This window comes from Alosa pseudoharengus, unplaced genomic scaffold, assembly GCF_046254945.1.
Source record: "Alosa pseudoharengus isolate Yale_2024_CS ecotype anadromous, Long Island Sound unplaced genomic scaffold, YU_APseudo_1.1 YU_APseudo_1.1_scf_10, whole genome shotgun sequence".
Lineage (NCBI taxonomy): Eukaryota > Metazoa > Chordata > Actinopteri > Clupeiformes > Clupeidae > Alosa > Alosa pseudoharengus.
In genome coordinates this window covers 8,282,508-8,354,114 of record NW_027468565.1, presented here as the reverse complement: position 1 = coordinate 8,354,114, position 71,607 = coordinate 8,282,508, and the positions used below count along the sequence as shown (strand labels likewise).

At 41.7% G+C, this 71,607-nt stretch overlaps 4 protein-coding genes across 25 annotated transcripts; 3 read left to right on the top strand and 1 right to left on the bottom strand.

Annotated features, from left to right (window-relative positions):
• The first annotated feature begins 8,300 nt into the window (after positions 1-8,300).
• Positions 8,301-22,600, top strand: tpm1 (tropomyosin 1 (alpha)). Of its 21 annotated transcripts, none has more exons than XM_076262602.1 (10): positions 8,301-8,618; positions 9,025-9,150; positions 9,314-9,439; positions 13,128-13,261; positions 14,424-14,541; positions 15,057-15,127; positions 16,262-16,337; positions 16,769-16,831; positions 17,051-17,120; positions 18,120-18,724. In XM_076262602.1, exons 1-10 carry the CDS (start codon positions 8,505-8,507, stop codon positions 18,200-18,202), a joined length of 981 nt encoding a protein of 326 aa, XP_076118717.1. In that variant the 5' UTR covers positions 8,301-8,504; the 3' UTR covers positions 18,203-18,724. The 21 variants fall into 21 exon arrangements, with proteins under 21 accessions (XP_076118717.1, XP_076118726.1, XP_076118752.1 ...); XM_076262594.1 differs by lacking the exon at positions 16,262-16,337 and adding an exon at positions 15,590-15,665 and having other exon boundaries at positions 8,318-8,618; positions 18,120-18,697; XM_076262591.1 differs by lacking the exon at positions 18,120-18,724 and adding an exon at positions 21,398-22,600 and having other exon boundaries at positions 8,326-8,618.
• Positions 22,601-24,036: 1,436 nt separating this feature from the next.
• On the top strand, positions 24,037-27,528 carry lactb (lactamase, beta). Of its 2 annotated transcripts, none has more exons than XM_076262537.1 (6): positions 24,037-24,487; positions 24,612-24,678; positions 24,777-24,967; positions 25,127-25,442; positions 25,734-25,899; positions 26,327-27,528. In XM_076262537.1, the coding sequence occupies exons 1-6, from the start codon at positions 24,113-24,115 to the stop codon at positions 26,862-26,864; spliced, it is 1,653 nt and encodes a 550-aa protein (XP_076118652.1). In that variant the 5' UTR covers positions 24,037-24,112; the 3' UTR covers positions 26,865-27,528. The 2 variants fall into 2 exon arrangements, with proteins under 2 accessions (XP_076118652.1, XP_076118646.1); XM_076262531.1 differs by having other exon boundaries at positions 24,037-24,493.
• Positions 27,529-33,438: 5,910 nt separating this feature from the next.
• Positions 33,439-54,857, top strand: LOC143099607 (interferon-induced very large GTPase 1-like). Its single transcript, XM_076262528.1, has 2 exons — positions 33,439-33,533; positions 45,141-54,857. The coding sequence occupies exon 2, from the start codon at positions 45,312-45,314 to the stop codon at positions 52,302-52,304; it is 6,993 nt and encodes a 2,330-aa protein (XP_076118643.1). The 5' UTR covers positions 33,439-33,533; positions 45,141-45,311; the 3' UTR covers positions 52,305-54,857.
• Positions 54,858-59,791: 4,934 nt separating this feature from the next.
• On the bottom strand, positions 59,792-64,486 carry nrg4 (neuregulin 4). The gene is made up of 5 exons (XM_076262519.1): positions 64,150-64,486; positions 63,440-63,503; positions 62,899-62,992; positions 61,682-61,828; positions 59,792-61,392 (listed from the first exon to the last, which is right to left on the bottom strand). Exons 2-5 carry the CDS (start codon positions 63,447-63,449, stop codon positions 61,314-61,316), a joined length of 330 nt encoding a protein of 109 aa, XP_076118634.1. The 5' UTR covers positions 63,450-63,503; positions 64,150-64,486; the 3' UTR covers positions 59,792-61,313.
• Positions 64,487-71,607: the final 7,121 nt, after the last annotated feature.

Here is a 71,607-nt window from a genome sequence, read left to right as displayed (position 1 = left end):
GCTCGGGAACTTTTGCTCAAACGTTACTCGTCTGGAACCGCACTGGATTTTTTTTCCCCCATTTGTGACTGATAATACATTAGGTCAAGAGAGGGCACACATGGACTTAAATTAGTTTGCTTGCTCAGCGACTTTTTCTGCTCTGGCATTTTAACTGGCACATAAACATAACATGAACATAATGTTGTTGTTTTTTTTTTGTAGCTTCGATGGAATGGTGTCAATTGCGGGTCAGTGTGCTGTTTTTAAGAGACTTAAGTCCCACTCCGCAGGGTCGGGATAAAAAAAAAAACATTTACTGATGACTTTGAAGATTATAAGTGCTGATTTGCAGTAATATGGCCACAGAAATAAGTCAGCCAGAGGGGAAAAAACTTGTTAGTGTGAGGAACAAGACTGAGGCCAAATCTGCGGTCAGCTGAGACAGGGGCGGGCTGGAGCTGGTCTAGTCCCTTCTCTTGGCCTCCTCCTCGGAGATCAGATCAGCTTCCGTCCGTCAGTCAGTCACACACACACACACAGCAAAGCCATTAGTCCTCCCTCAGAGCCAACAAACCAACAGACCTGACTGGCGTGCCTCTGCCATCTGTGTGCCCCTGGAGAGACCGTCTCCGTCATCAGCTGGACCTCTTAAGTATGGGGGGGGCTGGCAGTGGTGACATTCTGCTCGGAGCTTTTTATACAGTGCCACCAGCCCAAGCATGTGATTACTTTAGCTCAGGTCACTAACACCAGCCCGAGCCATTAGGGACCCTAATCAGCCATGCCCATTTGGCATTTCCTAACTGCCAAGTGAATTCAATACACCCTCTGCGGTAGGTTGTATCACACTGCTTTGCTGTTTAAGCTGTCATTGCTGACTGACGGACAAGTGATCCTAAAAAGCAATATTTCATACCACGGGCGAGGACACGAGGGGAAATGATTCTGTTCGGGGTTTTTTTTTTTCTTTTCCTGTGATGAAAGTTCAGATGTGACCTTTCTCGATCATGAGAGATTGGATTTGTGTAAAACTGCACCCAAACACTCAGAGGTGACCCAGGAGAACCAGAGTCAACCGATGCCTCCCTCTCACATGAGATGTGAGGCGCTCACCCCGCAGGTCGTGACCTTGGAGGGGCGGACTAAATTGCACTCTGCCGGCCCCTCCATCTCTCATTTCAAAATCCATGGATGACTAGGCACCCCTGCTGAGGCTCAGTTGTGTCCGCAGTGGAAGCTGATTTCCCCAGGCGCGTGTAGGCTTTGCTGAGGTCCAGGGCAGCTAGCGGCTAAAAGGGCTGGTTTTGATATGGTGGGTGGTGGAGAGAGAGAGAGAGTGGAGTGTTTGGGTTATGAGGTTGCAGCTCTCTCCACAGACACACAGACACACACACACACACATACACACGTAACCTCCTCCTCTCTGGCTCCCTATACCCTCGCAAGGTCTCCCACCAAGATGAGCGTGCCCTTCCATGGAATGGCATAATCCTCAAACAAGCCAGAGAGATCTTTATCACTCCATTTACCCTGACATATAATATCTAGATGTCTCACAGATGGGAAGGCTATACCCTGACACTTTGAGGTGAGGAAATCTCAACGTTTCAAGGTGCCGTTTACAGTTCCTATCTTCAGCTTTGAGGTACAGCCTGCAGTGTGGCCATGTTGTGTCGGCTATGTTGAAGACAGCTGTGTTGGGCCTTGTTAAGTCTTTGTGGGTGATCTTGAGTAGGCCTCAGAATGGAAAAAGGGGGCCAAGAAACTGCAGTCATGGTGAGTCGCAGCTGTCATGTAAAAACATGCTCTTTTAGTGTGGGGTATTTTTAGACATAAAAAAGCTGTGGATAGTGTTACCATTACAAGGTAGGCTGCTGGCAAAAGCCTGTCTTTGTGTCTGTCAGTGAAATATAGTTTACCTGACACCAGATCAGTTCTACCTAGTAGCATCCAAAGATGTGTCCATTGGCATTCCTTCCAACCAAATCAGCTAACGTCAACAAATACACAGTAGCTTCTTATTAGTCCAGTGCCCCCTCCTGGGGTGGTGAATTTAGCATGAGATACAAAATCCTGGGACCATGACGACACATAGTCACCCCTGATGCATTTATGAGATAAGTGTAGGTGTACACAACACCTGTTCTTAGGTTCTTTGGAGGCAGAATTGACATTTATATTTCAATGCTCTAATACGGTGCCACGTTTTTGTGCACAGGGTGATGAAGTCAATGTTTACGGACCAATAATCACTCTGGCTGAGCATATTTTTACCCCTATTTACAGTATGACGATTAAAATATTTGAAGAAATATTTGAACCTCTCTTTCTACTTAGTGAGTATGTACTTGAAGTAAACTTTCATCACATTCACACTGTCCGACCCAGCTGGGCATGTGTGAGACACAGTATCGCAGAGTGAGAAGAGAGAAGTTGGTGTGTTGGGGGGGATCTAACCCCACTCTCTCTCTCTCTCTCTCTCTCTCTCTCTGAATCTCTTTCTCTCTACCCCTCCTCTGAAGTATTTGGAATGCATTTCCTCTCGGCATGACAACTGAAGGGAGGGAGTGCCATGGGAGTTCCTGGATCATTCTAGGCCACGGGGAGGTTCCGCTCCCAGGCAGTAGCAGATTCTAGAATGGACCTGGCTCAGAGCCGTCTCGGATCCGGCCCAGACCTGGCATAAATCCTGCGGCATCTGGTGGACAGAATCCGGCTGTTATCTAAGCTGCACCCCCCCGGAGGGCTCCTGAGTGAGATAAGCTTCCACAGCAGAGGGCAGTGGTCTTATATCTCAGAGCTGGCCAGTGTGTGTGTGTGTGGGGGGGGGGGGACACCGGATAATAATTAAACAAAATAAACACTGCATCTCTTTTACTGGATGCGATCTGCTGACTTGATAGACAGTCGGTAACACCAAGCTAATGGAGTTAAAGAGACAAGAATAGCAAAAACATTCCAACCAGCACAACCAGCCCTCCCTGGTCTAAAGAAAACAGACATACAGACATTGCCTTCATTACTATGAGGGTGCATTCCTCCCTGTAATTGTGCCATTTTCATGTCTCCTCTTATTTTAGTTGGAGCGTTTCCTGTTTCTCCCCCCACCCCCCTTTGAGCACATGGATCGAATCTCTCTCCTAATCATAACCTGACTATGTTTTATAAAGCAGCACTTACGATGGGGAAACACGCTAGTCCACTGATCTGATACCCATTGGCCACCTGCCACGGGACGGTCTCGTGTGAGCGCCATGGGAACAAAGGAAGAGCCTGCCCAGGTGAGGGATAGGCCGGACACGCACAACTCTCTATGAGGAACCTTACTGCCACAAAAGCCTTTGCTCCCTGAGCCTCTCTGATCTCCATATAAAACAAGCATGTGAGACAAGGATTGCCAATAGGGTCACGCCCGGTGTGATGAAAAAAGTGACAGCTACAGTATTTCCCAGCGGAAGATAAAAACTGATACTTGAAGAGGCGTGGCCTTGATGTCTGGCACATCAAGGACACAAGCATGTTAGAGTCAGCTACTGCTGCCTGGGTAAAGATGTGCTGGTCCCCTTCTAACAAAGGCAGACATTCCAGAGACAGGCTGGGTTTTAAACAACCATGGCAAACATTTCATCCACTTCTCCCATGGGATTGGAGCATGTGTCATTTGCTGGGACATATGCAATGTGGGAGGCTTAAGAAGCTGCAGACCAAATGGCTCTCAAAAAGTTTGCACTTAAACATAAAAGATACATGCAAAATGTCTTCTCTGTTGCTTAAAAAAGACAAACTCTCAGACAGGCTTTGAAAGAGTCAACTTCTTTTAGTCTTGAGTTTTACAGGCACACAGTTTGTTTGAAATGTTGGATGTCAAGCCACCTCATAATTATACCACTTTATTTTAAACATGACATCCAAGGCAGGGACTGTTTAAATACAAAAGTAGAGAACTGGCATGATATGGCCTGACCTAGTGAACCGAAATAACTCAGAAGCCTACATTTAAACTTATTTTGTGTGGGTATGAGCATGCATCTGTGCACACATATGTATGTATCTTATTTTTCTTCATACATTACATTTACAGTTAAAACTTTTCATGCCATTTTTCTGTGCTTTCGGGCAAATATTTGTTGCTGCACAAAATACGGCATGTTCACAATGGACTTTGCATTAATATTATAAATATGAAGAATCCTATGAAGATTCATATCTTATGAAGAAACAGATAACCTTGTTGAGTTTTTGTAAACAGATCCATTTTCTCTTTCGGGACTGTCCAATTTGATTGCTGGTAACTCCAGCTTGCCTACTAATGCCTGAGGGGGCCTCTTCTGAAACCCATCACGTTGTCTAGACACTAAGAGGTATTTTTAGTTGTTTATTTACATCAAATCTTCTCCAAATGAGCTTGTGGTTATTTATACGTTTACAATATCCAAAATGAAAACATTAAACTAATACCTTATGATGAGACTTATTCAGGGGCAGCCGTGGCCCACTGGTTAGCACTCTGGACTTGTAACCGGAGGGTTGCCGGTTCGAGCCCCGACCAGTGGGCCGCGGCTGAAGTGCCCTTGAGCAAGGCACCTAATCCCTCACTGCTCCCCGAGTGCCGCCGTTGAAGCAGGCAGCTCACTGCGCCGGGATTAGTGTGTGCTTCACCTCACTGTGTGTTCACTGTGTGCTGTTTGTGTTTCACTAATTCACCGATTGGGTTAAATGCAGAGACCAAATTTCCCTCACGGGATCAAAAAAGTATATATACTTATATATATTCTCATGCCCGGAATGCCTTTGTGAGTACAACATGGCATCCTCAAACTCTCAGAATAAAAGCTGAGCTAATTAACAGCTTCCGTGATCAGCTCCTGTTACAAAGGAGAGGAGAGGAGTGGGGAGGAGTGTTTTCCTGGTATCAAAACCTGTGTGTGTGTGTGTTGGTTTCCTTGCTTGTTTTGGATCTTCAGTGTGTCTTCAGACACAACAACAACATTTCACACATGAATTTAAAGCTAGATATTGAGTGTGCTCTTTGAATCTGTACTGTAGAAAATAGAGTTTATGGAGTTGTAAAGTGAAACGGAGGATGGATGACCCCCCTTCTCGTTCTGTGCTGAGACAGGAGTCCTGAACCATGCTGCTGACGGACTTTCTTTAGCATGAGCTTTAATGAAAGTAAACTCTAGTGACACCTTCACAGCACGATGAAATGGTTTAAAAGCAATGGGATGAAAGCTTTGTTGACCTCTGCCTTTCCAACCATATGTGCATTCCAAAATCATTTTTCAAAGTCTGTTTGGGATTGGAGGGGCTGGGGAGGGATGTGTGGTAAAATTGAAAAAAATGTTTAAAAAAAAACAAACGTTGGCTATTATTTTCACTGGCAGTTATTGTTTTGCCAGGACTTCTCTGTCGGGGCTTGCGCTCAGACCTGCAGGATCATGAAAACAATGTAATATTACCTGCCAGTCATAATCACACAGCACCCCCCTCCACACACACACACACACACACACACACACACACACACACACACACACACACACACACACACACACACACACACACACACACATATTCACCAGTCTATACACTGCTGATGAATGCTTACTTACAAATGACTCGCCAGTTAAGTCATCCCTGGGAGCGCATTTACAGTCTGGTTGGGCCTGAGGAGTTTCACACAGATCTGAGAACTTGTTACCCCTGGTGGTAACAGAGCCTGGGGTCGAACTGGCTTTGATTTGACAGATGGGAACTCCCACTTCAGTATCTACCACTTTTATATACCATGGAGTACAATACTAATTTACTTAAAGGAGAATTCCGGTGTGATTTTGACCTAAAGTGTTTTGAAACATGATACCGAGTGTGAACTTATGTCTCATAGCCCATCTCGGCTTGTCCCCTGCACTCCGAAATCTGGCGCTAGTTAGCCGATGCTACCAACAAGGCGGTCAATGGTTGTGCCTCGGCATCGGCATAGCCATGCAAATAAATCACTGTTTTACACCATTTACGAGGCTCAATGTATCTCCACACTTCATTGGCAGACTTCCAAGGGCCCTGACATTTAAAACGAGACATTGAGAACTTTGAAAAAGCACTGGTAGTTTACTTACAAGACGATATATACAGACAGTATCTTCTCGAAGTTTAGCGTTTGCAGCCATCTTGAATTTAGTCACGATAAGTCGAGCGACGAGTAAGAATGAACAGGTATGATAAGGGATCAGATTCCAAAAATAATTCCGTGGAAATGCATGGATTCCAGTTGCTGCTACTGGAAGAAACTGTAATCCATGCATTTCCACAGAATTATTTTTGGAATCTAATCCCTTATCATACCTGTTAATTCTTACTCGTCGCTCGACTTATCGTGACTAAATTCAAGATGGCTGCAAACGCTAAACTTCGAGAAGATACTGTCTGTATAAATCGTCTTGTAAGTAAACTACCAGTGCTTTTTCAAAGTTCTCAATATCTCGTTTTAAATCTCAGGGCCCTTGGAAGTCTACCAATGAAGTGTGGAGATACATTGAGCCTCGTAAATGGTGTAAAACAGTGATTTATTTGCATGGCTATGCCGATGCCGAGGCACAACCATTGACCGCCTTGTTGGTAGCATCGGCTAACTAGCGCCAGATTTCGGAGTGCAGGGGACAAGCCGAGATGGGCTATGAGACATACGTTCACACTCTGTATCATGTTTCAAAACACTTTAGGTCAAAATCACACCGGAATTCTCCTTTAATGATGTAACATGTTTTGTTGTCTCTATTGCCATCCACTATGTATCTACATTCTACAGTAAGCATTAGGCTACTGAATTACATTATTATTGAATCTAATTCAGAAACTGATGTATCTCTTGTGGTATACCTTGTCAGTACTAAGCTATTTGTTCATATTACATTTCTGAAAGTCTCCTGCAACCTATTGCATTTCCAAGAGTAATCACAATGCTGAGAGGTTGAGATTCAGAAGAGGATGCCTGTGATCATTTTAGAGGGCATCTAACACTGTGCTTATGCCCTGAGCACATAGAAGAGATATACAAACAGAGGCAGGTGGTCGAAGGAAATCTAAAAATATGCACGAGTCATCTTGAGACAAGTGAACAGAACATAAAGAAAAGATTGGATTGCATGGTTTGCATTGTTTACTGTCAAGTGGGGCATCTATTGTACCTTGAGTTAAAAGATACTGCCAACAATTTAGTACTTCAACTTATCTGCCTTGTCTGACTTAATTTGTCATTACTGTTTGCTTTGTGTGAGTTGGACCTGTGGTTAAACAGGACAGGCTCTGGCAGAAGTCACATAAGATGACTAATCATTGACTGTCCATCTGGAGACTTTCTTAAATGGGCCAGGATTAACCTACCACAATATATTTGAATGATCCACATTTAGGGTGTCAATCCCCATCATTCATCTCTGTTCCATACTAATTAATGTAACTATCTATTTGCCAGTTCCAAGTCTCATAGGTTGTTCTCTGGGACGCTTTGGGACATGACAGTAAAACCCATCTCAGTGGTTGTATTAACAGCTGCTTCTTCGAAACGACCTCGGGGGGGATTGGTCGAAGACGGGGAAGTCAGCATACCAACGCAAAACAGTTGGTCCCATCAGGAACGCTTAACAGACACCAAGCGCTAAGTAAAGGTTGGAGAGGCTGTTAGGATATCAGACCGTTATCAACAAGCCGTTCCGTTTTTTGAGAATAATGTCTTTAGAGAGTGACTGCTCTTTCAATACTGGCTTTCCATCTCCATTTGTAACACCTCACTAGTGCTAACAGGCTGCCACCAGGGAGGTAATTTTCACGACGTTTGCCGAGTTGCAGCTGAAAAGCGATGCGTTTGACTGAGTGCTCAGTGCTCTCCATGAACCCTTAACATTTGTTGTCAAACCAGACAATCACATTTCACGAGAGACAAAGTTGGCCAACTAAAATATAAAAATCACTTGCTATGAAAATAAGCAGAAGGGCTTAGGTTTAGAGTTTGTATGTTGGATAACCTTGACAAAAGGTGTTTGTCTTGGCTTAATGCGGTTACAGAAGGAAGATCTAGTCCACTGAAAATTGTTCACTTGTCTCGCCGCACTTCTGATTCTTTTCACTGCGAAGTCTACTTGTACAGATTGAGGCGTGAGCAATACACACAGCCGTCTTAAGAGGTTTACCTCCTTGGTTGGAACATCACATCCCATATATAGTCATATCAACGGTCAAGTGTCTGGCAACAGCGAATCGCCATCCAGATCCATCAAAAAGAAAGGGCATGGGGAAGGAACCCACAGACGCCGTTTCCAAAAAAGTATTGAATGTCCCAAGGAATTCAGTCGCTCCCCTTGTGGAAGTACATATTTGACTGAACTTACTCTTGCAAACGCTTGCACTCCAGCTCAGCCATCAGTCCGACACAGTCGCCTCAGTGTAAACCGGCGCTGCCTCACATTCCCCCTTGGTTAACTTTTCGGAGATTTTTGGTGCAGTGAAACAAACAATAACCAGCCATGGATGCCATCAAGAAGAAGATGCAAATGCTCAAGCTCGACAAGGAGAATGCCTTGGACAGAGCGGAGCAGGCTGAATCCGACAAGAAAGCAGCGGAGGACAGGAGCAAACAGGTCGGCTTTATTTGGGGGAGATAAATGTGTGCCATAGAAAAGAGCGAGGGATGGCGAGTTAACTTCTAAATCACGATCTGAGTGGATTACCCATCCGGTGTGGATTTAATAATATTGCTCAAAACATGGAATATAGTATTTTGAAAGAACTAAACGTTTAGACTAGACTACCTTTGTGTTTCGTGTGGGATAAAATAGTTTGCATCTGTGCTGTGAATGATACTGAATAGCCTATTTGTCATCAATTGTGATTTAATCACCACCAGTATTGCATTTTACAGTATATCCTATAAGTGATTGTATTACAGTGAAATAGATATGTAGCTACAGACACTTTGTTTAATTATTAGTTCGAATTACTTCATGTCTTGTATGCCTAATGCTGACTGTTTACGTGCATGTATAGTTAGAAGATGAATTAAGAGATGTGGAAAAGAAATTGCGTATTACCGAAGATGAGCGAGATAAATTACATGAGGAGTTCCAGTCTGCTGAAGAAAAGTTGCTTGAGGCCGAGAAGACGGCCACCAAGGTATTCCACGTGTGCATCTTTGCCTCTTTTTAATTGTGCTGCTTCTTTCTCTCTCCTCTGTCCATGTCCATTGCCTCCCTCGCGTCCTCTACGCGCACACGCTTTGTTTCCTGCTGTTCACCCTTCTGACCTCTCACACGATAATAATAATAAAAAAAATCAGCTGGAAGATGACCTGGTAGCACTGCAGAAGAAATTGAAGTCCACTGAAGATGAGTTGGACAAATATTCTACATCCCTTAAAGATGCCCAAGAGAAATTGGAACTCGCAGAGAAGAAAGCCACAGACGTAAGTATGAAGGGTCACCACAGAATGCCACACCATTCTCGCAGTTCACTGCTTTCCCCACAAGTTGTCCATATTTCCAAGTTGCCTGCTGTGTGAAATGACAGTTTTTAAACAATGTCCTTGAATATATTTCTTTGGTAGGCCTACTTAATGTATAATTAATGATCTATAAGGTCAAAATCTGTTGCGGAAAACATTACGTAAGAACTGTCATGTTACACAAGGTATTTTCTGTGCACTGCATGTTTTAAGTGGTGTCACCAAAGAGTCACCTTTCACCGTCGTAAAGGATGTGGTTGTCTTTTGGTAGTAGCCCACTAGTCATATGAGATGAACAACACTTGGCAAACTTACAACTACATTTACAGCAACAGCATTTACTTTATTGCCCTTCAAGACCATTGAAATGGATGCTGAATCTTCTCAACTGGATTGTAGCCCGATAAATTTAGCTCAGTACTTTATATGGTAAAGACTAACATTTGGGCTGTCCGCTTCTAAATGGTTCACACTTTCTTCCCTATTCGGTTCTTGCCTTTGTTTCAAAAAGACATTTTTATTTTTAAATAGCTAGGTTCAGTCGCAGGACTATTATTGAAATGGTGGTTATGTTTTCAGTGGCTACGCCCTGATCCGAAAAGTTAAGATCTCATCTAGCCTATTAATTAAGTCAGCAGGACAGTCTAAAAGTTGATAATAGCCAATTAAATCGTGAGTCAATGTGCAAAAAAACTCCATGGAAGGAATGTGTCTGTGTAGTGTAATATGACAAGTATATACAAATATATTGTAGGCTTATTATATGTAGTGGTTTACAATCATGCAGATGATTAATGGGAGATTTTTGTCCGTAGGCTATGATATATTATCATGCTCATATTAAATACATGGAATGTTTTACAAGTGTAATGTATAGTGTTTAACGAGCTCATGAAAAGTGAGCTTCTATAGCCTATCTGACTAAATTCGTGAAATATATCTTTGAACTTGACATTATACAAGCCTGAAGTACCACCTATTGGAAAAAATGGGTTTGTTTATTTACTTTTCGCAGTTTCGCATGTTTAATAGGCTGTACAGACCAATATAGTGTTTATCCAAGTTAAGAGCGCAGTAGAATTTTCTTGCACAGCGCAAATCACTAGCCTACAGCAGAGGGCGCACAATAACAATACGGAGGTCCATAGCTTACCTAGTGGAATGCATTAGGATAATGGACGGTAATGCGGAGGCGTGACTTAGTAAAATGCATTTTTGAAATAAACAAATATTACAGTTGTTTTTATTTGTTTATAAATATATCAACCACTGTGTAAAATAAATTACTGATTAAACAATAGCCTTTGTAATTTTAGCATACTCGCTCTTCTTACACACGGCTATGAAAACATGGTTACTTCCGGTGAAATGCAGGCGTTGCTGAGCGTCTCGAGACAAGTACAGCGTTGAGCTGTTATTTAGTCGGTGTCTTGCTTTCCAGGGCGATTTTGCGCTCTGTGGAAATTTCAGGGAAATTCATCATAGCTCACTATTTTAAGACAAAGTAAACATAATGGCAGGACTAACATCACTGGAAGCTGTGAAACGAAAAATAAGATCCTTGCAAGATCAAGCAGACGGTGCTGAAGAGAAAGCCGAAAGGTTGCAGAAGGAGTTGGGCTTGGAGAGGAAAGCCAGAGAAACAGTAAGCCTTCAATGATTCATTTGATACAAAGTAGCACCACCAGTAACGATTGTATCCGCTTCTTCTATTTTTTCCGTTAACAATTTGGTAATCCATGTCATTTCATAGGGAGATGCATTTGAAGTCTGAGGTTGTAGATATGTTTAATGGTACCCTACAGTGCAAGTAAGCAAGATGATGTGGTGCTGTGACATAGCGGTATTTACGTTGCACCCCGCTGTGCAGCGCACCAGCTAGTTAGCCAGCTAAATATAACATGCGCACGCCTTAGTATTTTCCCACAGCAACAGATTACCTGTACGGCAGGCTTATGAGATAGTAGAAGACTTGCAGAAATTCGAGTGGAATCCCTTGGTGTGTTGTTAGGACCGCACGAAATATGAAGCGTTAATTCCACACTAATTTAGAAATTGGCTAGTCGCGGCGTCTTACCCTGTGTCATGAGTATCTTCAACAATCGCTAAATTCATTAGAATAGGTTAGGCTACGAAACCTGACGGCGATGGTGCTGTGGGTGTTTGAACGTGGTTTGCATACCTCTTTTAATTCCGCCTGGGTGACTTGTGGTGGGGTATTTGGATGGTAAAACCCGCCTGGTGGAATTAATTAATTACTCTTTAGTAGGCTGAGAGGTAAGATTGCATTCCAGCAACGCATCTTACTGTGATTGAAGGATGTTGTCGGATTGATCTTGGCCTGTCTCTGAAGGCCTAATATTTAGGCTATGACTGATTTAAACGCTGGCTCACCTTCTCCGTGCTCAGTGGAGCCTTTTGGGACCTGACAACCACCGTTTTAAAGTTAGTTTGCCATATAAGGACAAGCAAGCCGCGGTGTCGCACATTCAAACAGTCAGGGGGATCCACCTTCCTCTCTGAGGCTACAGTCGGTCACAGCTATCTCACTCAAATTCAGCGTGGTCTATGCCATCAGTCTCCTTGCCAACTCTTTAACTACATTGGTGGTTAACATGCAAATTATAATGAGCCTTTTGCGTCTATTAAAAAAGACTGCATGCATTAGGGTGTGGTTTGTTAGTGGCTCAGTGAAGCATATGATGACCGCATTAGATACTGTCAGTTTATCTTTGCGTTACGTCCTCATCTCAATTGACAACACAAGATGCACTTTGCCCGTACGCTGCAAATAGCGTGCGTGAGGCCACTGTATGGGAGTCTTCAGTAGAGTTCAGCTCCCTTATTACGCCAGGAAGTAGGCCTACCTCAAAATGCCTATTTATTGACCTTATACAGTTTGAACATGACACACGGACCCATGCTACAAGTGCAGTGCAAATAGCCGATATCTCGAGTTCAAATATGTCTCTTATATGCTCAGGCAAATTCATTGGGGTTTGAAAATAATTGGCTACTTTTATTTTTATGACCTTGGAGATAAACCTTCCACAGACCTGTGATGAGAGGTTGCTCCATTTACAATAGGGCCAGGCCGGAGAAGCTGGAGTTATTAAAACAGGCAGGAGTGATTCTCCTGGACCGCCCGTGTTGCCTCTGACAGGCAGTGGGTTTGAGTCTCTGCAGCCCACAGTGACTTCAGCTTCTCTCAAGAGGCCAGTAATAATGGACAAAGCTCAGCCCTGCCCTCCCCTCAACAGTCGCCACAGCCAGCACACAGATACACACTGTGTGTGTGTGTGTGTGTGTGCGTGTGTGTGCACGTGTACAAGTAGTGTTGGAAGGGTCTTCAGGGCTAGGCCCTCACTCCTCTGTTGACAGATGACCTAGCTGAGCTGGACATAAACTTTGACATGCTGTTTCATCAGGTCAAGTCAGTCACACCTAGCAGCGAGGCCAACAAGCATGCAAAAAAAGTCAACCACATCCTTTATGACAATGATGAACACTCAAAATGTGTATGTGTGTAAATATGTTGAATTGCCCATGTGTGCCCGCCCGTCCGTGCGTATGCACAGGGTGGACACAGGTATGTTAATCCACGGCCTCTGCAGATTGACTCATAACAGCCATTGGTGTGCTCCCAAAGGCCGAGGGGGATGTGGCCTCCCTGAACAGACGCATCCAGCTGGTCGAGGAGGAGTTGGACAGGGCTCAGGAACGCCTGGCCACCGCTCTGCAGAAGCTGGAGGAAGCCGAGAAGGCCGCAGATGAGAGTGAGAGGTAAGCGATGGCGGGAGCTGCGGGGGGTTGTACAGGGCCTGTGGAGGAACCAGTGGCATAGCAGCAATGTTGTGGTGTTTGGGGTTTATTTTCTATCTGCTTCTACCTATTCATCTTTCCGTTTGCTTTCCCGCCCATCTTTTACTTGAGACCTTGAAGATTTTTTGTTTTTTGTTTTGTCACACTAGTGCTTGTATCCGTTCATTTTTTTCTTCTTCAGATTCAAATTCTTCATTCTTTCTGTCACTCTCTTTGGTCCCTCCCACTGTGGTTTCGGTCGTCAGCTCTTGACTGTTCTTTTGAGAGAAATGTAGTGGTGTGTCCCCCACTTCCTCTGCAGTCTCTCACAGCTGGTTTGTGCTTAACTGAAACCTGCCCTGAGTGGCAGCAGACCTACATTCACTCATTCACTTAAGACATGTCAATGTTTTAAAAGCCGTTTAACTGGGAAAGGGTGGGGAGGGAAAAAACGACAACAAGTGATTTCATTCGAGCCACTCGTAATTGATCATGGCCTTCTATGAGGGCAGTGTCTGCTGTTGTAGCTGAAGCATTTTCCACAGCAGTAATTGGACATGAAAGTGATGTATGTGGGGCTGTGTGGCCAGTCATTGTGAGTGTGCCCCGAGGAAGCTGACGCTCGGCCGCTGGTGTTTATTGGCAGCGCCTGCAGACGTGAGCTGGTTAAGGAGAAATGGCCAGGCCGAGAATAAACAGTGATTCACGGGGCACAAGGCCGTGTTTCCCTGCCTTTGTTCCGCAGCACACAGTGGCCCTCTGTGCTCCACAGGGCCTGCTGCCTAAACATAGAGCCACTGTGTGTGTGTGGACCTGACCTGACGTTCATGTGTGCCAGTGACCATCGCAGTGTCCCACCCCCACCCGCCCACCTTCCCCTCGATGGCTAACACTCCACCACCCACATCCCCCTTACTCGTTTCCAACCACCCAGGAGTGCCGATAATGTGATATTTTATGTTTTCTGTCATGTCTGCCCACTGGATTGTTTGAGTGAGTGTGTAGGTGGTTGCCGGCAGGCCTGTTGCCATGGTGCAGATGGGGATATTGATTGGGGTCAAGTTACAGCCCCAGCAAGAGGAAAGCCTGACTTCTAATCTCTCTCTCTCTATCTATCTCTCTCTGTCTATCTATCTCTCTCCAGAGGCATGAAGGTCATTGAGAACAGAGCTATGAAGGATGAGGAGAAGATGGAGCTTCAGGAGATCCAGCTGAAGGAGGCCAAGCACATTGCAGAGGAGGCCGACCGCAAATATGAGGAGGTGAGTGGGATGGGGTTGGGTAGGTTGGCCTCTGCCAATCTCCCTGTAACTGATACTCGCTGTGCAGCCAGACACATGTCAGCAACTCCAAGCTTGATGACTGTTTGTAAATAAACAACCATCCCTGTCATGCATAGATACCACTTACTCACATACTCATGGTATAACATTACATTGCCACTGCTCAGTCTCATTCCATGATTCCTCATAGTTTAAAGAAGCTGTGTGTATTTATAGTGCAAGACTCCACTATCTAGGTGATGTTTAAGATCATTCAAGACTCCACTATCTAGGTGATGTTTAAGATCATTCACGGTGGTCTGTATCTGTTTCAGTGTGCATCATCAGCTTTAATTTAGTGCTATGAACATGTTTTTTTTTTCAGCAATAACTTAGTTGTATACTTTTCCTCATTTGCATGTTATAGATTATTACGGAGAAGCTTCAGTATAGTTAGTGTTGGAAGTTGTTGGGCTGGCTAGGTAGGCTGTAACTAGTGTGTGGTGTGCTGACAGGTGGCCCGTAAGCTGGTGATTGTTGAGGGTGAACTGGAGCGCACTGAGGAGCGTGCTGAGCTGGCCGAGAGGTAAGATGGAGAAAGGATGGAGGCTTTTCCCCACGGCTGACACCCCCACTCCCTTCTCCCGCAAACACAGTTTATTATACTTATTATAAGTTGTCAGATCAATGTTTTAGTAATTTCTGTTGGACTCATTGATTTGCTGCATGTGCTAGAGCAATTGAAAAATAGTGTTGCTGTTGTACTCCTACTGTAGCCTACATTGTGTAGCTGCACGGAGGCACCAGCAATCCATTGCTCCTGCATAACACCCATCTGTTGCATATCAGTATTTAGTTAACCCACCACAGAGATGAAGCTAAATGTGTGACCTATGGTGGACTTACAACTGACGCCATACTAACATGTTTTTACTTGGTCATCATTACTATGGGTATTTTTTGTTTCCTTTGTTTCGCATGGACTATTAACACGCATGTGTTCCCGGGCTTTGATTGGCCTTACCCTCCTCGTGGCCTACATTAACAGAGTGGTCCGACAATCAGAGGAGGAGGCCAAGGTTTTGGACCAGGCCACAAAGTCATTACAAGCTTCTCAAAATCAGGTACTAAAGGGATAACGCTCACTCACTACTACATGTACCTGTCCTGTGACTTACCTAGTCGCCTTCTCCTGTGCGTCTGCTGCCGCCATACTAACTTCCCTGCTAACAAAGGCTTTTCTCCTGCTTGCTTCTTGGGTTGCCTGGCTTTCTTTTCCATCTTTTTTTCCTCTCTGCATTTTTGTTTTGTTTATTTTGAAACTCATTTAGTTTGGCTCCTCTAACCTAGCAGGAATGCTGCATGATTAACAATAACTCAGTGGTGTCGGCAAGGTTAATGATTGTGTTTCAGGAAATATGCATCGTGTGTGTGTGTGTGTGTGTATATATATTTAGCCATGGCCTTGTGATATTTTTCTTGTGACATTCCTGCTGAGTTTGGACTTTCTTGGCTCCCTTACAGTTTAATTGCCCTGGTCTTATTCACATTTTTTTCTTTTTATGTTTTATTTTTATACTCTCTGTCTCTCTGGCTCTCCCTCTCCTTTTCTCCAACTGCTTCTGTTATTTCCCTGGTCTTCCCCTGCCATTTGTGGTGTTCTCCATTCCTCTCCCTCCCTTCTTCTCTGTACCTCCGCTCCTCTTGTGTGAAACACCAGCAAATGCTCTGACCTTGAGGAAGAGTTGAAAACCGTGACCAACAATCTGAAGTCCCTGGAGGCCCAGGCTGAGAAGGTAGGTGTCCTGCCCCCAAGCCTCTCCAGACCCCCCCATCCCCTGGACATACTCCAGCTCCTGCTCAAAACACTGGCCAGGAGGACCTGAAACTGACCAGTATGACGACTCTGCTTTGGATTTGAATCAAGTCTGCTCGTGCTGTCTCATGAAATTGTAAACTTACATTGTAGTCTAACTCTTTAGTCTTGCCTTAGGACTGTGTGTCTCATTAAAATGAGTTCCCAGGGTAAAGAAAATATAGCATGTAGAAAGGCTAATTGGGTTAGCTATAGCCTGACCAAAGCTGAATGGTGGGTGAGGTGGCTATCTATGGCAGTAAACCTGGAGGGGAGCCATCCCCACTCCCCACCCCACTCCATCATAGGGAGTGGCTCCTTAGGAATGTGGAGACACTGTTGACATTTGTGTCGTTTGCGTTCTACCCACAGTACTCTCAGAAGGAGGATAAGTACGAGGAGGAGATCAAGGTCCTCACCGACAAACTGAAGGAGGCAAGTTACTGGGCTCACCTTTGGACTGTGTCCTTTGAGAGAGCGAGAGATAGTGTGTATGGGTGTGTGTGTGTGTGTGTGTGTGTGGGTTGGGGTTGGTGAATGTGTGCCAGAAGGAAGAAAGGAGTGAATAAAGGAGTAAATAAAAAAGAAAGTGAATGAATAAATGTTTTTCTATGCTGTTTGGGTGATACGTTTGTGTGTCTCTTTGTCCCACAGGCTGAGACCCGTGCCGAGTTTGCTGAGAGATCAGTAGCCAAGCTTGAGAAGACCATTGATGACCTGGAAGGTATGACCGTCTGTCCTTTCACTTACACAGGGGTTTTCCCTGAACGCCATCGTAGAGCTGAGGGCTCGTCGTCATTGATGGTTCACTCAGCAGTTGCACCCTGGTTTTTGACCACAGTCTCTGCAGTCACACTTAATCTAAAGCTCCAATTTATATTCTATAAATCCTACCGCTTTAGCCTTTTCCACTTTTTCTCTTTGCTAATTGAGCTATGCTGAAACAATCTCTTCTTTCCTCCGTTGTTAGCTCTCGTTGGTTCACATCCTTATGTTCATGACCGGAAACCTGAAATGTGTAGAGCTGATGACACTGATAGAGTCATGTTGAAGTTTTTATGACTTTGTCTTCATGGCCACCTTTGGCGTTTTAGTGTGCTAAGCGTTCTAGACACAGCTGACTTCACATGTATACATCCCCAGTCGTTTTCATAATTAGGTCTTAGGCTCTGTCAGTGTGGTGTTTGCACTTGCTAGTTAAGAGTAATCTGATTTATGGCTGCTGGGGCTCAAAGTCCAGCCTTCCACAATGGGGATGCAGGAATCTCTCACAGAGATGCCAGTTCAGTTATTGACTCTGAGGAATCTGCATGACTGTATATGGGTGCAGTTAGGTATGGATGCTATTGGGCAATGCCGGTATTTCCTGGTGCACTTGAGGAATTTGACAGGGCCTCCCTCGCCATATTTCCGCCCCCATCTGTGATGTTCCACAACCACTTCCTCCTTTCTACTTTTGTTTTCATAATTGCTTTTCTGTTTTCACTCTTTCTGTTTCTGTTTCTCCCCCATTGTCCTCTCCCTGTCCTGCTGTCTTCTTGCCTCCACTTCTCTGGGCTTCTCACCCTGGTTTCTGCTGCTGGAATGGACACGCTACCCCTCTCCTCATCGTCACCCTCTCCCAATCTTCCTCCTCCACCACCATCACCACCACCCTTCCCCTTCCACCACCCTGCTCCAACCCAAAACCCCACCCCAACCCCCTGACCCACTCCACCCACAGACGAGTTGTATGCCCAGAAACTCAAGTACAAAGCCATCAGCGAGGAGCTGGACCACGCTCTCAACGACATGACTTCAATGTAATTCATCGTCCTGGCCATGTCTGCTTGTGCCTCTTTCTGCCCCACCCTGCCCCTGACCCCACAACAACCTGCCCCTCTTACCCCTCCACTGCCCTCTCCTATACTGACTCTTAAATCTTCATCCTCTCAAACCATCATCTGCTCTTTCTGTTCTCACAAGGGGGCATTTCTGCTCTCATACGGTGACAATGGCTTCTAGTTCTGTGTCCTCATAGCTGAATTTGTATCATGGGATAGTTTCATATTGTGTAGTCATGTCATGAAAGCAAAAACAGAGAAGTCTGTGTAGCTCAACTATTTTTTCTTAGCCAGTCTAAAAGGTTTGTTAGCAAGTGGTTTCCTCTCACTCACACTCTCACCCCCCCCACCCGCTCTCTCTCTCCACTAACTGCTGAACATCTGATGGCTATGTACAGTATGACATCATATCCTGTCGCCAAGGGAAGAGCCCATTTTAAAAAAATTAGAGCTGAAGCCATATTTTTATTATTTTTGTGTGAGAGCAGAAAACGGCAATGATGTGAAATAATGATTTATTTATTTTTTTAATAATATTACTTTTTTACTAGAAAAGTAATCTCTGATCATTTTAATATGTCTATCTTACACCTTTCAAATTAATGTATTTCCCCCTCCTTTCCTGAGTTAAGGTAACCTCTTAGTGGCCCATAAATCCTGCATGCCAGGGCTTTGTTGAAATGTCCCCACTGGATTAGCAAGAGACATTTCATTGAAACAGGTCTGCTCTGAACGTACAAGATTCGCTTCCTGTACCACAGAGGTGTGTGTGTGTGTGTGTGTGTCTGTGTGTGTGTGTATCTACTCTTATATACTCTTCTTGAGTAACTCAGCTCCTGCATTACTAACGTGGTCTACTTCTGATTAGAAGAGAGACCTCTTCCTTCAGTGTGGTCAGTGGAAGCTCCTCTTTAGTTTTCTTCCTGTAATCATTGAATGCTAGGCTACTTTTTTCATAGTGTTATGCTAGACACCGTTTAGCACCACATATGATTCTGTAAATCTTAGGAAAATGTTAATATAAACCTTAGGAATGTGAGTGGATAAAGATATGTTGGATCAGAAAACTAATGCTACCTTAGTGTGTGTGTGTGTGTGTGTGTGTGTGTGCGCGTGCGCCTACGAGCGAATGTGCAGGAAAAGATACCTTTCCCTCATACTCCACAAGGCCCTTCCATCACTTTGTCTTTACTTCTTTTCCTCCGCACAGATAAATTGTTTACTGTCCACCTGTCCAAAGATGCCGCCTCTCCAGCTGAGTGGCCCCTCTGCCCCTCCCTCTCTCTTTTACACCTGCGATTCTCTACCCTTCCCTTCTCTCATCCCTCTCCCTATCCCTCTCTTCTTTTCTTTTTCTGTGACACTATGTGTCTGCACCTGACCATCACCATTGTGTGTCACGCTTGTTGTACAGAACCTTTCATTCTCTCTAAGTTGTGTATAAATAAAACATTCTTCCTTGTATTTAAACCTACTTCTCTCTCCTTATTTCACCCTTCCCTTTTTGGCTGTTCCTCTGTTTACATTCTGTTCTGCTCATGGTGAAAATGTTGTATGGAAATGTATGTAAACCCCTCAGACCCCCCTCACCAGTACCAGAGTCACAGTGGAGATTTGCCATTACGTTTAAATACCTTTTGCTAAGTAACACTTTATTAGTCGTAGGGACATTTGCCAGCTCTTATGGTGATACTTATAAGCCTTAATGATATTACTGCAGTCTATTACTCACGAGAATTCAATGAAAGTACTATAATCTACTGTTATAATCTACTCTCTATTTCTTTCATGAGGAGGAGATTTAAGAAAGGATGGCGTCATTTGTATTTTGCATGCAATGCAAATCAGGTATTGGTGCCTATACAAATCATGTGGTTTTGTATGGGCAGCAATTTCAATGAGTGAGTCTGTCTCCCCTGGCCATATCAGGAGACAAGATAAGAGGCTGGGGCTAACTATCTGCTGCTAGAACACCTTAGTTAAGAGGGAAGTGGGGGTTGTGACTGTCCTGTTTGCTCATGACACTCCTTTGAGTCAAGCCCTTTCTTTCTTTCTTTCTTTCTTTCTAACATGCTTATAATATACTGTATACACTGAAAATAGTCCAGTAAATAATGGCTGTCCCGTATATCGCTGGATGACTTGTAGCTGAGTACTCAGTGAGTCGATGAGGTGAGACCCTGTGGTAGTTTGGGTGAGCAACTCTCTCATCTGTCAGCCAGGTAATGAGCGACTTTGTGCCTGCTGTGTCCATAGTAACAGGGGTCCGAAGTGTCATTTTCATTATCCCCGCCAGCATCCCTATGTAGTGTTAACATTGACAGCATATGAAAATACCAGTGGATGTGAACTAATACTCATTTAACATAAAAGGTTTTCTCTCCCTCACAATCCTGTGATTGTACTGATTACTGATTTTCCCTCACTCTGTGTGTTTTCTCTCTCTCTCTTTCCCCCTCTCTCTCTCTCTTTCCCCCTTTCTTCCTTTCGCCTGCTCTGCCACTGATGTGCTCCTTCCTGCTCCCTTGCCTTTCATCTGCTCTGTGGCCTGATGCACTCTGCTAGATCGCGTCTACCAGCAACTTGAGAAAAACCGCCTTCTCTCTAACGAACTAAGACTGGCCTTGAATGAGGATTAAACATAATCTGGATGTTTTGCGTCCTAACTACGGGTTTATACACATAACACACCTTCATACTAACAGTGTGTCTGAATTGAGATGAACATTGTATTTTAAACACTTACACTGTGCAACACTTTATATCACTCCAAAATATTGTGTTGTGAACTGTCTACTGTTTATTAATACACGCTTTAGGAGTAATGTCTCCAATTTAACATCCTGTTCATATTAAGCATGCTGCGTGTTGAAAGATGAGCTGCAAGGCTTACTTACTGGTCTTACAAAGGGACCAAGACAGCAGAAATTTTGTTGCACTCTGGTTAGCTTATTATGCATGAATGTCTGGATGAGCAGTGACACTCGAGTTAACTATATGACATCACTGTTGAATTCACAAACAGATTACTATTTAACAACTACAGTTTGGGCCTTTATGGAGTGCTAAAAAGGGAAACAAGTGTGCTTATGGAACCAGTTGCATGCATTTGTTTTTTTTTTTTTTATCATGTAAGGCATATTTTTAAAAAATGTCTCTTTATTTGATGTTCTAACAGAGAAACTTTCACATGCTAAAGAAGAGAACCTTGAAATGAACCAGATGTTGGACCAAACTCTAATGGAGTTAAATAATATGTGAAAATCCAGAGGTGTGCCAGCCCTTCCCCACCCGCATTCCTTTCCAGTTCCCCACCAGCTCCCCTCCAGCGCCCCTCCACCTTTACTCCCCTGTGTTTGTGTTTATGATTTGTGGTTATTTTGCACCTCGCTTGCCATGAACTCTTCCCTCCCACCTCTCTCTCTCTTCTCTGCACTTCACTGTGGAGAGAGAAATAACCAGGCGCTTTACCTTTACCCCGTTTGCACCATTCCTGCTTTCAGCAGAGACCAACGAAAGAGCAGTAAAGGAAGATAGATAAGAAAGAATCCTTTGAAAGAGGCCCAAATAGAGAAACACTATCACTCAGCCCAATCGATAGCTTAGCATCATAATAATGATGTCTGCATTTTGTAGTTCTTTGAGTTTATCCCCCCTCCCCTCCCCAACATCATTGTGACAAATTATCAGGTTGAAAAAACATGTGCCATTTATTAGGTATGACTGAAAGATGTAGTTCAGCTAAGATTGAATTGGGCACTTGTCATTTAATTCTGATCATGCACATACTTTTGTCAATTCATTAAAGACAACATGGGATAAATCTTTTGCACTTAAATCCAAAATTATGCACATAAGTTTTGTACGAATTCAGTTCTTGAAAATCCAATTGTCGTTTAGTTTTTTTTAGTTTTTTTTTTGGAATTTTTCTGAAGTGTGCATTGAATTAGGTTGTTCATGTGCATACTGGTGCTACTGTGAAAACAAGTTTTAGCAGCTTGTTGCTAGGTAGATATAAGTTATTGCCAATATTCCAGTACCATAATTTGGATTGTATTTCAGTTCTTAATAGTTTTGTGCCAAACCTTGGTCCTGGCCATAAAGGGACTTGCCTACACTCCAAAGGTTTTTTATTGTCATTTTTATTATTTATGTTTTGTTTGTTTTTTGACTGTAAACTCAAAACAAAATGTATGGCAGCATTATTTTTTTGCAAATCCATTGTGGGTTTTCCTCATGCTCGTGGTTCAAAACATTTTTATTTTACTGTTTTAAATGTAGATGTTGAAATGTATGTCATATATGAAATGTATAAAGTTAATAAATATGAATAAACCACACAAGTTTGACATTTTCTAAAGGCTGGTGGAAAATTATGGTATTTTATGGTCTGTTGCGTCATTCTTGATGTTATCATATCTTTGTTCTTGGATTGATGACCATCATTGCATAAGGTGTCGGAACCAGTGCAGCCACTTCTTATGCAGGTGGGTTGGAGACCTTTATGCTCATCTCAGTGGATGTCTGTTCAATTGCGAATTCAACAAAATCTACTGAGCCCAATTCTCCTTTTTATCTCATTACTCCTTGCCTTTGGCTGTCTCTCAGCTGAAGTGGGGCATGAGTACACACCCCGACCCCCATGTCATGCTATGTAGGCTATACGCGGTCAAGGAGAGGAGGAGAATATCTTTACAAGTCACATTATAGCGTCTAATCCGCTAAATGTGGTGAGTGCATGCAGAGATGCCATGCAATGACCGGATGTTAATAGCACAATGCCTCCTCACCTCAAATGCCTTCTTAAAGGGAAGTTTATAATATACTTCACACATAGTCTGTGTCCTTTTGCAAATGCAAACTACTGACCTTGGAAATCTGGGTCTAGCCTATACAATTCTTATTTAAAATGGTAAAATCTTAGGGTTCTTGGGTCCATTGTTCACTTACTAATATGTCCACTTAATTGTTCTTGAAGTGCCTGCTCTGTGGACTGAAGAGAAAGTGCTGCAATATAGGCAAGGTCAAGTTTTATTCAGTTCTTGGAAGGATGGAATGGAAAAGCTTATCAGTGTTTAGACTTTCTAAACATGTGCCAATTGCTAGTGTAAACATTTAAGGACAGATCCTAACCTTCGGTGTGGCCCTTAACAAACAATAGTAGCCTACACACGTGACCGGTCTGTAGGGTTTGTGTAGCCAGTGATAGGCCTGCTCAAAGTCACCTAGTGTAGGAGCTGGCCAGCAGGGTTCACCATGGAGCAAAAGTTATCCAGAAATATGTTCAGTTGTGCTTGGTTCTCCCGCTTGTTGGATTTTAAGAAATCCATTTACCAGCCGGAAAGTTGTTATTAGGTAAGACGTTATTGAATTCATCTTCACTCTGACTCTGGAATGACTCTAGACTAACCTAATGAACTCAAGTTGGGCTCAACTTCACATGCAATGCAGACATTTATAATTGGTGAATTCTTTTGAATGAACTGTTCTGGTGTGTGTGTGTGATGTGTCAACTTGCAATGAGCACTTAGAGGTGCAAAATAACTAATAATAGGCTGCTCATTTGCATTAGGCCTACAGCCTAATCCAAGATGACATCTCTCCAATTCCGTGAATAATATTGAACATGCTTAAGCTCTTGCTCATTATCACGGGGCGTATGGAGTGGTTTTCGGACCGTATCCTTTTCACAGGCGAGGAAACAGTGACCCCAAGAGGAAAGGCCATTGCATCGATTATATCGACATTCAGCTATTGATGACTAGAGCGACGTGTCTCGATTGGCCTAGCCTTTCACAAATTTGATTAACAGTACTCGCAACCTTTGAACTAAAGCGCTGCTGTTACTGTGATAAATAATTTGTCCTAGACACATTTAGGAGGTTTGGTAACTATGTCGCGTGTGTTACTCTTAACTCTGGAACGTGTGTACGTCAGATGTAAAGACTGTCCTGGACGATTTCGCTCTTATCCTTTGTTGACATCCCGAACAAACTACTCTGGCAAGCTGTCTAAAGGCGTTCTTTACCAACAACCAACGAGACCATACACAGGATTTAAAGGACAGAGTGTATACCAGTCATTTACTAAAACAAGGTCGAAGTTATGGGTTTTGGGTTTAGGGGCCGGATTTGTTTTAGCATTTGGGTTAAAACACCATGCGTATAACAGCGACTCGTGCAATGCAGAGACACCCTACGAGCCTCAAACAGACTTGAAATATGCTGAAGCCATAGAAATTAGTAGAGATCTGGTTCGACGGATAAAGGTACAGGTACACAGGAGACCCACTGTATTTCCAAATAGTTTTGGTCGATATCGAGTTAGTTTGTTGGTATCACTCTAGTATAGGCTACCTTTATGATCTGACTGCTAACCTTTTTGTGGCATAGGATGAGGTGGGGGCCCCAGGCATGGTGATTGGTGTGTCAGTGGATGGCGTACAGGTCTGGACTGAAGGTGTGTTCTGATGTTTTCTGAAGTCTTCTCAACTGTGGTACAATCAATAGTCCTTGGTTTTGTGAGACCTTTAGAAAAACAATACCATTCCCACACAGGAATGGGTTATGCTGATTTGGAGAACCGGGTGCCTTGCGGCCCAGACACGGTGATGCGTATTGCCAGTATCAGTAAGCCACTGACAGCAGCTGCTGCGGCCCGCTTGTGGGAAGAGGGCAAGCTGGACCTAGATGCCCCTGTCCAGAAATACGTGCCTGAATTCCCTGAGAAAACATTTGAAGGAGAAGCTGTGAGTCCTGTCAACATTTGCCAATAAGAACAGTGCGGATTGTGTACAGTATAGATTTAGGAAGCATATGCTATTTCTAGGATTCATATTTAAAATGTGTATGTATTGGTGTATGTATTATTTTATTTCCTTTTTGTTTAATGTTTGGGTGTTGTTCAGGTCACCATAACACCACGTCTGATTCTGTCTCACCTGAGTGGTATTCGCCACTATGAGAAGGATGCCAAGAAGGTGCGGGAGGACAAGGAGAAAGCCAAACGCCTTATCAAGCTACCTGAAAGGAATGAGAAGGAAGAAAAGAACAGTGCTGTAAGCAAAGAGAAAGCAAAAGCTGAGGATGACCGCACCAGCAAGACCAAAGAGGACAAGAAAAAGAAGGAGTTTGAACAGGAAGAGTACTACCTCAAAGACCGCTTTGAAAATGTCATCCAGGCCTTAGACCTTTTCAAGAACGACGCACTTATTTACAAACCAGGTGCATCTTAATTTTCAGTGTCATCGTCATCACTCATGAATTGACCTATGATATGAACAAGTGCTACTGCAGGACCTGTAAAAGATGGTGAAGCGTTTTCCTGCTGGGCCAACGGGATAAAATCCATTCCCACATGACACTGATGTGACATCCCCTCTCTGGTTATACAGTTTAGGCATAAAAACATGTACACTTTCAGTGGACTGTAGAGTGTCCAGTTGGCACACCCCATGTAGAATTTATTGGCTTGTTGTTGTTTGTCAGTGCACTTGTTTTTGTGTATCTCTATAGGAACCACCTTCTTGTACTCCACCCATGCCTTCTGTCTGCTGAGTGCTGTGGTGGAGAGGGTGGCTGGCCAGCGCTTCCTTGATCACATGGCCAAGATGTTCCGTGAACTGGGCATGCTCAATACTGTCCCTGATGAGAACGATCCCATCATCTATCACCGCTCCAGGTAAGCCACAGTAGATACAGGGATTAGATCACTTGGGTTGGGTTGTCTGGGCTTGCTTAGTATAGCAAAGAGTAGAATAACACTGAGTAGAGCGAAAAAATATGGCTCAAAAGTGAGATAAGAATCACCAAACAAGCTTTTCCTGATCAAACATCATGAGGGACAGCTGAATTATGTTTAATATGAGTTTCCCAGGCAACCCCTGTCCATAAAATACTTTTTCCACCCTGTAATTCTGTAGTGGCAGCGGGGTGCGTCCTGTTTGCTACGGAGGCCATGCCATGGGAAATCAGTTTCTCTATAATCTAGAATGGGGTAGCTGTGGCTGTAAACTAATGTATCAGTCTCTCTCTCTCTCTCTCTCTCTCTTGCTTTCTCTCCATCTTTCTTTCCTTCGCTACCATTCTCACTCCCGTACGTGTCTCAGAAACTACCACCTCAATAAGAAAGGCCGCGTGGTGAATTGCCCGTATGTGGACAACTCCTATAAGTGGGCTGGGGGAGGTTTCCTCTCCACGGCGGGGGATCTACTTCTGTTTGGGAACGCCCTTCTCTACAGCTACCAGCTGGCCAGCCTCCAGGACCCCAGTGGTCGCCTGCCTGGCTTCCTCAAGCCCCACACGGCCATGGCCCTTTGGTCCCCAGTGGACAAGACCGAGGCCTCCTGGGACAAAGACGGCCTGTACGCGCAGGGCTGGCTGGTGGTGGAGAAGCTGCAGAAATATGGCCAGTGCCGGAGCCGCAGGCACTACGTCTCACATACAGGGGGCGCTGTGGGCGCCAGTAGCGTTCTGCTGGTGCTGCCGAGTGAGTTTAATGGCGAGGCAGACGCAGGGACCCGGGCACAGGGTCAGACTCTTCCTCAGGGAGTGGTGGTCACCATCATTACCAACATGCAGTCTGTGGGACTGAACACCACTGCACTGAAAATTGCCCTAGAGTTTGATAAGACCCGAAGTAAATGAGGGGGATTTTGTGTGTGTGTGTGTGTGTGTGTGTGTGTGTGTGTGTGTGTGTGTGTGTGTGTGTGTGTGTGTGTGTGTGTGTGTGTGTGTGTGTGTGTGTGTGTGTGTGTGTGTGTGTGTGTGTGTGTGTGTGCGTGTGCGTGTGTGTGTATGCAACCATGAGAATAAACACATTCTTGTGAGTTGTTTACAAGTGCTGGAGTTCCAGGATACTTGAAAGTCAACACACTGTGTACTTTTTAACCTTCTGTTTTTATTTTGTATTTCTGAAAGTTTTTTTGTACATTAACAGTTCTTTTTAGTCAATCAAACAGTGGTAAGAGATGTCTCTGAATGTTGCATCTGTGGTGCGTTTTATGAATATGTCATTACTCTGAAGTATTATTCTGATTAAATCTGAAATAATGTATAATGCTGACATGTTGTTTGCATGATCATGGAATAGAGTCAAACAAGACAAAGGACAAAGAAGAATGTTTCCACGTCTTTTCAAGATGCTACCACCAGGTGATGCTATCACCAGGTGGTAGCATCATTTAATATCAATAAACATCATCCTGGCCAAACGCTCTTCTTTATAATTATTAGAGCAAAATATTAAGTATTATTCAATCCATCTGCCAATGGCTTTCCTACGACAGAAGTAGAGGCATTTTTTTATGTTTTATGGTATTTTTGCAGAAAACGTAGTCCAATATACAGTAGACTCAGCACTGATCAGTCTCTCCATAACAGCTACACTGCAAGAATCAGCACATCCCCACAACCAGTGTTAACCACAGTGCACTTAGGAGAAAAGTGTAATGCTTTAGGGAACATGTTAACCATTAAAGGGACACCAGGAAACGTTTTCGTGTTAATTACTCATCTTCGTAAGTCGGTATATGGTTAAATGACTCGTTACAGGGCGAATGAAGACTCTCTCGCCTGCCCCTACTGCCTGTAGGAAGAATATCCCGCTTGCAAGTTCAGTGTATCCTACCCGCCGACCGAAGCAGGCAGGCTAACAAAACGCTAGAGATTGTTGCAAACGTGTGTATAATGGCAGAGCCAGCGAAGAAGCAGGGAAAACCCTTGACAGAAGCCGCAAAGAAAAGGAAAAGAGCTTCAGACCGAGAGGGGGAGTTTCGTAGAGAAAAAGCATCAGGCTTGCCTGGTGTCCCTTTAATACATCACTAATATGTGTAGGTATTAGAGCTCAACAGGGTCATTTATTAGGTCTTTATTAAACAATTTCTTATTACTCAATAGGTCATTTATTGTTTGTAAATCCTTAAAAAGTAATTACTTGGTCTTGATCTATAGTTACTGTTATATAGTATGGATCGAAATAGTTTATGAACTCCTAACACACTGTCTGAATATGCAACTTCAAGTGACAGAATAGAAACATATTAAGACAATTCCTTATTAAGTTTGTATTTTGTGTTATAATGTGTTATAAAGTTTGTATTTTGATCCATACTATATATCAATAACCTTAGATCAAGATCAACTATTTAGTTAAGGATTTACCAAGAATAAGTCATCTATTCAGTAAGAATAAGAAATTGTTGAATAAAAACCTACTTGCGCTTATTGAGAACTAATATTAATTATGTACGGTTAACATGGGCTCCCTAAACTGAAGTGTTACTGAGATCAAAAGATCAACAAGCTCAGAGACAAAGGAGAAGCAGTAGCAGCATTAAAAAAGCGAAATCTACAGAGCTTAGTTTTGTTTTTTCAAGACCCACTGTCGACCAGCCATTAGGCCATAATCTGTTTAGGCCTTAACATTCCCTACCACCTATCCAGGTCATCTGGGGATCACTATGATGTCCCCATTATATACACTGTAACCCTTTCCTCAAGATTCCAGGGAGGGAGTTAGTCCTTTCCCAGGCATGAAGTCTAATAGTGTCTGGTGGTGCCTGTTTCTGGTGGCCGTAGTGCTAAGGGCAAGAGAGATGTAGACTCTCCTGGACACCAGTCCATTGCAGGATAAACCCCTGCGGAAGCCGGCACCCACTTAAGTATATATACTCTTTTAATCCCGTGAGGGAAATTTGGTCTCTGCATTTATCCCAATCCGTGAATTAGTGAAACACACTCAGCACACAGTGAACACGCAGTGAGGTGAAGCACACACTAATCCCAGTGCAGTGAGCTGCCTGCAACGACAGCGGCACTCGTGGAACTTGCACTTACAGATGGACAATATATGACAGGCACTTCAGACTGATGCGCATATCACAAGCTGTGTGTGATCTTTGCTTTGGGGGGTGCTGTGAACACCATCATCTATGGTGTGACCAGTGTTGGGCAAGTTACTTCAAAATCGTAATGTACTATGCATTACTTATTACTGTCATTTCAAAGTAATTTGTTACATTATAATATTACTGTCTCTGAATTGTAAGGCATTACACTACTATTGCATTACTTTTAAGTTACTTTCACCAAAATATCTAGAAATATGGATTTGCAGTTTATTACGCTCAATGCAGCTCATTGCTCTTCCAATGGAGGGAGATGTGGTATAGCCTAATGACTGAGCTAGGCTTAAGGTAACAACATACAGTAAGAATGCAATAGGCGCAGTGCTCATGATGCAAAACAAGGAACAATCATAGTCAGAATTTTGTTAAAAACCGACAAAAGGTCAAAGTCTGGTAAATTGTGATATAAATACTGTAACTTTAAGGCCTAGGCCTGCTCAATAGAGAGCCTATTGTAAAATCAAAGCTTAATCAAGACATGTCAAGATGGTGGCCTACTGGCCATTTCGGTGCCCTAAGTGAGTGGCTTTGAGTGAGTGACATTTAAATGATAACTCAAACACCTAAAGTAAAATAAAAGGCCTATTATACAGACCATTACTGTGTGTTTTTAACATTAATTTCTGAAGAAATGCTGTTTTCTTATAAATGGTGCATGGTCACTTTAAGAGCATTGATCTTTACGTTCTCATAATGCCCTTTTGCCAGCTCTTGTTTACAAGCCTTGTTTGTTAAGTTACATTGATAGCACAATATTAACAATAATATGCACAATGTTAAGTTGTTTTAAGCAGCCTTCATTGCTTTGGAAAGTATGCAATGACATGTTGCTTCACATTTCGTTTTGCAAATAAAAGTGAATTATGAGCCTGGTATCCACCTAGCTATCTGAATGGATTTTTTTGTCGACTTGGCATATCATGTGCTTCATGTAGCCTAAATGCTTGGGAAACGAATTATTGAAGACCCACCAATTCCATTCTACTAGTACTACGTGGTGGAGATTGAGAGAACCCAAAAAGTATCAAACTTTCATGTACCATGGTGTTAATGCATTCTGACATTGTAAACGTTATTGATGAAGAGTGAAACGCAGTTTGCAGTAAAGCTACTATTCATTGGTTACATTTGGGTGCCCCCTTTGTCCTTTGGTGCCCTACGCAAAGTGCGTAATGCGCGTGGTGGGAGTGGTGGCACTGCCAGGCTACACAATCTTTTTCTGCATTTCTATCCCTTTATTCTCTTTAATTCAAGTTCACAGATCAAAGCTGACATGCACTAGAAGAACATAGTTTGTGTTTTATCAAGAATAAAAAAGATTAGCGTGGCACCATTTTAGATGTTTCATTAAATGACTTGTGCTATTTCGCGAGGCATAGTGAGATCTTTCGGTTTCGCACACAAAGTGCACTAACTATTATGTTCTCATATCCTTGTCTCTGAGAAGCTAAAAATAATGAGCGTAGGCTTATGTCCATCCCGCAAATAGAGTCCGACTTTGAGTCTGCTGCAGCCACAGTCATCTTCAACCAGTATCAGGAGATACGTTCTACTATTTTGCGCAGATTTTTTCTCGTCTGTTGTTCTTGCGGTGGTGTTTGCGAATATGTATCAAAACAAAACAAGCGCTTAATTTTGGGTTAAAATGCATTGTAACGCGCGTTACTGAAGTTTGTACCGAGTAAATATTACCCAATTTTTTTTTTTGTAATGCCTTACATTACCGCGTTACCGCAAACAGCAATATATTACAGTAATTACATTACTTTTGTAACGCATTACTCCCAACACTGGGTGTGACAGCTGACTTTTGATCCCCTTTGGCCAACACAAGTCATCATCATCATCAAGTAATCAAAGTGAATCCAATGTCTGTGTAAATTTTGTCCAACGGGACAAAGTTCAGCTAGCACCCAGTGTTCTGCATGCCCATTTTATACTGGTAACAAGTACCCAGGAAATCTGCAAGACACTGTGACAATGAGCAATGATGCACGTTACCAAAGTCCTTTTAGGCAAGTCCCTCCACTCGGCGGCCATTTGACAACGCTTTTTGGGCACTCGTCGGGCATCCATTTCGGCAGAAATGCGCGTGCGCAAGGCTTCACGACACCAATCTTGCTCCAGCGGCGAGATCACAACACATGATTGGCACAATGTCTTCACAACACACCATATGATTGGCTCAATGTATTCACATCATACCACATGATTGACTCAATGTATTCACGTCAATGTTTTGCCGAGGAAGGGGTGGGATATGTGTAGACAACGGCCATATTGGCGTGACAAACTAGCCCCATGCATTTCTATGGAGTATTTTTTGAGTGCTGTGTCTCCACATTAGAAAGTCTCTGACGTTACTTTTACCCCTTGAATCCCGGGGTACCAGCTAAACTGATGAAGACTGCAACGTTGGAGGACAGTAAACATTGGTCGTAGTGTTATCCGATTGCGTCAAAGTCCGAAATCATTCAGAGTATATAAGTATAAGTATATATACTCTTTTGATCCCGTGAGGGAAATTTGGTCTCTGCATTTATCCCAATCCATGAATTAGTGAAACACACACAGCACACAGTGAGGTGAAGCACACACTAATCCCAACACAGTGAGCTGCCTGCAACGACAGCGGTACTCGGGGAGCAGTGAGGGGTTGTGCCTTGCTCAAGGGCACTTCAGCCGTGCCTACTGGTCGGGGTTCGAACGAGTTGGGCCATTACATTGTTCGTGGCCAGACCCTTAATCTTTCTAGACCAGGGTCTGGATTTTCCAGGCTAGGTAACAAGTGGCCTGCTTAAAAAAACATCTTCCATTTATCTCCAGGAAATTACCAGAAGAAAGTCAATAGTAGGTCACTGTAATATATATTTTTTAGTCCATAACTGTTTCTTTTCTACATCAAAACGTTTTTTACAGCATACTGTTAAAAAGGACATATACTTTCCTTTGCTCATTAGTTGGAGGCCACATGATTATGGTTTCTTGTGTCAGATGGTTACTAAGGTCTAATGCGGATGTGTCTATTTATGGCACATTCATTGGAATACAAACATATGGCCTGATAAATCAGGCACTTAGAATAGCTGGAATAGTGGGCCAAATTACTAAAAATGCAGTCACCTGGTTTACAAGAAATGACAATGCACACAGAGTGGCACCACATCAATCTGTTTTGTTGCTGTAACTGGTGTTACTGTAATACTGCAAAGTCCACAACATGTTCATGCATGGATCTGCCTGAATACAATATGACCTGAATGAACATTTCACTGAGGCATAAAGATTCTGAGTTGAGGAGGGTATAGAGGTGTCAATGCCACAATGAGGCTTTAGTGTCGTTTGCGTTACATATTAAGGCTGTAACCATAATCGTAAAACCTCCTTTATTGCCGAGAACTTTGACTTGAGTCAGGATGTTTAATGATGATGGATAATATGGTAAAAATAATCAGGCAATGTTTTTGAGTCAAGTGAAATGGTGGCAAATTCAGAAACCCAGAATCCCTCACAGGCCCAACCGCAGTGACTACAAACCTGCAGCAGGGAGAGGCATAACCCCGGTCGAACTACATTCCAAGAGCCCTAATGGGACTAGCTTGCAGTGCCTCTACCCTGGCAGCTGCCTGAAGGAGCAGTCAGCCCAGGACAACAAGGGAGTGGCTGGACACCAGTGCCACAGAGCAGGAGGGAGCAAGCCTCCTGCTCCAGCACCTTAATGGGACCCAGAGCCCACGCCACTGGCACAGTGTTTAGTATCGGTGTTTAGTATTGCACAATGATACCATTTAATGACACGTATTTTTTGTGGATTGTAATATTATGACTCATTTTCTGTGTGGATTTTTTTAAATCAAAATTCCCAGTCAGTAGGCATGCATTGAAAATATGCTGACCAACTGAATTATTTCTACTGTGCAGTGCTGATCATGTTCTTGCCATGTGTAGCCTATAGGCTACTAGGCTATGTAAAAAAAACATTTTGCACAATAAATGTGTTCAAAAGCCACACTCAACTAGCCTAGAAATCTAGACGCACCCTAGCGGCAGCAAATGTGGGTCTGGCTCGTCAGGCTCACTCACGTTAGAACCCTTAGGGAACGTTCCCTAACCGTTAGTTTTTGGTTTGGTTCGAACTTACCTTTAGGGAACCATACACTAACGTTCCCGAACGTCCCCTTAACGTTTTGTGTTAGTGGGGAACCATTGTCCTAAAACTTATTTTTTACTTTCAGTTTCAACTTCCCAGAAACCATGCTCCTTCACAGATGATCACCCGGATAAAGTCTATGACGTAACATACCAACTAGCTCCTCAGATCACTTTCCGATTGTCATTCAGTCTCGCATTGAGCAGCTGTAGAGTGCGACGAGGCACAGCGCAAGCAACCTACCGGAACAACATACAGGTAACAAATTGCCAAATTACATTGAGATGTTAATGTCAACAATTATTAAGAGATTATGGATAGATTGGGTAACTAACTAATAATCTGACAAACAGTCGTTAGTTGACTGCATTCAAGGACAGGAGCAGGCTTCACACAATCCCTCTTTTTATGCTTTAAGAGCTGGGCCAAACTTACAGGTAATCAGAACAGGAGAAAATGCCGCACTTTGCATGTCAGTCTTTTTATTGCACAGACGCATTTCAATGATAATGATATGCAAAGTGCTGCTTTTTCTCCTTTTCATTGATAGTAGCCGTGAGTGCGAGCGAGCGCCTCGAGTAGATCATAGCTTAACCAATTCGGATAAGTTAAGTCGGAGCCTATGCTTATTTTGTGTGCGTGTATGGGCACCAAGCGTAACATGCCTTATTTCGTGGACAGAATGTCTTTTGTGTATCAAATACATTCATTACGAAAGCAAGTTCTGGTAACCTCCTCTAAAGGTTTTGTGTTATGTAGCCTTCAGAGAATGTTCCCAGAACGTCCCATTACAGCATGTTTTTGGTGTTTTTGTGCAACTGTCTGCGAACCTTTTGGGAACGTTCCCTGATGGTTATAGGATAGCCAACTTAGGATGAGGTCATGTTTGATAGTTCTCGACACATTAATAAATATTTTTTAACATGTGAACAAAACGGTATCAACTTTTTTTTAAAGTTTGCATGATAGTTCATGATAATTCCAGGATGCGATATTTTTCCCCCAGGATGGTAGGGGAAGGTACCGCCTTTTTCGTCTATGATTGGCTAAAAGGGGTCTCGCCCGATTGGTTATTTGATTTGGCCGTGAAACGTCATGTTACGTTCATGACAAATGGTCGGCTAGTCTGTTTTGATCGTCTTTACAACAGAAGTACCGGTGTTACATGGCAACTGGCACCCATGTTAACTGGCTGCGTTGGTGACGTTTCACGAGTGATGACGTTTCTTTGACAGATGTGGCCGCTTGCAGATTTGTCACTTTCTGATGGAAACTGGAGACGAACAAATACAAATATGCATGACATATTTAAATGTCAAAATTGTCTGTAGTACGCTACATGCACTGGACCATGAATATGCCACCAAAAACATAAATACAAATAGCCTAATAATAACACGTGGGTATCGAACCTGCTTCCTAAATGAAACCACTTAAGCTACATGATAACCATTCATCTATGTACTTGCGCCACGAACCAGCTGATAAGTCATAGTGAAATGTATTTGACTTAGTCTATACAATTTGAAGAAGTCAGCTGACGATTGTAGCAAGTTAACATGCATGGCTGATGGTTTTGTCTTGCTACAGCAGTTGCCCAAGCCAATAGGTCTTCAAAGTATCATGGTTAAGTTTTCAAACATTTCACTGACTGCTGGTCAGGCTCTCTGTGGCCACCTAGTATCTGTAGCCTAAATTGAGGAAGCGTTGCTGGTCTAAAAATAAATAAATAATAATAAAAAGAAACGTGTAATGGGGAGGATTGAACCCATGTCGACTGCGTGAAAAAGCAATAGGCTATATTGGCCTATGCATTAACCTGTTGTGCCACAAGAGAAGCATGAACGTGTGAATTGGGAAATAAAATATCAATAAAATATCAAACCCATGTTTACATGTCAGCAACATTAACGTTAATAGTCTATAACCCTTAGAGTTTTGACTCTCCCTGTGCGGAAATTTTGTGTAAAATATGGACACGTTATAGACTTCTCCTGCCCATTGCAGTGTGGGTTTCAATGCCTGTGTTTCATGAACTGAATTCTTAAAAGAATAGGCTGGACAAAAGGATAGGCTACACAACACAAGGATACACATTTTTATTTGATTTTTTTGCTGATTTATTTGCTCTACAGACACTTCAGGTAGGGGCGGCCACAGCCTAACCTCAGTGAAACGTTTGTAAAACTTAACCATGATACTTTGAAGGCCTACTAAATGGCTTGGGCAATGGTAGCATGATAACATGGTAGCCAGATAACATGAACAGCTATGTTAACTTACAATTATCATAACGTTAGCTGACTTCTTTTAATCATACAACTGAAGTCAATTTCTGTGAGTGCCGTCAGCTGGCTCGTGGCGCAAGTTGATAGACGTCTGATTACCAAGCAAACAGGTCAATTTATTCGTGGTTCGATACCCACGAGAAGTTAATTTATGCTATTTAGGTGGCATATTAATGGTCCAGTGCATGTAGTACTACATACAATTTTGACTTTTAAACATGTCATGCATATTTGTGTGCGTCTCTAGTATATCAGAAAGTGACAAATCTGCAAGCGGCCACATCTGTCAAAGACTCGTCATCAATCATGAAACGTCATCAACGCAGCCATTTAACATGGGAGCCAGTTGCCATGTAACATCGGTAGCCTAAACGAAATCAATCCAACAGGCTACTAAGAAAAGCGAAGTGCGTGCCGTCAGATTTATATTCCAAGTTCACAATTTTATAACATGTTTAGATCGTGTTTAGATTAGTCCTAGCTGTTTGTGGGAGTTTTGTGATGAATGTGAACTTGGGAGTACAAATCTGACCCGCCTTTCGTTAATTTTCCGTGGCGCGCTGCTTTATCCTATTAAGGAGTGGCCTACATAAGCAGACGTATGCATTGCCTGGGTTTTAAGATGTATGCAATACAATCAAATGGCATTTTGTGTGTAGTGCAGTGCAGGTCTGTCCCTATTCCAGACTAATGGAAACTAATGATGCATCATCATGCTGCTCAGCTTTGACTTAAGGTCCATTAAATAATACACACAATTACAGAGGGAACTAGGTATGGAAAGCAATGACACAGTTAATGACTATTGTAGCCTACACTGCAGGGGAGTAACACTGACAACAACCTCTAACAGTTAGGCTCCAAGTTTTCCCAACCAGCAAATAGGCTTAGAACAGCAGCACAATAACAGAACAGTCAACACAGAGTTCATTAAGGCTCCCTGATGTGACGAGAGATGTGTTGGTCCTAACTTGTATCCTGCCTGCTCAACAGAAACTATTTAATTAAACTATTACCTCCAAATTATTACCAAAGTAAAGGTATAATAATTTGTAATAGGCTACCACAGATTAATGAAGCCACAGACAGCCAATTGCATAAAAGACACCACAGTATAACTCAAATATGACAGATTTTATTTATTGTGAACCTAATATGTAGTGGGCAAACGTGGCCCACTGGTTAGCATTCTGGACTTGTAACCGGAGGGTTGCCGGTTCGAGTCCCGACCAGTGGGCCACAGCTGAAGTGCCCTTGAGCAAGGCACCTAACCTCTCACTGCTCCCCGAGCGCCACCGTTGAAGCAGGCAGCTCACTGCGCCGAGATTGTGTGTGTTCTGTGTGTTCACTGTGTGCTGTTTGTGTTTCACTAATTCACTGATTGGGTTAAATGCAGAGACCAATTTCCCTCACAGGATCAAAAAAGTATATATACATACATACATATTGCATAAGTGCTGATCTGGAGAATCTAGAATCTAGAAACAATAGGCCCTTTCACACAGAGATTACGCAAAATTTGCGGGAAGAGGAGACGTCTTTTTGCCGCAACGTGTGTCTGAAAATGAGGTGAAAATTTGCCGGCCTGCTGATCTGTTCACAAGTCCCGGCGATTTGGGGAGCCAGGAGACAGGACCTATGGGTGGGACCAGCTAGCAAATTTAAACGTGACGTGCAATAGGGGGCGTGTAGACTGATATGCGTGGGCCTTATGCACCCTTCAGATGCAGCAGGTGTGTAATTTTCAAAGCCATGGCGGGAGAACCGACAACACTTTGGCTAGCTGCTGCCCACATCTTTAGTAGGCCTACCTTGCAGATGCAATTGAAGTTGCTTTGCATCATCGTGCAGTGCTATGCTTCGATAGAATCGGATTCATCTTGCGAGCAACGTCTTCGGACAATAAAAAGTAATTTGAGCATTATCGCCTGTCCTCGAACAATACAGCAGGCATTCCTAGCATTAAAGTCCACAATATTCTAAACAGGTGCAGTTACCAAAGCAATCGGTATACAATGCATTAAGCATTACAATAAGAAGTGTGATTTCACCGATTAGACGTCCACATTTGAATAACCGCGGACTTAGGCTGTATTTGTGAAGTCTGGCGAATGTAAATGAGTGAAGTACACAGGAAGATTAAACTATAAATGTTTTAATAGAAAGAAATGTGCTTGAACTATTTACAAGTGCAAAATGAAACATCCAACAGTGCAATGTAGGCATATTATAGCCTAACTATTTACAAACATTAACTATTTACAAGTGCAAAATGAAACATCAGTGCAACAGTGTATTATAACTATTTACAAACATACAAAAAAGACCATCCATACCAAAAATAGAGCCCTATAACTGCAAAATATGCAGTGCTAAAAAATGTTTTTAAAAAATCGCAAAATTAAAAACAACAATATGATCAGTCCAGCTGCTGATAAGACCCAGACGGCCCATGGTGTGACTCATCCATGTGGAAGCTGGGGAATGGTGGCGGAGGAGAGTGGTATGACGCTGCAGCAGGTGCACGGTAGTGGCGTGGGGTGCTGTGCTCTGGTACAGGAGCTGGTATTCTTGCAATCATGTCCCGCATAAGGGAAGACTGCGACTGCATGTCCCTTTGGATACTTAGTTGAGTTGTTTCATAGGCAAACAAATCGGTGAAACACACAGGGGAATGTTATGGCCTGCAATTGCGAAAATGAGTAGGCCTACGAATTTACCTGGTTGGTTATCGGTGGCTGATTGTTGGCTTTCGGTGTTGGAATCGCTGGTGCTGGTGTCGGCGCCAGAACAGACACTGGGTGCTGGGGATGCAGGTGTCGCCTCCATGCTGCTCTGAAGAGCGACAGGGTTGGCCGAGTGGCTGCTCCCCCAAATCGCACAACAGAGGTGGAAATATGGCCAATCCAGTCTCCCCCTGCCACTTCTGCCGTTGTGGTCATTGACGCTGTTGAATTTTTTGCAGGCTTTTTAATTTGCTGGTGACCTGCATCTTGTCCCGTGCATAGCCGAGGTCGCGGAGTTTTCCGGCCAGTCTTTCCAATAGACCATCCTTTACTGTCCCGTTCATGTGGCGCCTCACCTCATCTTCTCCCCTAAGGGCAAGGAGCGTCCGGATTTCTTGGTCTCCCCAGTGTGCCATGTTTTCTTTCTCCTTGTTGTTGTTGTTCTTCTTCGTTCTGATCAGCTGTGTGTGTTTTTAAATCTCCCGGTGGTGGGTTGCATAGCGTCACTAGACACCCCCGCCCACGTCCCCTTCCCACGCCCACGTTCCCCCTTTCCGCCTTGACCCATTCACACTGGTGGCGGAACGAAAAAACTCGGCAAAATGTCTAGGGGGCTTGGTAGTAAATTTGGCGAGACCCTTTGTCCCGCCGTTCCGCCTCGTCTATCGTTCCGCGATTCTGGTACATAAAATCGCGGCAATTTTGCCAGTGTGAAAGGGCCTAATCTCTTCCCTACAAACTCTGATGCTTGCAGCATAGTTGTCATTTCAAAGTAGCCTAATAGCCTAAACAATGTAGTGCATCAACATTAACTGCATGTTAAACATTAGTAATTATTGTGTGTGTGTGTGTGTGTGTGTGTGTGTCAAAGTATTATGTTTATTTCGACCAACACATCTATAGCGCTCAAGTAGCCTGTTGGATTGACTTCATTTAGGCTACTTCTGTTGTAAAGATGATCAAAACAGACTAGCCGACAGCCTGCCATGAACGTGAGATGACGTTTCATGGCCAAATCAAATAACCAATCGGGCGAGAGCCCTTGTAGCCAATCAGAGGCGAAAAAGACGGTACCTTCCCCTACCATCCTGGGGAAAAAAATATCGCTTCCAGGATATACAGTAAAGATCTTTTCTTGGTCTATCTAGTCATTTATTGTCACTAATAAATCACTACGAACTTGTTTGAAACCGAAAGTTGACAGACGTGGGAGGGAACTTTTCACCTTGGCAGCTTGGACCATAGATATATAGAATGGCTAGATGTCTTATGGTGGAGTCTCCAACTGTACTCCAACTCAATGAACTGTAAAAGAAAACATGTTTTTCCCCGCTGTATTCTCCATAAAGAGTAAAGTAAATTATGTACTTATTTCCGGAATTGACGTCACTTCCTGGACTCGTCTGAAGCTGGTCTGAGGTCTCTAAATGACTTAACCCCTACTGCTCCAACGGCATCACCGGCGGCCATCTAGTGGGCTCTGTGGTACCTGATGGCTCTTCTTCTACTAAAGGCAGAACAATGCCCCCAGGCTATAACAATGACACCTGTCATTACAGGCACCATTGAAACACAATGTTGAGTTAGCGAGCTGACTGTGGCAAGATGGCCGCGAGGTGCGGACGTCAACCTTCATTGGCAAGCAGCGCGGACGAGACATTTAGCCATTCTATATCGATGGCTTGGACCAGTGATCGCACAATTCCGACTGAAAACGCTTCCGCATAGTTTGGTCTTGTTTCCTCGCGTATCGGCCCTTTCTCCTCTCTCCTCGTTCTCCCCTCCTCTGGTTGCAATTAGACAAATGAAACATCCTCAATGATGTCGAGCTTTGAACTATTTCCGGGGCACACGCTGGAGGACCGAGGAGAGAGGCCGCATGCAAATAGATGTTTGGGATCTACCCAATGCAAACTGATTTGTATATTTTGTGGACAACAGGCGTTACAATGTTACTTGGTTTCGTACCTAACAAAGAACCTTACAGGCTACCCACCACCCCAAACCATGGCTACCTGCAATTACATCACCGTCACAGTAGGCCTATGTATTTTGACACACAAAAGGCATTCTGTCCACGAAATAAGGTATGTTACACTTCGTGCCTCATATTTTCGGATAGACAATTCCTACGAATTTAAAGGGACACTTCACCCATTTGCATTAAGCTTAGTATAGTTAGAAACTCAAGTCAAATTTTTGAATGGTCGTGCATTATTCCCTCACTTTCCCCTGAGATGGGAAAATACGGATTTCAGTGTTGCAGTTCCTGCTTACAATGATGTAAAAATCATAATTTTGCGTCATTATAAGCAGAAAGTCCCATATCTTTGTAGAGGACTTGAGACTACAAACACTCGTTTCTCATTTTTACCCACTCACGCTACATACCTATTACAGATCTGTGGGTGGGACTTCACTTGCAGAAACTAAAACCAATATCCTCCATCTTTTTTTTAAGCTAAGCTAACAGGCTAGGCTCTTGGTCTGCGGAGAATGCTGATAAGTAACTACGATGGCGGATGATAGTTTTGCAAATTACAAATTATCGCACAAATTAGTAGCACATTAGTTAAATGTCGGATATGCTAGCCTGAAGTTCTGATTAGCTTAGTTGAAATAATACTTTCCAACAGCTTCTTCAAAAAATCAGGAAGGTTCCACCTACTACAAAGTACGGCGATGGGCAGCGCATTCGCACCATCATATGCCTGTTTAGTCATGGGCCGTTGGGAAGATAAGTACATGCTCAACAGCCTTAATCCTTTCCATTCAAGAATCGTGCTTTGGCACAGATATATAGATGATGTGCTTTTAATATGGAAAGGTACTAGGAATTAAACGACTTTCTGTCTTATGCTACCTCTAACTACATATCTTTTACTATGGAGCATGACTAGGGTTACCACACGTTCTGGTTTTCCCGGGATTGTTCTCTTTTTTTAATGTCTGTCCCGGAAAATTGATAAGCTTTCCCGGGACACCAAATGTCCCGTTTTTTGGTGCAAATGCACTTCTATTTTTTTTTAAAGTATTCCCTAGTTTCACTTTCAATAAAACCTACGTTCCGCTCCTGCAATCCTACTATTTTTCTGAAGTTATCTTGATTGTATCCAGCTGTCGGAGGCAGGGATGCGCGTATTTGATTGGTTGTAATGCAGACCTGCGAAACAAAAGTTTACCTTAACCCTTAGAACCCGATTGACGCAAAGTGCGTCAAAAAACACACCCTTTCTTCTCTGTCACATTGCTCCGGAACGGTTCATCGCAGCGAGATGAAACCTTTATTGCACGACAGAGCAGAAGTGGGGCTTTCCAACGAGACTACACACTTGTCTGTACGATCAAGTATGAAAATTAAAAAAAATCATGAAATTAAATCAAATTGCATCATATTTACAGTCTATACTTCTCTGCATTCACCTGCACACACATTACTCTAGTTTGAATTACTCGCGAACCCGTGATCGCATCGATATGGCAAGCATATCAGATGAAAGAGGGGGCACAGGGCTATCCATTGGTACCATGTTTATCGATCCTTCTGGCTTATAAAACCAGACGAAATGACTGCAAAATAATAACGTCATGTACACAAACCAACGCTGCACACTCATTACTCTCGTTTGAATTACTCGCGGACCCGTGATCGCATAGATATGCCACGCATGTCAGATGAAAGAGGAGACTCAGAGCTATCATTTGATACCAAGTACATCCTTCTGGGTTATAAAACAGACAAAGTGACAGCAAAATAATAACTTCATATAGCTGGACTTACCCCACGTTTGTGTCTGTTCTTGTGGCAAAGCATGTTTATAATCCAATGCTATCATGTGTTTCTCTATGGCAAAGCATGTTCATATTCCGGTTTTGAGATCCTAGCAAATTCCTGCATGGCATCCAATTCAAGGCTGACATTGCATCCCAATTTGTTCAACAAATAAACACCTTTTTTGCCTTTACTTTGTTCATGGCAATGCAGTAAAGAGTTGAGAATTATTATGACTGCATACACACAGGCACGCAGGCTTACACGCAACCTCGGGTCAAGTCAGGTCAGACCAGTTCGTGTCACAGATATGGAGCGCAGAAAGGTCATTTTTCATCACTAAATAAAAAATGACATTTATTTCCGTAAATCACACAGCAAATATTTCTGTAAATTGCTCAGCCCCAGAGTATCCCTCCAACATGGCAATTATATTGCCCGATTCAGGACAGTCTGCCCTACACACACATGAAATGCATGTAGAGCTGTGAGCTTGCAGTGGTGGGATACATGTCGTAATATAAGAATTTTTATAATACATTTTTTATATTTTAATTCTTTAAAAATCAAAATAAAATCAATGCTAGTATTAATACATGAAATGATGGCAGATCTGAATAGCCTAAACTCTCCTGAAAAAAACAATATATAATATATGTGTGTGGCACTTACAATGACCAGAATAAATCCTTATGAATAAAGGTAGTGAAAATGCCCTAAAAACAGCTTAGGGTTCTAAGGGTTAACCATCAGCATCACCTAGCAACTACCAGCCCCGCGCAGCATGTCCAAGAGAGTGAGTGCGTAGCAGATTGGAGAGGGTAGCCTAGTAATAAATTATGGTTCGATTTGGTTTGATAAAATGGGGGGCGAGATGGAGGAGAATATAGGTCTACAATCAATGTCAGGGCCAGCGGCGAAGAGAAAGAGATACACAGTAGGCTATACAACTCCGACAGGGTTGATAACAACTTAAAATGCATAGTAGCCTATTTTTAATGTTTTATGGATTAGCTAAAAGAGCAGGTGAAAGGGCATTATAAGAACCGTTTAGACTCAGCAACCTAAAGTGACAATGAATGCACCATTTATAGTTAAACAGTAACATTTGCAGCATTTGTTAATAAGTTATTATTTAAAACCAGAAATAGGCCTAGTATAACTATGAATTATATGAATGATCAAAATCATACCTTTTTTTTTGGGGGGGGGGGGGGGGGGGGGTGTCGGCAATGAATGTCCCGGATTTTCACAAATCAAATGTGGCAACCCTAAGCATGACTCCCATTCGATTGACTTTTTAGACCTCACAATCTTGAAAGTAGTGAACAATACACTGCAAACTACAATCTACGGAAAAGCGCTGAGTAGAAATACTCTGCTCCGAGCAGACAGCAACCATCCTACCCATTTAATTCGCAATATTCCAACGGGTCACTTTTTAAGAGTGAGAATAAACTGCAGCTCCACCCCAGACTTTATGTCTAGAGCATCTCAACTGGCGCAGTGTTTTGCTCAACGGGGGTATGCGAAAGAAGATATTGAAAACGCTTGGGAAAAGTCTTTAACTTTTGATCGTTCTTCCCTTCTACGTCAATTAAAAATCTGAGTATCAGAACACAAAACAGCAATACATACTAAAAATACCACTTATGCCATGGCAAGACATTACTGTATATGCAGGCTAACCATGGCTCTCCAGCTTCACTAAAATGCGGGAGAGAAAGAATCACCACACCCTCCAGAGACATGATTAAAAATTCGTTTTGGATATTTACTTTAGACACACTGGAACCTCATGGCCTTAATGAGGAATTAAATCTATCATGTTTCTTGTAGACTGACATACGTACTAAATTAACTTAGATTAGTCTTTTTGCATTGATCTTAATGGCATTTTATACTGATGAGAGTATTTATTGGAATTGGGATTTACTTGATGTTACCATGCATGTGATTTCTATGTCTGCTTTTTCTATGTCTTTTTATATCTGTAATATTGTCCCTGTGTCTATAACCACTGCTTAACATATTTACACTTTCAGGATTGATAATGTTTTGAGTGTAGCCTACTTCTATGGTAGTCATAGGAAGACTGAGGTACCGCCCTCTACACACCTGTCAGATGATCCTGTTTAGCTTAATAGGATACCACCACCTATGCCTTCCATAATAGACTCTGATGAAGACGTGGGTGCACGTTGAAATGTTAGTCCCTTGTATGTTGGCACCTTAAAAAAAATCTAAGGATTTAACATCTGTGCTGCTCCGGTGAACTATGTCTCTCTACCGTTGATGCACAAGATTGTTTACCAGAGAAGCATGAAGGAATTATTTCTTTCTGGCAGTGTGTTTGTGGTTTGTGCAATATGAACTGATAGTTAAACCAAACATTATTCATTGAGCGTTTTGAGCATTAGTATGGTCACCTGTGCAGTTGTCGGGACCATCTGTAGCCTACATGTCATCAAGAGAATTCACAAAACAACAACAAAAAAGTCCATACAGCTAAAGCTATAAGGCTAAAAATTTGACATATGACAATAATGTATGAATATGCTTCCTGTACAGATTTTTTCATGCTTAAAATGATGGTATAAAAAAGTATACAATTATACAATTTTACTGAAAGTAAATTGTATAGCCTAATATGTGTGTTATTTTCAGTATTATTATAAGTCAGCACTTTGGTCAACTGTTGTTGTTTTGTAAATGCGCTATATAAATAAATTGACATTGACATTTATATATATGGAACCCTTGAGGTGTCATTGCAAGATATTTTTTGTGTATATCCAGAAAATGTGCATTCATTTTACTAAATTGTGTGCTCATTTTACTAAATCGTGCTCTCATTTGAATCTTTGTAAAATGAGCATAGAATTTAGTAAAATGTGCACACGATTTAGTAAAATGAGTACATAATATACAAAATTGTGCGCACAATCTAGTAAAATGTGCGCACAATTTAGTAAAATGTAAAATACCTTGCAATGACACCTCCCAGGCTCCGTAGAATTTGACAACATATATTTCATTATGACTGATTCCATTTCTGTCAATTTATTTCATCCTCTAGGAAATGTGACACGTTGAAGACCTGTTAATTCTTCCAATTGGAATTCAGACAATAGGACAATTAAGAAAATATGGAATAAACCTTTGACAACATTTACAATTACAAAAATAAGTCAACTGTGGGACTAATGAGACATCTTTGAAAAGAAAAAAGAATACATGAAAGGCCGGAATGGAGTTATCCAAGAAGGAGCAGACCGAAAAGGAGTTGTCAGAAAAATATATAGCTCAGGTTAAGGAAAGTCTAAGGAAGCTTGAGAACTGGGTTAAAGAGGGCAAAGATCGAAATGATGCTAAAGTCAAAGACATGGAAGAGAAGATTTGCATAGCTTTGGATGTCCCAAGTGAAAGCTGGATAAAAACTGGTCAAACTTTAAAAGTTGTCATAGAAAACTTGCATAAACATCTGGACATTGTACAGAAAGTAACATCCTCATCTGAGATGATTTCAGATAAAGATGTCCTGAAGAATGCATCAGGAAGTCTGGCTTTGGAAGGTGTTTACAAAACTGGTAATCCTGTAGACTTGCTGATGAAAAGAGAGCAGCTCATTGAGATTCCAGATTCATTTTCACTTAACAGCCCAAAGCAATGTACCAGGTATGAGCAAAAAGAATTTTCATCCCACAAATCAGAAAGACATTTTCACAAGGTTATGGAGAAATTAGGCTATAGCTTTAGCTCTGAATTTAGCATTGGGTTCAAAGGCTTCAGCTTTGGTTCTGGAGTACAAAAAAATGAATTCAGCGAGACAGAGGAAACAAGTTCAAATTCACAAGAAGAATCCTACATCCTGCACACAAAATACAACTACATCCCACTTGCATCTGGATTTTTTCAGAAGGATGGACTAAAACTTTCTACTGGAGCTATTAATGCCCTTAAAGAAATTGAGAAGGTCATTTTGTATTCTAATGACTGCAGACAAACCAGCAAAGTTGGAGGGTTTTTTGAGAGATACGGGTCCCATGTGAACCAGGGCCCTCTACACTTTGGTGGAGTTTTCTGGTGGAGAGCTTCTGCATCAGGCTTCAGAAGTACTGATTTGTCAGAGGTAAAAAAGTTGACTTCAGAATCTCTTGATGCTTACTGTGGTGCTGGATTTGGATTTGGTACGCTGTCTGTCTCAGGCAAAGTAGCAACATCTTCCACGCAGCTGAAGGGGTCTTTCACAGGGAAATACAGAGAGGACCTGATGAGTCAAGTGCAGCTGTCAGTCAGTAAAACTGGTGGTCCTGCTGAGATTGATGACTACTTGCAGTGGAAAACCCATCTTGCCATTAAAAACAGAACATGGAGTCTTATTGACAGAGGAACAAACCTGGTTCCTGTCTGGGAAATAGTGCTGGCTTCCCACAGAGATGATTTTGAAGATGTGTCCAATTTAAGCAGAATATTGATGGAGGCATACACAGACATTACCAAAGAAAATGTGGAAGAGGTGCGGGGAGAGAACATTCTTTTGGAAGAGGAAAAAGCAGAAACTCTGATTCAGTCAGTAAAGGGATGGACTGCCACTGACTGTGAAACATTCTTGACAAAGTTGTTGAACTTCAAAAACAGTCTCTTTGAGAAAACAGGATCCCACAAAATCTGGTTTCGGAAATGCCTCTCAAATGAGATTCTTCAAAATTATCTGCTTGAAGTGGCTATAGCAAACAGCAAATCCAAAGCTGTAAACTTAAGAATTTTAACAAGCTCTCTGTTGGAACCGTATCTTTATAATACAGTGGAGAACTTCCCAAACAGAAAGACCATTGTGAATTGGGCTTACCAAACTGAAGGCGACTCCCATGACCAAGTTTCTGTTTCTGAATACTCAGACCTAAGCAGAATCTTGCAGTCTGTCAAAAAAGAACTGGAGGAAAGCAATCATGCCTTCAGGTCTGCTGAACAGGAACACAGTGCAAACATAAAAGCTACAAAAACTGTGGCTCTCTCACTTAAATCATTTTGTAAGACCTTGGGAGAAAATGATCAAAAGGAAACTGAACTGCTGGTACTATCCATAATCACAGTTTTAGGGTACAACAGAGAAAATAGGACATTTAATCATGCTCTGTGTATGAATGAAATCATATTCTTGCAGTCTGAACTGCAAAAAGCATTTAACATGTTACCCTCTCTAAAAGAACAGTGTTCCATTAGGGCACAGGCCTACCTGTTGCATACGGCTTTGACTGTTTCCACCAACGCATACATAATTATTTCACCTAAAGAAAAGAGAGAAAGATTGCAATTCATACAAACACAACTAAAGAGCAAGCTTTCAAGTCACATTGAATCAGTGATTGCGAAAAAACGTGATGATTGGGAATCCCTGGAGAGTGCATTACATTCCATCATAATGGGTAAGCAGATGAGTGATGGAAGTATGACAGTGGAGGAGTCAGTCAGTCAGCTGGAAAGTATTCTAATGAAGCCATTGGCAATTTTATCTGAGGTTCAGACAACAGATGAGCACAACACATCAGTGATTGACAAAAGTGAAAACACAAGCAACTTCATGGATCTGCTTCTGAAGTTAGGTCTACAAGACTCCTACCCCAAAAAGATGACAAAATCTAATGTTCTTGTCACAGACAGATTATCGTTGAGTGTAAAAGAGCCCACAACAGAAAAAGACTTGAGCTCTCTGTATCTCTACAAACTCATGACGTTGGACTACAGAGCCAGGTATCTATTTGTAAAACCTGAAGCAACTATCTTGAATTTTGAGGTGGATTGTGCAAATCCTGAGAATGATGATGACTTCTTTGATGTTGATGATAAATCGGAAATAGTGCTGAGCAGCAGACAGGCACAGGTTCATCCCATGGATGTACACATGGCCATTTTCCACTGTTCCAATGACTTCTTGCGACAATACATCTTTACAAAGCTCTCGGCATGTCAGTTTAGCCTACCCTTCTTAGTGCCCAACCCCTATACAGGTGAAGTGGAATTCCCCCTCTGGGCACTCCGACACATCACGAAATCATGGCATAGCAAAATACAAGGTGTATCTGACACCTGTGGAAAGTACCATAACAGACAAATGTTCAATACACCAGTGCCAATTGTGTCCTTCATCAGATTGGGAGTTTCTGATTCCAATTCCAAGTCACAGATATTAAATTGTGTCATTAGCAAACAGAGGCATGATATGTTCTTCCACCGTCATTGCAAAGGCAGCACTCCAGACAGCCTGCTTATGCATGGAGTTGTGGAGATTGCATGGTATTGTCCTGGAGGGAAGGAAGATGATGTATTTGATGACTGTGTGGCCTTTCTAAACCTTCATGGTGATGCTGCAGAATATCCAAAACAACTTGAATTTCTTCAAGCAGTAAGTACAGTCAATGTGCTTCTACTTTCAGAGCATCCTTTGAGCAAAACCGCTAAAGAGGTCTCCCAGAAACTATCCAAGTCCTCTGTCCCCTTAATATGCTTGTTCTTAAGTGCGGACAGACTTCAGCAGTCAAATAACCCTACAAAGGTGAAACTAGCTGCAAAGAATAGGAATCAAGCTGAATTAACAGAGGAACTGATTTCAAGTATCAAACACTGCCTCACTGGAAATAAGCAGACCGTGTCAATTGAAGGGTGCTGTGAAGAGGCAAGGAAACAACAGTTCATAATCGATGAGGATAAGCAATCATGTAAAGATGGGTATGCACTGGCCCAAACCTTAATGTGCCTTCTGAAGGATGTAAATTTATCCAATCTCAAGGAAACGATTTTACCACTACAGGGTAAATTGTGGCATGATTGGTGCAAAAAAGACAAAGAGCAATATCGATTGCAATCCAAAGAAAATGAAGGTATTGAAGAACAGCTGAGTAAAATCTCAGCTGAGAGGACTAATATCCGGAAGGGACAACTTCATGCAGCCACTCCTCTCAATGACTTCATGAGATCATTCCTGGAATGCTTAACAACACCTTCTCAGTTTGAAGACACACATCTGTATACGTTGCAGTGGCTCAGAGTCCTCCTGGATGATCTTACCACTGACAAGCTCGGATGGCTTGAAGAGGATTATCACTCAACTTGGAGAAAAATGACAAGTGTACCCAAAGATAAAGGAAAAGCATCAGTTGTAAATTCTCTGCAAACCAAACTGGACAGAATAACTGACGAAATGGCTGCTACGACAGTTGGATTGCAGCACATTATGAGAGAAGTTGGTCAACTCTATGAGGCCGTTCAGATGTGCATGCAAGATGGGAAAAACATTGAACAATATGTCACACTTCCAAAAATAGGAGTGACAATGCTACTCTCTGGGTATCCACTTGAAATAATGGATGGGGATGCTGCCCATGTTCCTTTAACATGGATTAAGGCGGTCCTGGATGAGCTCATCAAAAGCCTTGGAGACAAAAAGGTGTTTGTTCTATCCATTCTAGGAATTCAAAGCTCTGGGAAATCCACACTGTTGAATACCATGTTTGGTCTTCAGTTTGCTGTGAGTGCTGGAAGGTGCACCCGTGGAGCCTTCATGCAGCTTGTGGAAGTGGACTCCAGTATTAGAAATGATCTTGGATATGACTTTGTCCTGATTGTGGACACGGAGGGACTCCGATCACCAGAGTTCAGTGTAAAGACATCACTGAACCATGACAACGAGCTTGCCACTTTCATCATTGGAATTGGTGATACAACAGTAATCAATATCATGGGGGAGAACCCTTCTGAGATGCATGACATTCTTCAGATTTGTGTCCAGGCCTTCTTGAGAATGAAACAGGTTAAAATCACGCCTAGTTGCATTTTTGTGCACCAGAATGTTGCCGAATCATCAGCTGGAGATAAAAACGTTGAGGGGAGGAGACGTCTCTTGGAGAAACTGGATGACATGGCTCAAATGGCAGCAAAAGAAGAGAATATTGATGATATCAGTTGCTTCAGTGATGTAATTCACTTTGACATTGAAACACAGGTATTCTACTTCAAAAGTCTTCTGGAGGGGGATCCTCCCATGGCCCCTCCTAATCCTTCCTATAGTCAGAATGTTCAAGATCTGAAGATCAAGCTCCTAAGAGCTGCATCAATGCAGAGGAAATGTACATTTTCTTCATTGTCAGAATTCAAATGTAGGGTTTCTGATCTTTGGACTGCACTGCTGAAGGAGAACTTTGTGTTCAGCTTCAAAAACACAGTTGAGATGATGGTGTACAGTTCTTTGGAAAATAAATATGGAGATTGGTCATGGAACCTGAGAAAATATTCCCTGAGCCTTCAGGCTGAGCTGGAGAATCAAATTGGCAGCAACCTAATTCAGAATGTGATTGCAGCAGATCTTATGGGAAAGTATGACAAAGTCTATGATCCTCTGAGGACTGAGATAGAGAAGTATTTCACAGAAGATAAAAACAAAGAGACCCTCATAAAGTGGAAGGCAAATATTGACAAACGTTTTGAAAGCCTGAAGGATGAGCTCATTGATGGGACCATAAAGAAATGTCAGGAATTACTTACATCAAAGCGAAACAGGTCAGAACTGGACAAGAGGAAAACCCAATACACAGATGAACTGACTCAGCAGAGTAAAAGCCTGGCATCTACACTTAAAGACATGCACCTGAAGGATGAGCAAGTGATGGAGAAATTTGATGAACTCTGGATTGACTGGACAAGTCAGGTGTTGAATTCACAGCCCAAACCGAAGTCACTGAATGTGAAAGCTATAGTTGAATCAGTCCTCTTAAAATGGTTTCATAAACAACCAGGCATCCAAGACAAAATTAAAAGAGGCTTATTTCAATTTGACCCAAAAAAGCACATTCAACAAAATACTTTGAAAATGCTTGGGGACTTGATGTTTGGCAGTCCTTTCAGCCGTTCCGTAGAAGTTTTCAAAAGCAATGTTGTAAGTGCAATTGATGAATACATCACTGCCAAGGAAAATAAGAAGGATTTTGATGAAAACTTCATCTATGAAATCTTGTCAAATATTGAGACTAAAGTCCTTGCATTTGAGGGAAGACCGAAAAGTCCTAAATTTACCTATGAATTCAGGGTGGACCTGTCTGTCCATCTGTGCCTCACAAATGTTACAAGATTTCAGAGGATGCATGAGGAATTCAAGACTGCAAACCAACCACTATCGTATTTAGAAAGCCAAAGAGACAAATATCTCCAGTCTTTCAAAAATTACTGCAAAGGAGCCAGCTCTGTAAAGATATTTGTTGATTTTCTGTGTAAACACATCACACCAGAGGTTTTGAAGGCAGCAAATGAGAAACTCTGTCAACAGATAGCAGATGACATGAAATTCAACAACCCTGCTCTCAATGGCAACCGATCAAATCTTGAGAATCATATACTACAGCATCTGGCAACTCAAGAGAACTTCAAAATGTATGAGGAATATTTAGATTTCCCAAAGAGATACTTTGATAGATTTATCCAGGAAAAAGTAGATAAATATAGATGTGATACCAGAAACTTGGATGCAATCCACCAGGAACACCTTCAGGCCATGAAAAATCAAATATTAACAGCAAGTACAGCAGTAACTATAGAAGTTGACGAGAAGGCAGGCAATGCACACATGTGGCTTGACTGGTTCTGCAGAAAAATTGGGCATCTAATTACAATAAAGAGAGATGAATTGCATTGCATTGAAAATGAAGACATTGGAGACTGGCAGTTCTTCAAAGACATGATGGCCAAATCCTTGGAAGAGATGATCAAGGATGAAAAGTTGGACGTGGAGGCAGTGAGAGAGAAACCTACCAAAAATCTGCTCCAGCATTTCGAGGGATGTTGGGCCCAGTGTCCTTTCTGCCAAGCTGTCTGCACAAACACCATCCCTGACCATGATGGAAAACACAATGTTAAGTTTCATCGCTGTGAGGCTCTGACTGGGTGCTTTTATGATGACACAGACCATTTTTCTGTAGATTTTTGCACCACATCAGTTAACAGTGATAAAAGCTTCTTTGCCCATACAAAGAATAAGTGGATCCACTTTAAGACATACACAGATGCTGGAGACCCATTTGATAAATGGAGCATTACTGCAGATGGCACCGGGCAGCGCTACTGGAAATGGTTCATTTGTAGGTTTCAGAAAGAATGGGAGAACAGGTATGGATTTAAATTCAGAGGCCGTGGAAGTATCCCAAATGAATGGACAACAATAACAAAACAATCTGCTTTGGAAGAGTTGAAATAATTCCAGATATACACAGTGCTGTGGGTAGGGGAAAAAAGCAACCTTTGTGGCCAAAAAACATCACCAACAAAACAGCCGTCAAGAGCATTTCACTAGGGTTATCAACCAGGTACCTCCCTTCATTGGTGTTTCATTGAATTAGGCCCTACAACACCTTCAGAGCGCTCAACAGTGTTACTGACATCTTCTGTCCAATACTGTGGTCGTTTATGATAATCATCAATATAACCAGATATACCGCAGCCACCCACAAATACTGATAAGGTTCTCTTCATTGCATTGGCTATTTATGATCCGATCAGCAATATATCCCAAACAAATGCAAACCCTTGATGAAGGCACCAAGAAGTATCATCAAATTCTTTGGACATTCCTTTTCATTACTGTGGCTGTTTATGATCCGATCAGCAACATAACCAGACAAAACGCAAAACCCTTGATGTGGGCACCCACAAATACCAACAAGTGCAATCAAATTCTTCAGTGTATCCACTTTGGTGCTGTGGCCGTTTCTGATCCAGTCAGCAACTTAACCAAATAAAACGCCATGCCTTGATGCGGGCACCAACAGTTACTGTACCACTCTAGAAACACAGTGGCAAGTTTTCATGCATCTCAGAATCAATTCAGGATACATCATGGCCCCAAGTAATCTGTGAGCGCCTCAGCCAAAGCTGTTGGATTGCATTTTCAGCAACTTGCAATAACTGTTTTACAGCCCCTTTCAGTGACTATCCTTGAAAACCAAAATCTAAAAGAAGTGTTGTGGTGTTGTGTTACAAATCCTCAGGCATCTATCTCCACTAGTTGTGTGTGTGCTTTCAAGCCATGTTCCCTTAGTTCTGCTACTAGTTCTGCATACTTTAACTTCCTCCTTTCAAAGGCTTCCTCCATCATATCGTCAAAGGGAAAAGTTAACTCAATAAGGCAAATAATGCGCTCACTCTCCAAATACAACACCATGTCTGGTGTCGAAGCAGTCACAATATACTGTGGAACTTGCTGTTGCCTTCCAACATCCACCAGGAGTTTCCAGTCCTGTGCTTTGCCCTATCTTCCTGTATTGCTTGTACGCACTTGCACCCCAGAATCTTACGGATCTCCTCCTCCCTTACAGTCAATCACGGTCCCTGCGGTCCTCTGACAAGGATCAGCTTACCATTCCCTGCACCAGACTCCGGACCTTTGGGGACAGAGCCTTCTGTGCTGCTGCCCCTAGACTATGGAACAGTCTATCCCCTAGACGTGTTCAAAAAACTCCTAAAAACACACCTGTTCTCTGAAGCCTTTGGCCTCTGACCCCCCATTCCCTACCCTTCCCTTTTTGTTTGTTATGCGACCTTGGGTATCCTGAAAGGCGCTATATAAATTTAAGCCATTATTATTATTATTATTATTATTATTATTATTTGCCCAATGGCCTTTTCTGTCCCTCTGACACAAACGTAATTCTACAGTCCCTGTCACTTCCTGGCAAAGAGTTAACCTCAACTCTTGTTCTCAAGAGAACCCGCCAGTGATTTTAAAACCTGATTTTGTCTCCAGGTGTAGCGACTCTCTCATGCTAGTTTTACAACCAGAACAAATATGTTGCAAATAGCCATGACCTATACATAGCTTATACCATAGCCATAGCTTCCATCTTCACCTACCCATTGGCCAAGGTTCTGTGGAGTCGAAAGAACATCATTAGTGGCTCCTACTCCTCTTACATTTAATGCAGTTAAGATACATGGCCCATAGCGCTCTCCAGCTGATCTTCCTTTTCTCAATGGCAACAATTATATTTTGTATGGGTAGGAATACTTGCAACTAGTTAATCCATTGTAAATGACAAAAAGTGTCAAAATTATTCTTCAGTAAATGCTTGAATATATGCATGGATAGATGTGATAAATAATGAATGAAATGACATGCTATCATTATCAGTAAAACGTATTTCACTTGAGGGGAACTTGTTTCTTCTGAGTTGTTGATCAGTTTTTGCTTGTAAAATTCATTTTGCTGTACTAATGCATGCCCTCATACTCACTGATATGATTGAAAGCCTAGATAAATTTAGTTTTACCATAGTGTCTATCCACCCCTTACCTGAATTGTTTTTTTTTATGATTCTCTGTAACTTCTACTGAGGGATGGACCACAAAAAAGTCCCAAGCTTGCCAGATTGTGAACATTGTGTAAGGTGTCTGACTACACAGCACATTGCTCTGTGGGCTGAAGGTCATGCTTAATTATAAACATGAATATATTTATAATTACAATCTCTGTGTAAATGTCTGTGCTTGAAACATAAGTCCGCTCTCTTTTTTGTACAGTTTGGTTTGCTGTATGATTCCAATAGAGCCATTTGAAAGAACCATTTTATTTGATAAAGAAATATCTCATTAACTTTGTGGTTGTTTATCCACGACATAGCAAAAATATTTATTGATATTATGCAACTTTATTTTGGAAATAGTGAGAACATTTGTGTGTCTTTACTGATTATTTCCCCCAAATGTACATCAACCAAACTGCTTTGATTATCCACATAAAGTTTTTGAACCATAACGACTCTACTTTTCAAATATTGTTGCACATCCATTGTTTTATTCACAACATTGATCAATGATGTTGTATTATCAGCACAAAATGTAATGTTATACAAATTGGAATCCAAAGAGTAAACGTGAAAATCTGGCAAGTAAGACAAGAAAGCAGTGTCACCATTGTAAAATGAAGTTAACATGAAGTTGTCTGGTGAGTGACATTTAAAATCTGGTTAAACTTTTTCCACTGTATGTAGTAAATCAAGTTGTATCTTATGACAAATTTAACATCCAAACACCTTTACCAAAGAAATCAATTAATTATTTGTGTGCCTCGCCTTCACAATTAAAACATTATGGCTGTGTGTTTCTATGAAAAGGGATGTAAGGAAAAACATTTCAAATGGTGTAAGTGCTATTACTCTTCATCCTTTCATTCATGTCCGAGGTTAAATGTGCTTTGTAGTCACAGAAACAATTACACCAGATATGAAAATGAATACATAAACAAGTACAATGGAGATTAAACTGGATCTCATACACCGTAATGTTCAGGACCAGCTCTTGATGTCTTTAGTAGGTGGCATAGGTGGGATAGTTTGTCAAAGATAAAATTGCGCTTAGAGGCTAATGTTAGCTCTATGTCAGCTTAGGAGGATATTGTTTAATTGGCACAGATAACACAACATATCAGAGCCAGAGTTTACATGACTGCTGTGACTAATCTAAGGCTAATACAAAGGTGGATAGTTTCCAGAAGAAGTAAAAGTGTATTAGAATAGCACCATCTACTGGTTATTTGTACTTTTTTTTGCTGTTTCAGTCATTTCCTGTGTATTAGCCACATTGTGTATTACACAGGACAGTGTTTTATGCAAGTAAAAAACAAAACAAAAAAACTATTAATACCATATTAACTGCCCCCGTGTATTAACCTCATAGGTGAAGAAATTTTGCAAAATCAATGTATAAACCGCGGCTAATATTTGGGAAATTCACATCTAGGGTGGCTCAATGCTGTGAGAAATCTGTGAGAAAGTTTCACCTAACCTAAAACTAATTGCAAGATAAATGGACCCCCCATAAGCACAAACACTTACACTTATGAACATAAGAGTGTGAAGGGAATGGGAGGTTGGCAATGGCCTCCTGGTTGCTTTTGTGAGGGGCACCAAGGGCACTAATTGACACAACTGTCATTGTCCAAGTCCTTAATCTGAGTGTTTATGTTTTTCTTGTTACAGGAACATGAAAAGGAAACGACTTTGACCTCATGCTATGTTACAATTGTTAGTAGACGGAATGTTATTGACAGTAAGTCACAATGGAGAATTCGGGAATCAGCAAAAGTGCTTTGAATAGCAGGTGCTGAAAATAAGTTGTTTCTGAATTGAATTGGTTCCATGCTGCAGTGGCCATTGACTTGCATTATCATTATTATGTAGATGCTGTAATTGCTTTTGACTTTTACAGTTTTTCTCAGTAGCTTTGGTGCATTTCTCGAATCATAATAAACATTTGCCCAACATTTAGTGCATTTCTCAAAACAATTAGTGCAAACTGTACAGCATAGTGGATAACCTGCAAAAGCATGTGTCTTACTCAAAATGCTTAGTTTATGCCTCAAAAGCAAATATTTATGGCAATGAAATGGTCAGTGCAATCAAAATGACAAGTCATGATGCCATTGTTTATATCAATAGTCAAACTGATTTGTCTTGTCGTCAATATAACAGTTTACTCTGTAAGTATTTCTTTAATGAACAATGTGCAAGGCAGTACTACTTTTTATTTCAAAACTACAAAGTTACACATTATTAGGTTTGATTGCAAGACAGTGGATGTGTTTCAAAGTTTTTACTGGTGAAAGCCATTGGCAGCATAGAGAAAACAAAGGATTTTACAGCATTCTGCAAGTGAAAAATGCCACCTTGGTCAGAACTGTGCACTGTACATCTTTCTATACATCCTGATGTTCCTGTCTGTCAGGTAACATATATGTATACTCTGTATGCTAGACAGACCATGACAGAGTGACATGACACTGTCATGAATGTGTCATAAACAAGTCATACACTTTATGACATAACGCTTCTGTTATTAAGTGACATTTGTTTTTTGTCATAACATTTTAGGGTTAGGGTTAGAGGTTAGGGTTAGGGTTTGGGTTCATGTGTCATGACAGTGTCATGTCACTCTTATGTCAATACTGTCAAGTAAAGTGTTACCTTTTCAGTACTTTCCAGTGAGGCTATTCGCTTGAAATTTTCACCACACATTAGTATTAACTCACGGAATTCACACATATTAAAAAATCCAAAAATTTAAATCCATAAGAGTTTGGTGTAATAAAGTGGACCGACAGAAATAAAAAGTATTGAACACGCTAAGAAAAAGCAGTATGGAAAAGCAAGGAATGACCTGGAATCTGTAAATAGTTAGAGAGTAATTATCCCTTCCTATGCAAATTGCAAATTAATATAAGCTGGGTTAGTACATTTTGATGGGCTATAAAAAGGTTTTTCGCCACCACGGTGTCACACAAGAAACATCTCATGATGAGTAAAGACCTTCATAATCTTATTGTTGCAAAACATATTGATGGAACTAGTTACAGATGCATTTCAAAACTTCAGAATCTTCCAGTAAGCAAGGGCCATTATCTGCAAGTGGAAGGAACATCACTGCATCATCAACCGGCCATGCACAGGAGCTCCTCGCAAGATTTCTGACCAGGGAGTCAGAAAGATAGGCAGGCCCTCAACACCCTCCACCCTTCCACCCTCAAAATCTACTAACTGACGCATCCCTGATCCTCACCAACTTCTCCCCAGACACTGTAGTTGTCCACAGCTGCCCCCTGTGTGTGTGCGCTCACTGCTTTTAGTAGGGGATATGTCAAATGTAGAGTCTGGCCTCCTACAGACACCCGGGGAGGCAGCTTTCTCTCACTATGGTCCTTCCCTTTGGAACAGCTTGCCACCTGAGCTGAGAATGCCCCAGTCAACTGGACTGTTTAAAAAACATCTTAAGACATACCTTTTTAGCCTTGCCTTTTCTTAATCCATGACCGTTTTGAATTTTATGAATTGATGGGTTTGTTCTGTATGCATGTATGTGTGTATACATTTCTTATTTTATGACTTGCACTTTGGTGTTTATATATATATATATTCATATACATATATTGTATTGTTTTTATTATTTTTATATTTATTTTGTTTTATCTTTTAATTTCTGTTATGCACCTTGTTTTGCTGTTTGCACGAAAGGCGCTATTTAAATAAAATTGAATTGAATTGTTTGTGTGTGTGTGAACAAATAAAAATAAAATCTCGGAATGCTTTTATAGATTTGATGGATTTGTCATTCCTCTGACAAAATAAAATCCATAATGTTATGTTTCAGACAGTCCTGACCTCCCTGAGGCCCTGACTGACATTCTACGAATGGCTCCCCTGATCTGGCCATGTAAACCTTTATCCATAATTTGCTCAATCTATCAGTCTACGAATGAGAATGAACATGAAGTTTATCAAATATATTATGTATTCTCCATGTGCTTATATTTATTGAACCTTGAGGTCCACACCATGATGGTTTAGTATGAGTAGACATATTGTTACAGCCCTAGTTATGATTGTTACAGCCCTAGGATGATTCATCTATACACCATACGTAGTTGATTGAGGGCAGTCAAAAAAGGACAACGTACAGTAGGCCTACGTACCCGTAGGAAATAATGTTTTCAATATACTACCACTAGGTGGTAGCATTATTTCATATAATTAAAAGCCATCCATGTCCTCCGGTCTGTACACTTCAAAAACATTTTGTCATAGTCTCTCAATCTTATCCGTCATAAGAAGGTGCAAAGAGTGTGCGTCCCACAGCAGGATTTCCTTTTGTAATAACAACAGCAATGCATGCTTACAGTATCTTGACAAAATAGAATGAACCTCTCATTACATGACTACAAATGTCTTCAGAACAACACAAAGGATCAATAATGTAATAGTCCAGTGTAGTCCCAGTTATATTTATCTTTGTTTATATTGATTAATTTACAAAGCCCATTTTCTTATTGCGTAGCCTGAGGCATGAACTCCCTATGAGCACCCAGCAGTTATGAGTGGTAAGAAACCTTTGAGCACTATACCCAGCTCAGAAGAGGGGCCTATCTAATCAAGGCTGTCCCGGGAGAAAAGTAGAGGATATATGTTTAATGTTTTTGAAAATAGAATTTATAAATGCCTCTTTTGTTTTCATGTGGGATTTCATTTGTGTTAATTGATGAAAGCTGACTCCCTATACCAGAGCTACACTAAAAAATGGTCACATCCTTATTTTTATTTTTTGTAACTTAGAGGTAGGCCGCAAGGGGAGGGGGTTGTTAGGGCGATTCTAAGGGCCCGACACTGACAGGGGGCCCCCAGAGGGCCCTCCCTCCCATAATACTATATATTTGCAGAATTATTGTTTGTCATAGGGCCCAAATTATCTAGCAGCGCCCCTGCTTAGAGGATACAAAAATTAAAGCATTACAAATATTAACTGCTTAAGTCACTCTCTTACTGTGACGGTGTTAGAGAGAGACAGAGTGGCAGTGAGAGTGTGTATGCAAACACACATTCACATACATATTTATGGGGAAGGGCTACTGTGCACAAGTGTTATTGTCAGTTATGTCAGCACATATTGCATATTGAACTCAGTCAAGTGAGCGCTCTCCATATTCTCACTACCCTGACAGATGCTTTCTTCATGGTGCGATGGATGGTGCAACAACACAACTGAACAACACACTGGGACATCCCTAGTAGGAGGGCATACAGTAAGTTATATGATTTTCTATGGTTTCCTATGACGAAAGCAGAGCCTTTAATACAAGATACTAAAAAAGGTTTAGGGATTTTGTGAATCGCACACATCAAACACAATACAATGCTACCAATGCACAATCATATTATTTATTTAAAAAGTAGTATCCCTCAACACTGAACAGATTATTTTGTATACAATTCCATCTACCACACATACTCTGACATTAAGTCACTGTCAACAGGTCATCCAAATAAACAATGTCAAAAATAAATCACCATCAACAAACAAGAACAAACAGTGTTTTACAATAAAATATATAATATATTTGTACACACATTAAAGTATATGCTTCTTACAGGACCAAAAATGAATGCAATGCATGTTTTCATGTGCCTGCATCATGTCTACATTCTTTTGCATTCTTCACATTCCCAAGTTCCTCTCTAGCCCTAACCACAGGCTTTCCTCTGTGATCAACATGCACAGTGCTGCTACAACATATGAATGTTGGGGTTCTCTTAAACACGTAATGTGAATATACCGGTTGTGTTAACTGTTGTCTATAAACCATTTGCCTTATTCGTGGTTTTATAGGTTAGTATAATACAACCGATAGTACAACCAATGTAAGGTTTTACTGAACCCCCGGTTAATGTTATTGCAGTAGTCGTACAACCAATGACAGGCAGATATAAGTGCTCTCACTGACATTCTTTGTATCAAATCCATTTAAGGAGTGTTTTTTGACTTTGGAGTTTTTAAATCCTCATTGGAATAGCTGTGTTAAAGGGATATTAAGCAAAGAATTACAAAGTTATTAGGCATGGACAGTTTATCTTAATGCAGTTTTAACTATTGCGCAAGTTGTGCACAGAAAGTGAACAGTGGCTGTTCTTCCTGCCATTCTTATGGCTCTTGATTAGGATCTGATCAAGTAATGTTGTTGACTGTCAGCTACAACCTAGTTTCTTTCTAACCTTTCTAACATCTGTCAGTCTTTCCAGTCAGTATCATTCAAAAGGTGGCCTTCAACAGGATCCCTGGACCCTGCCTATATCAACATGATACCCTAGCCATTCATAAGAAGTATTCCTTTTTTGAACACTAACAACTAATCACTCAATCGACTTTTTTTGATGAGAGCATCAAAGGCATTGGTTTGTTCTTACAGGTTACTGCTTTTGTCATTAAACAAATGACAAACAAAATAATCATCTGATAAAATGCAATAATAACAGTCATCCCTCATTGACTATATACCTGTCAGTCACATGACATTACAAGCCTAAGGTGATTGTATACTGAAGTTAATGTTAAAAAGATTCCTATTGAAATGTTACATTTTCAACAAAGTTTCAGAGACAGACATCCAGTGGTGAAGCATAACATTGGCAAAACTAGGGTCATGGGCTACACAGAAGAAGCCCTTTCAACACGCATGCATTCACTGCACTGCCACTTTGAATAAAATACACCATTAGAAGACTAAATCCAGTGTGAAGTGTTTTAAAGTATATAGCCGGTCTGTTCGAGGGGTCTTAGTCCATCCCAGCTCTAGCTGAATTCAGACCTGTGCCAGTGGTGTGTATGGAGCTCTCCAACACCACAGGAGCTTCTTGCTGTGTCCTCAGATCTCTGCTCGGTCAGGACAGTGTCATACTCTTGGCTCCCTGTGCTGGACCTTCCAGTACTGTTCTCTGGTTGGCTGATTTTGTTCTTTCCTCCTCTTCAGCCTGAAAACAAGAGAGACGTCACAGAATGAATGCATGTCACAAGCTGGCACAGTAGAAAAGATGTCTGGGTGTTTGTTGTTGGAGTTATATGTTACATGTTGCCTGTTTTGTCATTTCAACCTGCCAACTTACTACCTAGTTTGATATACAAATTCTCAGAGTCAAATTCCATCAGTCTCTGCTCCTGTATTTGTTTGTGTGTGTGTGTGTGTGTGTGTGTGTGTGTGTGTGTGTGTGTGTGTGTGTGTGTTTGTTTTTTTACTGCGCAGACTCTCTAGACTATACTGACTTGCAGGTGTAGTAGATGATCACAGCCAGCATCACCACGATGAGCAAGACCATGATGACCACTGCTGCGATCATGCCAGACTCGGTGCTGCTCCTAGACTCCAGCAGGAACTGCTCACATCGGCTGCCCTTGTAGTTATCAATGCACCTAAAGAGGCAAAGCAGTCGGTCAGTAAAGAAGTCATGCTTTATTTTGTAATCGTGCAAGAATTTTGTCTGCAAGAAATACTGATTCAGTGTGCAAAGGCCTCAAATCAGGCCAGGATCTCTCACAGCTTGTCCTTATCCTAATCTCATGTCACGAGTCTGGACTTGGTAGTTGAGGTTAGTGCACTTGTAGTTTTAGTTAAGCGACAAAGTTCATCATTACTTAAAAGTCCCTGTGAGAGAAAAGTTAAGTTGTTTCCTCTAAAGAAGGGAGGTGAACGTGCTGCAGGGAGAGAGACTTACAGTACATTTTTCTGACAAACTTACAGCCTCTTCCTAAAGGACACCAAGCAATGAAGCAGGAGAGATGTGAAGGAGAGATGTAGCAGGCAGAACTGACACTTTGGGAGAAGTTATGACACTATACTACATTAGGGACTGAGGGAAATGTTCCTTTTGGAGTAGTTGTCACATATAGGAGAGCAATCACACCAGTTTCATATACAGTACACAGATTAGAGAGGAAACTTGGGTAGTAGACATATGTTGATATATGACTACATACAGTGCTTAAACTCTCATATCTGTATAAGGCATGGTGGCTTCACGACAGAATAAATGTTGAATAACTGGGCGAGCACCTGAAAAACTTGAAATTTCACTAGACACCCTGAGAAAACTGAGCCTGCGGGTGCTACTCCCAACCAGCTCAGACACGCCGTGGACAGACATGGCCTTTCTAAGGAACTGTTTGAGTTCTGTACCACAAGCTATGTAGATCAATCTGATATTGAACTAGCTGGTTAGAAACAAAAGTTCTTCCACAGCGTTCTTACACAAGTTACACAATTCTACATAGAACCTTTTACCCTCGAAACACCAAAAGTCCAAAAGAGTCAAATCAGGTGAAACTTTGCTGACTGGCCAATCAACCTTACTAGGGTGAAGCAGCCAACTGACTGTCAGAAAATATGACTGGGAATTGTGTGGATATGCACGTCTATGTAAGTTCCACTCATGTTGGAGCTGAGGTTATTGCATTAGAGAATGGGCTTTTTGAGTGTTACTTACCGACAGGTGGGGGTGGAGACAGAGGGGATCTTGTAGCATGATCCCCCATTCATGCAAAAAGAGGCTTCAGATGGATCACATGGGTCTCCATGATCTGGCAAAAAAATAAAAAAAATAAATGCAAAATAACTCTGCACCTTGTATTTATCTTCATGACTTATGAGCATTTTGTTAACCTTTATTTTGTCAATTAATGGACCTTTTAACTTTTTGTTATTCCTTACAGAAGCGTATTGCATTCATGGAAAAAAAAAAGTTTTTCAGAATTAACGAGTTAATTGACGTTGACGTTAATTCAGAAAGACAGTTTTTTTTTACATGAATGCAATACGATTCCTGTCTGTCATAGTCTATACATGTATAATATCAGGTCACAAAATATTGGTTAGACAAATGTGTAAAGATGGGTCAGTTTTAGGTCATCAGCATTCATTTTGGTGCTTAGTTACAAGTTGGATACCTGGGCATGTCTCATCCAAGCATTATTTACTTTCAAAATGTCCTCAGCCTAAGTTTCATTCATCTTAATAACTCAGCTTACCGGCCATCATTGGGATATTATTTTCCTGATTCTTCTTTTTCCAAGAAACTTGCGATTACTCAACCTGGAAATGAAGGACAATTCCAGGAATGTGGTGTGGTTTCATCGCAAGCTCATACCATAACAAAAGACAAACAAGAAATACTCCCAGACGCAATATTCAACATGAAACATTTTCAGGAAAATGTTATTTATAACTCCCAGTGAAGAATACTGCAACTTTAGTTTCACAGAAAACCATACAGGATACAGGTATAGGTGTTGTGATAAGTTTATTCTCTTAGCATATTAGTAGATGAAAGACTGCAACTTCAGTCAGGAGCTAACAAGGTAATAAGATAGTAAACATTTAAGCATTTAGGATGACTGCCTTTAGATACACTAAGTTGAAAGTTATCGCCATTAATATGAAGTTAATGTTATGCGTCCCCGTAAGTTGTTGAAGGACAATATGATTTTATTTTTCTCATGCAGTTAGTAAACATCTCTGTCAGACTACAGTCATGTGTTCAAAGATTTATGATGGTTTTTCACTACATTTATGTCCAGCAGTGCCATCATAAACCTTAAGTTAGATTTTTTTTTCTTTCTTAGTTTCTTTCTTTCAATCTCAAGTTCAGTCCTTCCTCTGAAAGTGTGCTAGAGAAACACAAACTCAATTAAAAAAAAAAACATTTATTTCACTTTTACAACACATAAATGTTTCTTACCTCTGAGTAGCAGCTCGTTTTCACGTCTGATTCAACAAAAGCCTTTGGGTGAGTCACTTTGGCTTCTTTAAATAACACGTGTTGTTGGGACACCTACATTAGGCACTTAGATGGTGTGGGCGTGATCCTCTTGAGCAGGAGAAATGTTGTGATTGCTGTTTGTCCACATTGTGAATGGCGGGGATTCTCATTAAGCGTCTGACTAATGTGGCAAGAATTTGCTTTAAAGAATGACCTTAATTCTCATCCCACTCATTAACCATGACATGTCTGAAATCCTGACATTTGACATCAGATGTTAGCTGAGCTATTCAGACTGTTTTGAAAGAGGAAACTGTGTCCTGTGCGTGGCCTAAAGGTGAAATTAGGTCTGCGTACTCTGTTGCAGCAGTGTCAGGTCTGGCAAAGGAGTGGTCTAGAGATCACCTGTTTCCTAAATGTGACAGTCGACAGGTTTTACGTAGGTAAACACAGGGCCTGGCAGAATGTGTGCTATGCAAGGAAGGAAGAGGAAAGAAAGCCACAGCTATGAAAGGAATCATGAGAACTTACTTATCCTGGCTTGCTTGTTTACATTCTTTGTTTATGTAACAGTAACTTAAAACCATCAAAGCCACGCAGTAGAGGTACAGTAGCCCTCAAGAAAAAAAAAATACTGACACCCTTACAATGCAGTCTAGTACTATAAAGCAGTTTGGGTCACTTGAACTCAAAACGCCCCTTCATTTTACAGATATGCCAACAGATAATAGACCTAAACATCACACTGTTGTTTGGTCATGCAGGTTTCTGCCATTTTATGTCATTACATCTTTCCCAGCTTTATTTACAGTTTTTCTCAGTCGCTTTGTTAGGTGCATTTCCCAGATCAGAATTGAAATTCTCAAAACTGCTTGTTGAAATGCCATACCATCTTTTTTTAATACACTTTTACATTTTCAATTGCTCATGTCCTGTTGGTCAAAATACACTATGCCGGTTCCATGCTGAATAGTCCCCATACAACAAATTGGCCTTATTTCATCATTTGAGCCATTACATGCAAAATTGTTGAACTAGCTGTCATGACTAGTTGTCATAGTCTGTCTGGAATATAGGCCTACATATATGTGATCTGACAGACAGGAACGAAAGAGTGTTTTAATGTATATTGTTCATTTTTAATTTGCACAGTGCTCTAAAAGCCTTTTTTTCATTATACTGTCACAATGTCTGTCAACAGTAAAAACTTAGAAACATATCCACGCTCTTGCAATCGACCCCCTCCACACAAAATCATGTGTAACTTTGTAGTTTTGAAATAGCTATGCTACATAAAAAATAGGCATGCCTTGCACATTGTTCATTAGAAAATACTTACAAACTGCCATATTGACAACAACAGAAAACAGTTTGACTATCTTTGACATAAACAATGGCGTAAGGACTTGTCATTTTGATGGCACTGACAGTTTAATTGGTAGGCCTATAAATACTAACTTTTGAGACATAGACTAAGCAAGGTACGCTTATGTGGTGCAGTTTGCATTAACTTTTTTGACAAAAGTACTAACTGTTGTGCAAACGTTAATGATGATTTGAAAAAAGGCACCAAAGCGACTAAGATTAATCTCCTGTCCTTCAGTTTGCATCTAAGGCCTTAAGAGGCATGTCAATAAATTCCCCTCTCAACCACATAGACGGGGAAGTTCATGGCTCGGGTCAAATATTTATTTTATTTTTGTTAATTTGTTCATTGATGTAACATCACAGTATCCTGAAGTTATTCTCGCTCCCGACTTGTATGATATGAAAACTCAAGGAAGATTTCGGTATATTAACTGATGTCTCCTTTAACCATCGGGTAGTAAAGCTCGTTGAATGACAAACGGTTAAGCCAATTGACAAAAAGAGAAAAACATTTCTTCATTGGAGGCACCCTGGGAAAATGACCGCATATACGCGGAGAGACTATTCAGATGTAAATGGAATATGAGGTGATTGGAGCAACGTGCGCATTTGGAGGTTATCCCGAGGAACCCCACAAACCAACCGTGAAATCCAGTCTCCTGCGATTCCACACAACGGGACCTTTTTATTTCCTGCATCACACGCCTCTGCAAGTCTGTGCTGAATCTGGAATACATATCTAGAGACGGTAGTCTTCGATCAAGAACGCTGTTTCAATGTTCTTTAAGCCTACAATATTTCGTGACTTTGGCAGAGACTGATGATCGGGTCGCACCTTCAGCACCTGGATAGCTCCTGGCTGAGGAGCCGAACAGGGCACATGGAGTCCCTGGCGTGATTGTAGGGGAAGCCCTTTCGCGAGCTGAGCAGGCGCGGTGTGTGTGAGTGTGCTAAATGCCCTCCTCCTGCTCCAAAGATGCCGTTCTCTGGATATTTGGTTAGTCGCAGCTTCTTCACAACATCTTGGTGAATGATGATGCTTGCGTTACGGTTGAGGCTTTTCGGTTTTGCCCTTTATTCGAAGCAGCAACAGCAGCAGCAGCAGCAGCAGCAGAAGAAGAGGCACGGATGCTTGGCAAATGCTAAAGTGCCCAGGGTAGCAGCCGTAGCAGCAGCAGCCTACACAGAGCCATCCCGGAGCTTTCCTTGCACTGATCATTAGCAAGGGAGATATTACCATCATCATTACGAGGGCAAGGGAGACACTATCAATCACTCAACAATGTAAAACAACAAAGGTACGTTTACTTTCCCATGCAAGCCCATGATAGCTTATTTTTTTTAGCTTTTTCTTCATAGCATTGTCAGTAATTACCCCTCCTCCACCTACTCTCGCCTCATATTTTACTAATTATCACCGTAATGACCCAACCATAGTCGCCGTGTTTATCCAAAATAAGCACATCATTGCTGGCTTTTGTAAATTTGGAGAAACAATGCACGTGATTGATTCGATGTCATGTCTTAGAGCCTACTAATAGCTTTAATCAGGACGCGCACTAAAACCAGTAGCCCCTTCTAGGCCGTTTAAAATGAATGAAATGAACAGTGCGTGTATTATTTTAAGAATGATATAGGTGTACTGATCTCCATTACATGTCAGTTTGTTTGGAGCAGAAACTTGGAGGGTTCTGGTCGTTTTCGTTAAAGTGAATCGGGAGTGTTTCCAGCTACTTGTACGGTGGTCTATCTAAAAGCAAGAGCGGAAAAATATTTTTTCCCATAGCCGTGGCGCTTTAAGACGTTTTTGGAAGATGGAGACCTGTCATCTATGCCTTGATAAACTGATAACAGTTGGCTACGTTACATTACACAATTAGGGTACTTATGTTTCGCCAGATGGCGTGAGGAGGGTATCTGTTTCTCAGAAGTGTCTTTGAGACTCGCCCATGTAACTTGAAAAGCTTAAGAACAATTGTGTTTGTCTTCAGATTATTTTAGCCTTCTCTAGAAGTTTGAATACAATCTTCACAAACAGCCTGCCTCCTCATGAAAATGGACATTGATGTGAGTACTTAAATTATTGCAGCGTAGCGTCTGCTGATTAATTACTTTAAAATATGATTCATCAATACCCCCATATTTCATCAGTGTGTTATCCATATGTCTGATATGTGCACATGTGTGTTATAATATGCAGCAAAATAATTGAGCATAGATATGCAAAATATAATGTTCTTAGGTAGGTGTTGTATTGTACAGTTGCTTTGTTGCAAATACCCAATGTCTTCTACTGAAAAAATGACTCCCTGACTCCCTGCTAATCTTCTCATAATAGAACTTAAATGTTAGATATTTTCCCCCTCCTCCACTGTTTAGCATGTAATTGAGATGGAAGATCAGATTCCGGCCCCTTTTTGACCTGATTTGATTTGTCCTCCATCATGCCTCTGTTGCGCAGTGGTTCTCTCAGGTACTCTCTCAAATGTCTCATACAAGTTTGAGAGATCTGTCCCGCGCTTGGCTCATTTGTCAGGTACTGCACCGACTCCACACTATGCCCCCTTCTCTCATCCCACCACTGCCACGCCAACACCTCTACAAATGAAAACGTTTCAGTGATGGAAGCGATAGTTAAACAGCCTATGCAGCTCGTTCAGCTTATAGATGTGCCATCAGACCAAGCATGACAGGTTCATCACAGCTTTGACAAGACGGGGGGGGGGGGGGGGGGGGGGCACAGCGAGTAGGTTGTGTTATTCATTTTGAACTGCTTTCACAAGCAATATGTCTATATGTGAAAGCCTGTGTGAAAAAGACAGAGCTGTTTTAACAATAATATCCCCTTTGCAAAATCTTGTTATGTTATTAAAAGTAAATGAGGCCTTACAGTATGTTATGTTGCAGGTGTTCACACATGCATACTAGATTCTCGATGGCACAAATGGGTTTGTAAGTGAATCGGTAATGGCTTGAGCAGCCAAGGTGTGAAGATTTCCCTCCCTCCCATTGCTATAGGTCTAATGCAGTCTGCATTCTGTGCTGTTGATTCATTCATATTCCATATATGTAACCATATTCACCATATCTTTATGCTGAGTAAAAGACAGACTAGTGTGTGGTCCACTAATATTGAATGCTATTTTACTTTTTTATGATGGTAATTTTGAAGTCTATATTTGAATGTTGAATAGACTGCTAAAAATGTTTTTCTAAATCCTCTGAAGATAAAAAAGAATGATATGTATTGTCTAGCTGAAAATCACCTAGCTGTCCCTAAATCCAGATTGCCTTTTTTTTTGTAGGTTTGGTATAAGTGACGCTTCTCCTGCATTGTGAATCAGGAGCTTGAGTCGGGGGGGATATTTCTGTGGAAATCCAATTGCTGTCTCAAGATACCAACATGAGTCAAAATCAGTGAGTACAACACGTCTCTCTCAAAGATGTTTTACTTTGTTGTTGCGCTTGAAGACAACCACGGTGTTCAAGGTGCGCTGAAGATAAACCTAGCCTTGCACTGTGCATCCTGTTTTTTTCCCCTGTCTTCATGTCCTTCGTAGTAGATACTCAGTGATCAGCAACTTCTTTCGGAGAAAAAATTACAGCTATTCAGCTTCACCAACAGCAACTTTTCTGCCTAGTCTTCTTTACTTGATTATAATAAAATCAAGTGTACTTGCTAATTTGGCTGTGTGTGGGCTATAGTAAGATAATGTTACATCTATTATTATACTTGGAAAAAAGAAATAAAAAAACCCTGAGTTGGTGAAAACCCTGACTACAATTTCAGTAGTACATATAAACTTGGACAGCCCCTTTGTATAAAGCGCTGACAACACGTCCTCCAAACTATTTGCTTCGGATAGTTGTTGTGGAGTCTGCTGTTGACAGTTTCACTGAGGAGCTCCTTTCGGTGACCTTACACATTACACCAAGGTTAGAGCCATTACGGCTCCCTAAATGACTCGCTCTGTGTTTGGACTGTCACACAGCCAGCCTGCCTCAGGTCACAGATGCACACAGCTTTTACTTTGTCTCAGTGAGGGGGCCCCAGTGAGATCAGGGACATGTCAGAAATGCCACTGTATCCAACCCCATCCCCCCTCCACCCCACACAAACAGACACACAAACACATAGACACACACACACACACACACACACACACACACACAAGCACGCACACACAAACACACACACACACACACACACACACACACACACACACACACACACAGACACACACACACTACATGTTCTGCTGGCAGGTGACTTTGAGAGAGAATCAGCAGCATACAGCTAAGCTGAGCTGGGCTCTGGGGGCTATCACCCCCACCAAACACACACATTTCACACACACACACACACACACACACACACACACGCACACACGCACACACGCAAACACACATTCACAGACACTCACGAACACAAACACTCATTGGGCTCTATCTTGCACCCCAGTCATTTTGCAATTGACTTTGTATACTCGCGCTTTTGTCTTTCCTATTTTGCAGTCAGTGCATATTGGAATTTTCCCTCCACAGGTACATGCCTGTAAATTAGGGAATTCAATTGCGCCCACAGGGGCGGTTCAGCAAAAAGATGGGGCATGTTCCGGCGCAAACGTTCACTGTTGATATTTTGCAGTTTCAGAAAACAATTCCGCCACAGACCAGGAACTCCCTGGTCTAAAGTCTGTGGCGCAAATTCAGATGCTATTTTAAGGGCGCATGCATGGCCACAGGCCTGCATGAATAAATGCGTTGCACACCAATGACATCCCCGTGCACAGACGGAAACATTCAAAGCCTTGATAATATTTGTCCATTTCCCGGTTTTGTTTGTGCATTGGTCACCTAAAAATTTAGTAGCCTATATATTACAACATCTACATGCAATATCTTTACAACAACAACGCCTAATTACGACCTATTAATTTGGACAACTTTATACAGCCCTATAAAGGCTAAAGTTACCTTTAGTTTTGTTCCAATTTACCGTTGTGTATGGCTTTAAACATCGCGTGCACAATGACCCCGAGCCACCCTCCCAGAACCTGTTTTCCCTTGGTCAAACCCTGGTCGAGTAGCGCTGTCAGAAACTAATGAGTTTTTGCAGTCGTAATGGTACCAACTTTTATCTCATAAATTACCCCACTAATAATGCCCTGAATGGTACGAAACTTCTGCAGTAGTACAACTATGACCTTTAGTCCAATAACGAGGCATTAGAAAGTTTGTAAGTGCACCAGGAGTTTATTTAAATAAGACTTGCCTGATTATCTGCTACTATACTGCTATAACGTTTCTTCCGTGATTTGGGAAAAGCCTGTAAAAGTCCTGGCAGGAAGCGATTACATCAACGTTTTTTGGTATATACAGTTTTTAATATTTTTTTTCCGAAGTGTTTACAACTTAGTGTTAACTAATAATTGTTGCAAACTGGACTATGAACAAAATAATAGTACATTCCTGGATCTACATCCTTATGCATGCTTCCTGCCAGGACTTTTACGGCCTAAGCATTATTCCAGCTGCGCTAAGGTTTTAAGCACCACAATTTTGCCTACCTTGTTGTAGCCCATCTGAAATAACCCCAAGCTTTGCTATGTTCCCTCCATCCTTTCGTTGTTTTCAAAAAACGTTTTATATCCATGATGGCCTTGAAGTCTTGAGTTAGTGAATTAGCTTAAATCAGCTTATTATGTGCTGTTAACCAGCAACCATAGATAGTACAAGAAAGCAGCAAGTATGGCTACAATTTCTGTAGTTGCTGCATCCATTCATTGTTATTCTCTCTCCTGCTCAAACAAATGTTGTGCGTGCATTAAGTTGATGATAACGTGTTCACAAACTCTACTTTACAGAAAATATTGTAAATAGCCTACTGTCATGCAGTTAATGGGATACTGTGCAGAGTTGGAAAGTTAGGTCAACTTGGAAGCTGTTTCTCGTTGTTAAGTTGCCTGATGGTAAGGAGCCCTTGCCTGTGCTGCGCAATGCACACTTTGCTCCTCTCATCTATACAACGTAGTTCCCATTTCTGCAAACCATACATAATTACAAAGA

What these genes read in the sequence shown, in the direction of transcription:
- nrg4 (XM_076262519.1), bottom strand. An exon ending in GTCTCCACCCCCACCTGTCG is followed by an intron (nt 61,829 to 62,898) that starts GTAAGTAACACT and finishes TTGCCTCTTTAG; the next exon opens with GTGCATTGATAACTACAAGG. An exon ending in ATCATCTACTACACCTGCAA is followed by an intron (nt 61,393 to 61,681) that starts GTCAGTATAGTC and finishes TCTTGTTTTCAG; the next exon opens with GCTGAAGAGGAGGAAAGAAC.
- lactb (XM_076262531.1), top strand. Translation starts at nt 24,113, where the DNA reads ATGTCGCGTGTGTTACTCTTAACTCTGGAACGTGTGTACGTCAGATGT. An exon ending in TTCGACGGATAAAGGTACAG is followed by an intron (nt 24,494 to 24,611) that starts GTACACAGGAGA and finishes TTTGTGGCATAG; the next exon opens with GATGAGGTGGGGGCCCCAGG. An exon ending in CGCACTTATTTACAAACCAG is followed by an intron (nt 25,443 to 25,733) that starts GTGCATCTTAAT and finishes GTATCTCTATAG; the next exon opens with GAACCACCTTCTTGTACTCC.
- tpm1 (XM_076262591.1), top strand. Translation starts at nt 8,505, where the DNA reads ATGGATGCCATCAAGAAGAAGATGCAAATGCTCAAGCTCGACAAGGAG. An exon ending in CCGACCGCAAATATGAGGAG is followed by an intron (nt 14,542 to 15,056) that starts GTGAGTGGGATG and finishes GTGTGCTGACAG; the next exon opens with GTGGCCCGTAAGCTGGTGAT. An exon ending in TCACCGACAAACTGAAGGAG is followed by an intron (nt 16,832 to 17,050) that starts GCAAGTTACTGG and finishes TTTGTCCCACAG; the next exon opens with GCTGAGACCCGTGCCGAGTT.
- LOC143099607 (XM_076262528.1), top strand. Translation starts at nt 45,312, where the DNA reads ATGGAGTTATCCAAGAAGGAGCAGACCGAAAAGGAGTTGTCAGAAAAA.